Genomic DNA, 72,089 nt, shown 5'->3' with positions numbered 1-72,089 from the left:
TCGACACAAGCTCAAGACCCTCGCGAGGGGCCAAGCCTCGCGGGGCGGACGACAAGGAGCTTCCTTAGGCACGGCCTCATCAGGCAGGCTCATGAGGAGGCGAAGAGTTCAAGGCGGGGTACCTCGCGAGGTGCCCATGACGCAAGCCATGACGACCAAGGGCGCCAGTCGGGCGCCAGCCCGCGCAGTGTCCTCCCTTTCCTCTTTGGTGCAGAGGGAGCAAGCGCATGCAAGAGCATCAAGCAAAGGCATCCGTTTTGGTGCAAGAAGAGCAAGACCAGCCCAACGCCCGGGAGGAAGTCATTGTGGAGCCCAAACAGGCGTCACCACCAGAGCCTTTGGCAGACGAGGACCAACTTTAGTCAGGATAAGTGTACCCGCTGTTCCCCTTCAAAATGGCCAATTATTGGCGCCCTTCCCGCTCAATATTATGGAAGAGGCCCAGGGCCTTTGCCTATAAATAGGACTAGCCACCCCTTGGGTAAAAGGGGAGAGAGACCGGATCAGGAATCCAAGAGCCAGAACCAAGTAGCACCAACCAAGAACAGACCCTCGCGAGGCTGTTCTTCCTTGTATTGTTCATCATCAGCCCGAGAGGCAATTCACCACACCACACACTGGAGTAGGGTTTTACACCACAATGGTGGCCTGAACCAGTATAAACCTTGTGTCTCTTGTGTTGTTCTGTCTGGTAGTTTAGGTCCTAGCGATTCGGCGAAGAGCAATGTCACGCCCAAGATGCGACCCTATCCTAAAGGAACTCGAAGGTCCCACCAAGGATAGAAGCGCATCTTGAAGACGCTTTTGCAAGGTGGATATCATTACATCAACATTACATAATAGACGGGAATACATACAAAAGGCATACAATGTCACACAAATACAACATCATCTTACATAAGAGCACCATCCGACTACGGATGAAACACAAACAGAAGCTCAAACAATATCCACCCTGCTAGCCCAGGCTGCCGACCTGGAACCTGTCCCCTGATCGAAGAAGAAGCAGAAGAAGAACTCCAAAACAAGCAAACGTCGCTCTCGCGTCATGATCATCGCATAACCTGTACCTGCAACTGTTGTTGTAGTAATCTGTGAGCCACGAGGACTCAGCAATCCCATTACCATGGGTATCAAGACTAGCAAAGCTTAATGGGACAGGAAGGGGTAAAGTGGTGAGGTTGCAGCAGCGACTAAGCATATATGGTGGCTAACATACGCAAATGAGAGCGAAGCAAAGGAACGGTCGTGAAGCTAGAAATGATCAAGAGGTGATCCTGAACTCCTACTTACGTCAAACATAACCCAAAAACCGTGTTCACTTCCCGGACTCCGCCGAGAAGAGACCATCACGGCTACACACACGGTTGATGCGTTTTAATTCGGATCTAGTGTCAAGTTATCTACAACCGGACATTACCAAATTCCCATCTGCCACATAGCGCGGGCACGGCTTTCGAAAGATAATACCCTGCAGGGGTGTCCCAACTTAGCCCATGATAAGCTCTCGCGATCAACGAAGGAAACCGTGTTACAAGCAAGTAGGCAGAGGGTTGAATCTCCGCGTGCTCCCCAGAGTTCGAACCTCAAGGGTCTGGCGGAACCCGAAATCTGACATTGTCCATGCCTGGATCTTGAACGACATCGTTGTTGTTTTCGTCAGGAGTGTCCACCATGTGTACATCGTAGGTAGAAGTGGCCGTCCAACGCCCTGTAATAGGCGGGTTTTGGCTTTGCTCAGCGTCGACATCATCGTCCATGTCGTCGATGTCTTCCAAGGTGTAGTATAGCATGTCGGTTAAATCCTCGGCAGTGGCTATTAAGTGGGTGGTGGGTGGGGTGAAAAATTCCTCGACCTCAGCCCCCAGCCCGTGCTGGGTGTAGTTCAGAGGCGAGGCTTCCGTAACAACAAGAGATTGCATTAAGCCCAATGCTTCATCTAATAGCAAAAGCTGGATGGGAGTCTACGGATCTGCGGGGCCAGACACTTGATTGAGTCTGGGGGATGCTGACCTCAGCAATTCAGAGTTATCCTCCGGAGGTGAGTCCGGCTCTTTTATGACTGGGAGAGTCCCATTTGATTCCGGGCTTACCAATGGCGCGATCGCATCTGGGTCTCCAGCTGAGAGTTCCATGGTAGGAGAGAGTCCGGGGGGGGGGGGGGGGGGGTCGATCCCCTCGTCATTGGAAAATGCGATCTACCCTAGATCTAAGGCCGATGCAAGTGTGAGCATTGGCCCCTCGATGGGATCTTATAGCGGATCCGAAGGGCCCTCTTTATGAGGGTGGGGAGCATCCGTCGAGGCTGCGAATCCCTTGAAGATTAGATCCCCCCGGATATCTGCGACATATTTCAAGTTCCCGAACCTGATCTGGTGACCAGGGGCGTAGCTGTCGACCTGCTCGAGGCGACCGGTCGAGTTGGCACGTAGCACAAAGCTGCCGAACACAAAGACATGTCCGGGAAGAAAAGTCTCCCTAGACACAATATCATTGTGGATGAAGAGGCGCACCATCAATCCTTCCGTTGACAATACAGCGGAGCTCTAATTGAAAGCACCAATGTCAGTGTCAAAACCGGCAGATCTCGGGTAGGGGGGCCCAAGCTGTGTGTCTAAGGATCAATGGTAACAATGGATAAAGGGACACAATATTTATCTAGGTTTGGGCCCTCTTAAAGGAGGTAAAACCCTATGTCCTGCTTGATTGTAGTTGATAGGTATAGGGGTTACAAGAGGTTATCTACCTCGAGATCGTAATGGCTAAACCCAAGATTGTCTAGCCTATGAATGTTATGATCCTCCCTTCGGTCTAATCCCTCCGGTTTATATAGACACCGGAGGGGCCTAGGGTTGTATAGAGGCGGTTTATAGATAAAGGAAATAGCATATGCAGACACTTAATCTTGTCGTTTACGCATACGGGAATCCTAACCGGACACGGGAGGTGGCCTTCTTCCTTCATTTTTACAGCCCATTAGTCCAGCCCATACTAAATAGACCGGATGCTCGAGGACCCCTTAGTCTAGGACTCTCTCAGGGGGTGCTGGCCTCAACGTGATCTCCATCATGACCTTCGAAACGCTCCAGGTACCCTATGACCAGCTGATGCGGACCAGGCCCTCCTTCGGGGTGATGGATGGATCCACTATTCCCATGGGGCAAGTGCGCCTCCCCGTCACCTTCGGCACCTGCAACAACTACCACATGGAGCTCGTCGACTTTGACGTGGCCCACATTGGCCTCCCGTACAACGCCATACTGGGGTATCCTGTGCTTGCCAAGTTCATGGCGGCGACCCACTGACAACCCACAAGTGTAGGGGATCGCAATAACTTTCGAGGGTAAAGTATTCAACCCAAATTTATTGATTCAACACAAGGGGAGCCAAAGAATATTATTGAGTATTAGAAGTTGAGTTGTCAATTCAACCACACCTGGATAACTTAGTATCTGCAGCAAAGTATTTAGTAGCAAAGTAGTATGATAGTAATGGTAACAATGGCAAAAGCAAAGATAATAGTTTTGTATTAATTGTAACAGTAGCAACGGAAAAGTAAATAAGCAAAGCACAAGATGTGAAAAGGTCGTAGGCATTGGATCAGTGATGGATAATTATGTCGGATGCGATTCCTCATGTACTAGATATAACATAGGGTGACACAGAACTAGCTCCAATTCATCAATGTAATGTAGGCATGTATTCCGAATATAGTCATACGTGCTTATGGAAAAGAACTTGCATGACATATTTTGTCCTACCCTCCTGTGGCAGCGGGGTCCTAGTGGAAACTAAGGGATATTAAGGCCTCCTTTCAATAGAGAACCGGAACAAAGCATTAGCACATAGTGAATACATGAACTCCTCAAACTATGGTCATCACCGAGAAGTATCCCGATTATTGTCACTTCGGGGTTGTCGGATCATAACACATAATAGGTGACTATAGACTTGCAAGATAGGATCAAGAACACACATATATTCATGAACACATAATAGGTTCAGATCTGAAATCATGGCACTCGGGCCCTAGTGACAAGCATTAAGCATAGCAAAGTCATAGCAACATCAATCTCAGAACATAGTGGACACTAGGGATCAAACCCTAACAAAACTAACTTGATTACATGGTAAATCTCATCCAACCCATCACCGTCTGGCAAGCCTACGATGGAATTACTCACGCACTGTGGTGAGCATCATGAAATTGGTGATGGAGGATGGTTGATGATGACGACGGTGAAGAATCCCCCTCTCCGGAGCCCTGAACGGACTCTAGATCAGCCCTCCCGAGAGAGATTAGGGCTTGGCGGCGACTCCGTATCGTAAAATGCGATGAAACTTTCTCTCTGATTTTTCTCTCCACGAAACGGAATATATGGAGTTGGAGTTGAGGTCGGTGGAGTGTCAGGGGGCCCACGAGAGAGGGGGCCGCGCCCGGGGGGTGGGCACGCCCCCCACCCTCGTGGACAGGGTGTGGGCCCCCTGGTGTTGATTATTTCGCCAGTATTTTTCATATTTTCCAAAACTTGTATCCGTGGATTTTCAGGTCATTCGAGAACTTTTGTAACTTTTGTTTTCTACACATAAAACAACATCATGGTAGTTCTGCTGAAAACAGTGTTAGTCCGGGTTAGTTTCATTCAAAGCATGCAAGTTAGAGTCCAAAACAAGGGCAAAAGTGTTTGGAAAAGTAGATACGTTGGAGACGTATCAACTCCCCCAAGCTTAAACCTTTGCTTGTCCTCAAGCAATTCAGTTGATAAACTGAAAGTGATAAAGAAAAACTTTTACAAACTCTATTTGCTCTTGTTGTTGTAAACATGCAAAGCCAGCATTCAGGTTTCAGCAAGTATTACGAACTAACCATACTCACAATAACACCTAGGTCTCACAATTACTCATATCAATGGCATAATCAGCTAGCGAGCCATAATAATAAAAACTCGGATGACAACACTTTCTCAAAACAATCATAATATGATATAACAAAATGGTATCTCGCTAGCCATTTCTGAGGCCGCAAAGCATAAATGCAGAGCACCTTTAAAGATCAAGGATTGACTAGACATTGTAATTCATGGTAAAAGAGATCTAGTCAAGTCATGCCCAATATAAACCAATAGTAATGAATGCAAATGACAGTGTGCTCTCCAGCGGGTGCTTTTTAATAAGAAGGGTGGTGACTCAACATAAAAGTAAATAGATAGGCCCTTCGCAGAGGGAAGCAGGGATTTGTAGAGGTGCCAGAGCTCGATTTTAAAATAGAGATTGAATAATATTTGAGCGGCATACTTTTGCTATCAACGCAACTATGAGATGGCTGTATATTCCATACTACATGCATTATAGGTAGTTGCCAAACAGAATGGTAAAAGTTTATACTCCCCCACCACCAACAAGCATTAATCCATGGCTTGCTCGAAACAACGAGTGCCTCCAACTAACAACAGCTCTGGGAGAGTTTTGTTTAATTAATTTGATTTGCTTTGATCTTTTTGGATCATGGGACTGGGCATCCCGGTTACCGGCCCTTTCTCGTGAATGAGGAGCGGAGTCCACTCCTCTTGAGAATAATCCACCTAGCATGGAAGATATAGGCAGCCCTAGTTGAAACATGAGCTGCTCGAGCATACAAAACAGAATTTCATTTGAAGCTTTGGAGTTTGGCACATACAAATTTACTTGGAACGAGAGGTAAATACCGCATATAGGAAGGTAGGGTGGACTCATTGGAACAACTTTGGGGTTTAAGGAGTTTGGATGCACAAGCAGTATTCCCGCTTAGTACAGGTGAAGGCTAGCAAAAGACTGGGAAGCGACCAACTGAGAGAGCGACAACAGTCATAAACATGCATTAAAATTAATTCACACCGAGTACAAGCATGAGTAGGATATAATCTACCATGAACATAAATATCATGAAGGCTATGTTGATTTGTTTCAACTACATGTGTGAACATGTGCCAAGTCGAGTCACTCAATTCATTCAAAGGAGGATACCATCCCATCATACCACATCATAATCATTCTAATAGCATGTTGGCACGCAAGGTAAACCATTATAACTCATAGCTAATCAAGCATGGCACAAGCAACTATAATCTCTAAATGTCATTGCAAATATGTTTACTTCATAATAAGGTGAATCAGGAACGATGAACTCATCATATTTACAAAAACAAGAGAGGTCGAGTTCATACCAGCTTTTCTCATCTCAATCAGTCCATCATATATCGTCATTATTGCCTTTCACTTGCACGACCGAACGATGTGTATAATAATAATAGTGCACGTGCATTGGACTAAGCTGGAATCTGCAAGCATTCAACTCAAGAGAGAAGACAAAGTAATATGGGCTCTAAGTTAAATAAACAATCATGCATATGAGAGCCACTAAACATTTTCAATATGGTCTTCTACTCTCGACCCCCAAAGGAAAGAAAAAATAAAACTATTTACACGGGAAAGCTCCCAACAAGTAAAGAAGAACGAGAAATCTTTTTGGGTTTTCATTTTAATTTCTACTACAAGCATGGAAATTAAACTAACTAATTTTTTTGTTTTTTCTCAAGGTTTAACAAACACACAAGAAGAAAGTGAGAAAAAGAAAATTAAACTAGCATGAGTAATACAATGAAAGAGTATGAGAACCGACGACTAGAATAGTGTGTGAACATGAATGTAAAGTCGGTGAGAAATACGTACTCCCCCAAGCTTAGGCTTTTGGCCTAAGTTGGTTTATTGCCAAGGACTTCTGGTACTGTCACCGGTGTACTGGGAGGTGTAATCAGGATACCACTGGCTGGCCATCTCCGGGTCCCACTGGTAAGATGATGCACGATAAGGGTCCAGTGCAGGTTCCGGCTCAGGCTCAGGTTCTGGAGTGGATGCTTGGCCTCGATGAGCGTACACCGCTTCCGGTGTGACAAGAAAATTATCTGCAATCAAATAAAACAACAGAGGCGCAGGCAAAATAATAGTCTCACTGTGTTTCTTATTAAATCTCAGGTTATACAAGAGCGTCTTATCTTTGTTGTCAACAATGAACTCATGTGCTACCATGCTCTTGTAATCTAAAATGTAAGGAGGCAATTTTGTCTCCTCTTTCTCATGGTGCCTAATAGGTATCTTAAAATGTCTAGCAAGAAGTGCATCATAGATACCTCCAAAGATGGGGCCTTTTGTATGATTCAGGCTTAGCCGTTTAGCAATAACGACACCCATACTAAAACTATTATCTCCAAACAAGGCATGGTGAAGAATGATAATATCAGGAACATTGAAGTTTCCACTATTTCCACGACCAATCAAGCATCTACTAGCAAATATGGCAAAGTAGCATAAAACAGGAAAGTGTATGCTAGAAATTCTCACATCAGAACCCTTCTTTGGATCCCCTACAGTGATAGTGTTAACAAAGCCATCCACATCTCTATGATGTGGTTCCTCTAATTTTCCCTCAAAGGGTATCCTACATAATGTGCAAAAATTACGTAAAGACATTTCCCTGAATTCATCATATAAATGAAATGATACTGAAGGCGGTGACTTCTTAGGATAATAATACAAGTTTTGCACGAAAGTATTGGTGAGTAAGAGATACTGATCGATCCGGTCGTGGAGGAAATCAGTGATACCTGCATTCTCGATCAAATAATAAAAATCTTCATAAATTCCAGCTTCTCTCAAGAAATTATCGCATGGCCATTCACACGGCCGTACTTCCGCTATGCGAGGAAGATTATACTTAGCCTTTTCCTTCTCTTTAGCTTGTTGCCTAGAGCCTACATCATGCATTAGAATTACTTGGAACCTCATACATTTAACATGCAAGCTCAAGAACATGGTCACCTATGCAGCAAAAATTTGCAATGAATAAAGCACTATAACAAAAACTAATTGGACCAATGGAGGAGTCACATACCAAGCAACAATCTCCCAAAGCAGTTTTGTGAATGGAGCTTTGAGCAAGGAGATCGAAAATTGCAGCAAAATTAGTTAGAACTCGTGCTTGAGCTGGATGGGGATTTTTTTGGGAAGAAGATGGAGTGTGTGGGTGCTGGCATAAGTGGAGGGGGGCCAGCAGGGGCCCACGAGACAGGGGCGTGCCCAGGGGGTGTGGGAGTGCCCTCCACTCTTGTGCCCTGGTGCTTGCCCCTCATGCAGTGATACAGTGACTAAAATCCTCAAATTTTCCTAAAAAATCATACTAAATTTGCAGGGCATTTGGAGCACTTTTATTTTCGAGTTATTTTTTAGGGACATTTACATATGTGCCCCTAACTCGAACCCACTACTCAGATTTGCCACTAATTTTGAAGCATGCTCAAATTTACCCCTCTGCTGTTAAGTCACTACTCAGAAATGCCCTTTCGTACAGTACTGTAGCACTTTCCGTCCAATACTGTAGCACTTTTCGTCTGCTACAATACACATGGGCCTTTGACGGTCAAAGGCCTTTGACTGGACGAAAGGGCATTTCTGAGTAGTGACTTAACGGCAGAGGGGCAAATTTGAGCATGCTTTGAAATTAGGGGCAAATCTGAGTAGGTGGTTCGAGTTAGGGGCAGAAATGCAAATGGCCCTATTTTTTATTGCACGGATAATACTATTTTTGCTTTATTTATTCTAAATAACAGAAAGCAAAAAAAGGGTACAGAAGGTTGTGCCTTCTAGTTTCATCCATCTCATGTTCATCAAAATGAATCCACTAAGAAGGTTGATCAAGTCTTGTTAACAAACTCATTCCGAATAACACGGAACCGGAGAAATTTTGAATAACACTAAGTTACCTCAACGGGAATATGAACATCCCCAACAATAAGAATACCATACTTTTTCTTGACAGTAGGGAGAGGAAATTCAAAACCTCCAATAACGATAGTTGGAACTTTTCCAATAGAATTGATGCTATGAACTTGAGATTGTTTCCTCGGAAAGTGTACCGTATGCTCATTACCATTAACATGAAAAGTGACATTGCCTTTGTTGCAATCAATAACAGCCCCTGTAGTATTCAAAAAGGGTCTACCAAGGATAATCAACATACTATCGTCCTCGGGAATATCAAGAATAACAAAGTCCGTTAAGATAGTGACATTTGCAACCACAACAGGCACATCCTCACAAATACCGACAGGTATAGCAGTTGATTTATCATCCATTTGCAAAGATATTTCAGTAGGTGTCAACTTATTCAATTCAAGTCTACTATATAAAGAGAGAGGCATAACACTAACACCGGCTCCAAGATCACATATAGCAGTTCTAACATAATTTCTTTTAATGGAGCATGGTATAGTTGGTACCCCCCAATCTCCAAGTTTCTTTGGTATTCCACCCTTAAAAGTATAATTAGCAGGCATGGTGGAAATTTCAGCTTCCGGTATCTTTCTTTTGTTTGTAATGATATCCTTCGTATACTTAGCATAAGGATTTACTTTAAGCATATCAGTTAAGCGCATACGTAAGAAGATAGGTCTAATCATTTCAGCAAAGCGCTCAAAATCCTCATCATCCTTTGTCTTGGATGGTTTAGGAGGAAAGGGCATGGGTTTCTGAACCCATGGTTCTCTTTCTCTACTGTGCTTCCTAGCAACAAAATATCTTATCATAATGTTGATTCTTTGATTGTGGGTTATCAAGATCAACAACATGTTCAATCTCTACTTCATTATTTTTGCTAGGTTGAGCATCAACAGGAACATTCTCATTAACATTATCACTAGGTTCATGTTCATCACCTGATTGAGTTTCAGCATTAGAGATAGAAATATCATTGGGATTCTCAGGTGTGTCTATGGTAGGTTCACTAGAAGCATGCAAAGTCCTATCATTTTTCTTTTTCTTCTTTTTGGAAGAACTAGGTGCCTCTAAATTATTTCTCTGAGAATCTTGCTCGATTGTCTTAGGGTGGCCTTCAGGATACAAAGGTTCCTGAGTCATTCTACCAGTTCTAGTAGTCACTCTAACAGCAAAGTCAGGTTTATTATTTAATTCATCAAGCAAATCATTTTGAGCTTTAAGTACTTGCTCATCTTGAGTAGCAACCATAGAAGCATATTTGCTAATGAGTTTAAGTTCACCTTTAACTCTAGCCATATAATCACTCAAGCGTCCTATCTCGAAAGCATTATTCTTTAATTCTCCACCAACATAAGCATTAAAACTTTCTTGTCTAGCCATAAAGTCATCAAATTCATATAAGCATGGGCTATGAAATTTATTAGAGGGAATTTCAACTTTGTCATATCTATGGAGAGAATTTACCTTTACTACCTGTGTTGGGTTATCAAGACAAGGTGGTTCTTCAATAGGTGGTATATTAAGACCATGTATTTCTTCAATAGGTGGTAAATTCTTAACATCTTCAGCTTTAATATCTTTTTCTTTCATTGATTTCTTTGCCTCTTGCATATCTTCAGGACTGAGAAATAGAACACATCTCTTCTTTGGAGTGGGTTTAGGAATAGGACCAGGAGTTGGCTCAATTGTTTCAGGAATTGCCTCAGGAATTGGCCCAGGAAGAGTCCAATTATTTTCATTAGTCAACATATTATTCAGTAGTAATTCAGCTTCGTCGACTATTCTTTCCCTGAAAACACAACCAGCACAACTATCCAAGTAGTCCTTGGAAGCATCAGTTAGTCCATTATAAAAGATATCAAGTATTTCATTTTTCTTAAGAGGATGATCAGGCAAAGCATTAAGTAAGTTGAGAAGCCTCCCTCAAGCTTGTGGGAGACTCTCTTCTTTGATTTGCAAAAAATTATATATTTCCCGTAGGGCAGCTTGTTTCTTATGAGCAGGGAAATATTTAGCAGACAAGTAATAAATCATATCCTGGGGACTACGCACACAACCAGGAGCAAGAGAATTAAACCAAGTCTTAGCATCACCCTTTAATGAGAACGGGAATATCTTAAGGATATAATAATAGCGAGACTTCTCATCATTAGTAAACAGGGTGGCTATATCATTTAACTTGGTAAGATGTGCCACAACAGTTTCAGATTCAAGGCCATAAAAAGGATCAGATTCAACCAAAGTAATAATCTCAGGATCAATAGAGAATTCACAATCCTTATCAGTAACACAGATAGGTGAAGTAGCAAAAGCAGGGTCAGGTTTCATTCTAGCATTAAGAGACTGCTGCTTCCATTTAGCTAATAATTTCTTAAGATCATATCTATCTTTACAGGCAAAGATAGCTCTAGCAGCTTCCTCTTCCATAACATAACCCTCAGGAACAACAGGTAATTCATAACCGGGGGAGAACTTTCATCATCACTATCATCAATAGTAGGATCTTCAATGATTTCATTCTCTCTAACCCTAGCAAGTTGTTCATCAAGAAATTCACCTAATGGCAAAGTAGTATCACGCACAGAAGTAGTTTCATCATAAGTATCATGCACAGCAGAAGTGGCATCATCAATAACATGCGACATATCAGATTTCATAGTAGTAGCAGGTTTAGGTGTCGCAAGCTTACTAATAACAGAAGGAGAATCTAGTGCAGAGCTAGATGGTAGTTCCTTACCTCCCCTCTTGGTTGAGGGAAAAATCTTGGTGCTTTCGTCTTTCAAGTTCCTCATAGTGATCAACAGATATAAATCCCAAGTGACTCAAAGAATAGAGCTATGCTCCCCAGCAACGGCGCCAGAAATTAGTCTTGATAACCCACAAGTGTAGGGGATCGCAACAACTATCGTGGGTAAAGTATTCAACCCAAATTTATTGATTCGACACAAGGGGAGCCAAAGAATATTATTGAGTATTAGCAGTTGAGTTGTCAATTCAACCACACCTGGATAACTTAGTATCTGTAGCAAAGTATTTAGTAGCAAAGTAGTATGATAGTAATGGTAACAGTGGCAAAAGCAAAGATAATAGTTTTGTAGTAATTGTAACAGTAGCAACGGAAAAGTAAATAAGCAAAGCACAAGATGTGAAAAGCTCGTAGGCATTGGATCAGTTATGGATAATTATGTCGGATGCGATTCCTCATGTAATAGCTATAACATAGGGTGACACAGAACTAGCTCCAATTCATCAATGTAATGTAGGCATGTATTCTGAATATAGTCATAAATGCTTATGGAAAAGAACTTGCATGACATCTTTTGTCCTACCCTCCCGTGGCAGCGGGGTCCTAGTGGAAACTAAGGGATATTAAGGCCTCCTTTTAATAGAGAACCGGAACAAATCATTAGCACATAGTGAATACATGAACTCCTCAAACTATGGTCATCATCGAGAAGTATCCCGATTATTGTCACTTCGGGGTTGTCGGATCATAACACATAATAGGTGACTATAGACTTGCAAGATAGGATCAAGAACACACATATATTCATGAAAACATAATAGGTTCAGATTGGAAATCATGGCACTCGGGCCCTAGTGACAAGCATTAAGCATAGCAAAGTCATAGCAACATCAATCTCAGAACATAGTGGATACTAGGGATCAAACCCTAACAAAACTAACTTGACTACATGGTAAATCTCATCCAACCCATCACCGTTCAACAAACCTGCGATGTAATTACTCACGCACGGTGGTGAGCATCATGAAATTGGTGATGGAGGATGGTTGATGATGACGACATCGACGAATCCCCCTCTCCGGAGCCCCGAACGGACTCCAGATCAGCCCTCTCGAGAGAGATTAGGGCTTGGCGGCGGCTCTGTATCATAAAACGCGATGAAACTTTCTCTCTGATTTTTGTCTCCACGAAGCGGAATATATGGAGTTGGAGTTGAGGTCCATGGAGCGTCAGGGGGCCCACGAGACAGGGGGCGCGCCCATGGGGGTGGGCGCGCCCCCACCCTCGTGGATAGGGTGTGGTCCCCCTGGTCTTGATTCTTTCGCCAATATTTTTTATATTTTCCAAAACTTGCCTCCGTGGATTTTCAGGTCATTCCGAGAACTTTTGTTTTCTACACATAAAACAACATCATGGCAGTTCTGATGAAAACATCGTTAGTCCGTGTTAGTTTCATTCAAATCATGCAAGTTAGAGTCCAAAACAAGGGCGAAAGAGTTTGGAAAAGTAGATACGTTGGAGACATATCACCCACCACGGCTACAATGTCCTCAAGATGCCTGGCTGCAGTGGCGTCATCACCGTCGCTTGTGATGAGAAGGGCGCAGTCTGCTACCTCGAGCACGCCTACCGCAGCTGAGAAAGCCGGCAGCGAGGGCGCCATCGCGCCTCTCGAGGCCACCCCGCGAAGAAGAAGCAGCTGCTCCCCAAGGACCGCCCCGAGATGAAGCATGCATCGGCGAGTGACGATAGCCAGGCCCCCGCCCCTACGACCGAGGTTTGCCTTCCTCCCGTATATGAAGGCACGCCCGACGCCTCCACTACAAAAAATACTTCCGTGATGATATGTGTTTGTCACATTAGTTCACATTTTCTGCCATGCATGTACATCCATGATGATTTTATGACGGAATCAAGATAGTCATACCTATGCTATCATAGAAGTGTTCCAGGACAATACCAGAATTATCAGCACGGAAGTGTCCACTTCCATGACGATAAATCACGCGTCATGGAAGTGTTTTTTTCAAGGGTAACCGACACATGGCATCCACCGTAACGGGCCACCGTTAAGCTATCAGGTTCTGGGTTGGATCCGATAACCTGTTAATAGCCCTGACCAGTGGGGATTTTCCACATGTAAAATTCTCATTCGCCAGAGTATCCACGTGTCAGCTCAGTGCTGGGACAAATGTCATCCAGCGAATGGATGGGATGCTCCTATGATACGTCGACACGTGGCATGGCCCAACAGTGGCCCATTCAGGTCAAAAGGCTGGCCTATTTGACTTAGTCAAAAGGTAGCGGCCCGGCCCACGGAAGGCCTGTTAACGGCATGTTCCATATAGCCCATTTACAGCCCGCTAACTCACGGCCCATTATAGCCTATCCGAATTAGGCCCAGTAGTTCCATATGGGCCGTCCAATATGATTCTAGCCTGTTGTAACTTCCGGCCCATGTATGGCCCATGACGTCTTTTGGCCCATATGAGGCCCTTTGTAAATCTTTGCTCGTAAACGGCCCATGGTGAAATTGGCCCATAATGAACAGTATATCGCTTTATACCCATTAACGGCCCATTATTCCATTGGGCCGTTTCAGCCCGTGTTATCTTTCAGCCTTCTAAGGGCCCATTTATTATTGGGCTCATTTCCGGCATTCGATTACTATATGGTCTGTTACTGGCCTATTCCCCTTGTGGGCCAAATTCAGTCCGTGCTTAAAGTCGACCGTCTATGGCCCTTTAATCTATTGGGCCATTTTCATAGCGTCATCAAATATGCCCAATTAATGACCCATTATGCCTGCTGTTGGAATTAAGCCCGTTGTACACATGGGCCTAGTAACGGCCCGTTATGGCCCGCCCATAAATAGATGATTCCCAGTATAGCCCATTTACGACTCATATTATGGTCCGTTAATTGTTCACGGAAGTACGACCCATGTTTGGCAAGTCGATCATACGGCCCGTAGAAGTCCCGTTGAATCTATGGCCCATAGAAGTCCCATGGATCATACAGACCTTAGGAGGCCCACAACAACAGGCAGCAGGACCATGGTTACAACGGTTCGTATGTTGCCCATGGTTATTATGGTCTAATTCTAAATAAAAAGGTTCCACGGAAAAAGAAGTGCAACAACTACAAGCAAAAAAACAAACAAGACAATAAGGAAATAAATAAGCAAGCTACTTATGCTAGGCTATTATGGCTATTACAAATATTACATCCACTGGGCTTCAAAGTTCGCCACCAATGCAAATATTGTGAACAAAGCAGCATATTACATACACTGGGCATCAAAATTGGCCACCAGTGAAAATAAACGCGGCAGCAAAACAAGTCCAGAATTGAAACCACTTCAGAAGAGCTCAAGAAACGATATCCTGGATACCCACCATGCTGGCAAGAACCTTAGCAAGATTATTAGTTTTCTCTTGTTTGGCGCTAAAATCGTGCATCGATTGTTGTTGCACCAGAAAGTATGCATCTGAATTCTGCAAGGACTTCCTTAGTCCTTCAGCTTCTTGCCGCAACACAGCTGACTGATGCCTTTCAGCTTGTAGCTGAGACTGAAGAAGCCAAAGTGATTCAGGCAGTGAGTTCTAAGAGCTTGTGCCAGAGGTAGTGGCTAGTAACTCGAACACTACATCAATGCAGGACTTTGGGGTTGTCTCACTGTCTGCAAGATAGTTTTTATTACCTTTCATGGAGACCAACATGGTTGTCTCATTATCTTAAACCTTATCTGCATTACTTTCTCTACCATTGCATAATGGGGTGCTATTCTCCAATATTTTGTCCGCATTCTACAAGAGAAACAAACACACACATCATAGGTTTAGCATGTAGTATTTGAAACTCATTTTGGTAAACAGGTTCAGTAGTAAGCTGGACAGGATAACAACATGAAACAAACATATATCTATGTACTATGGTCACCATATTGTCCAGATCATTCTAGTTTATGTTGCCAAATTAAGACAGATACACAGTTCAAATCATATCTTTTTAAGACACAGCAGCATAGATAGAATATAAGTGTGGGAAACTACACATCACTGACAACACTTGTAATGTGCATGACATGAAAACATAACTGTTTATACAACTGAAACTGAAATCAACATGGAGCAATAAGTTAGAACAACAATCCAATTAAAGAAATAGGTTTAAAACATACCAGTTGTGCATTGGAGTTTCAATTGGATCCTTCAAATTCGGAATTAGTTGGTATGAGTAAATACAGTGATGCAAGAGCAAAGAGTATGGACCATAGCTACGTAATATGACCTGAGTGTAGTTGCTCTCCTGCTTTAAACCTGGCGTTTGGGTTCGCTATGGTGGTCTTCGTGCTTTGGGCACTGCAGTTGCTTTACGAACTGCTCGTGTGGCGGTACTTTGTCGTGGACATGGTGTTGTGTCAACTAGAAGTGGGTTACTATCCACTGAGGTTGGGGTTAGATGGGGTGTAGCTGGTTCTTTGTCCAACGGTGTAAGTGTACAATTTGGAGGAGTCTCGATTATGTGTGGTGGGGCTAGTTCGTGGGCTAGTACAACCATGGTTCTATCTGCATCGACGGGTATCACCGTCTTTTGTGAAGAATGGGTTTTTACTCCCTTAGATACTGCCATCACCCCTCCAATTCAAATGGATGATAAACAAGAAAAGAAATTGAAAGTACATCATTGTAGGATAGACAGATGTGGTAATTCACATATATGTTGTCTAACCAAACACGACAACATGACACAATTTCACATATATGATGGCTAACTGAACAGGATAGCATAACACAGTTTTAGATATATGATGGATAACTTAATAGGATATAATGGCATAATTCAATAAATGATGAGTATCTAAACAGGATGACATGACAAAACTATATGATGTCTTTCTAAAATAGTTTGGGATGAAATAATTCACATACATGTTGTCTAAGTATACAGGATGGCATGATATAATTCACATAATTGATTCATATACTAAGCAGCTGACACTTGCTACCTCTTGAGCATAAGTTAGTTTTCCATTGAAGAGGAGAGGGTGATGCAGCAAAGTAGCATAAGTATTACCCTCAGTTTTTGAGAACCAAGGTATCAATCCAGTAGGAGGCTACACGCAAATCCCTCGTACCTACACAAACAAATAAGAACCTTGCAACCAACGCGATAAAGCGGTTGTCAATCCCTTCACGGCCACTTGCAAAAGTGAGATCTGATAGTGATAATAATAAGATAAATATTTTTGGTATTTTTATGGTATAGATTGGAAAGTAAAGATTGCAAAATAAAATAGATCGAAAACTTATATGATGGAAAGTAGAACCGAGGCCCATAGGTTTCACTAGTGGCTTCTCTCAAGATAGCATAAGTATTACGGTGGGTGAACAAATTACTGTCGAGCAATTGATAGAAAAGTGCATAGTTATGAGAATATCTAGGCATGATCATGTATATAGGCATCATGTCCACGACAAGTAGACCGAAACGATTCTGCATCTACTACTATTACTCCACACATTGTCCGCTATCCAGCATGCATCTAGAGTATTAAGTTCATAAGAACAGAGTAATGCATTAGGCAAGATGACATGATGTAGAGGGATAAACTCAAGCAGTATGATATAAACCCCATCTTTTTATCCTCGATGGCAACAATACAATACGTGCCTTGCTGCCCCTGCTGTCACTGGGAAAGGACACCGCAAGATTGAACCCAAAGCTAAGCACTTCTCCCATTGCAAGAAAGATCAATCTAGTAGGCCAAACCAAACTAATAATTCGAAGAGACTTGCAAAGATAACAAATCATACATAGAAGAATTCAGAGGAGATTCAAATATTGTTCATAGATAATCTTGATCATAAACCCACAATTCATAGGATCTCGAAAAACACACCGCAAAAATAATTACATCGAATAAATCTCCAAGAAAATCGAGGAGAACTTTGTATTGAGATCCAAAGAGAGAGAAGAAGCCATCTAGCTATTAACTATGGACCCGAAGGTCTGTGGTAAACTACTCACACGTCATCGGAGAGGCTATGGTGTTGATGTGGAAGCCCTCCGTGATCAATTCCCCCTCTGACAAAGCGCCGGAAAAGGCCCCAAGATGGGATCTCATGGGTACAGAAGGTTGCGGCGGTGGAAATAGGGTTTCGTGGTGCTCCTGGATGTTTTCAGGGTATATGAGTATATATAGGCGAAGGAAGTCGGTCAGGGGAGCCACAAGGGGCCCACGAGGGTGGGGGGCGCGCCTACCCCACTGGGCGCGCCTCCCTACCTCGTGGCCGCCTCATTTGTTCCTTGATGTCCACTCCAAGTCTCCTTGATTGCGTTTGTTCCAAAAATAACTCTCCCGGAGGTTTCATTCCGTTTGGACTCCTTTTGATATTCCTTTTCTGCAAACACTGAAATAAGCAAAAAAAATAGCAATTTGGGCTGGGCCTCCGGTTAATAGGTTAGTCCCAAAAATAATATAAAAGTGTATAGTAAAGCCCATTAAACATCCAAAACAAATAATATAATAGCATGAAACAATAAAAAATTATAGATACGTTGGAGACGTATCAAGCATCCCCAAGCTTAATTCCTACTCGTCCTTGAGTAGGTAAATGATAAAAACAGTTTTTTTGATGTGGAATGCTACCTAACATATTTCTCAAAGTAATTTTCTTTATTGTGGCATGAATGTTCAGATCCAAAAGATTCAAGATAAAAGTTTAATATTGACATAAAAATAGTAATACTTCAAGCATACTAACAAAGCTTATCCCTACAAAATCATATAGTTAGGCCATGCTTCATTTTCGTCACACAAAATGATCCCATCATGCACAACCCCGGTTTCAGCCAAGCAATTGGTTCATACTTTTTAACGCGCTTCAGCCTTTTCCACCCTCATGCAATACATGAGCGTAAGCGATGGATATGGCATATGGGTGGAGCAGAGTATGATGATAGGGATTATGTGAGAAAACAAAAAGGAGAAAGTCTCATATTGACGCGGCTAATCAATGGGCTATGGAGATGCCCATCAATTGATGTCAATACGAGGAGTAGGGATTGCCATGCAACGGATGCACTAGAGCAATAAATGTATGAAAGCTTATCAAAATAAACTAAGTGGGTGTGCATCCAACTTGCTTGCTCACGAAGACCTAGGGCAATTTGAGGAAGCCCATCATTGGAATATACAAGCCAAGTTCTATAATGAAAAATTCCCACTAGTATATGAAAGTGACAACATAGGAGACTCTCTATCATGAAGATAATGGTGCTACTTTGAAGCACAAGTGTTGAAAAAGGATACTAACATTGCCCCTTCTCTCTTTTTCTCTCATTTTTTTCTTTTCTCTTTTTTTGTGGGCTTCTTTGGCCTCTTTTTTTATTTGGGCTTATTTGGCCTCTTTTATTTTTCATAAAGTCCAGAGTCTCATCCCGACTTGTGGGGGAATCATTGCTTCCATCATCCTTTCCTCACATGGGACAATGCTCTAATAATGGAAATCATCACACTTCTATTTATTTACAACTCAAGAATTACAACTCAATACTGAGGACAAAATATGACTCTATGTGAATGCCTCCGGCGGTGTACCGGGATATGCAATGAATCAAGAGCGACATGTATGAAAGAATTATAAGGTGGATTTGCCACAAATACGATGCCAACTACATGATCATGCAAAAGCAATATGACAATGATGGAGCATGTCACAATAAACGGAACGGTGGAAAGTTGCATGGCAATATATCTCGGAATGGCTATGGAAATGCCATAATAGGTAGGTATGGTGGCTGTTTTGAGGAAGATATAAGGAGGTTTATGTGTGATAGAGCATACCGTATCACGGGGTTTGGATGCACCGACGAAGTTTGCACCAACTCTCAAGGTGAGAAAGGGCAATGCACAGTACCGTAGAGGCTAGCAAATTGCGGAAGGGTAAGAGTGCGTATAATCCATGGACTCACATTAGTCATAAAGAACTCATATACTTATTGCAAAAAGTTTATTAGCCCTTGAAGCAAAGTACTACTATGCATGCTCCTAGGGGAAGGGTTGGTAGGAGTTAACCATCGTGCGATCCTGACCTCCACTCATAAGGAAGGCAATCAAAGAACACCCCATGCTTTCAAATTTGTCACACACCATTCATCATACGTGCATGCTACGGGACTTGCCAACTTTAACACAAGTATTTCTCAATTTCATAATTACCCAACTAGCATGGTTCTAATATTACCATCTTTATATCTCAAAACAATTATCAAGTATCAAATTTATCATAGTATTTAATGCACTGTATATGATAGTTTTTATTATATCCAACTTGGATGCCCGTCATATTATGACTAATTTTATAATCAAACCAAATACCATGCTGTTCTAAAAGACTCTCAAAATAATATAAGTGAAGCATGAGGGATCAATAATTTCTACAAAATAAAACCACCGCCGTGGTCTAAACAGATATAAGTGAAGCACTAGAGCAAAATTGTCTAGCTCAAAAGATATAAGTGAAGCACATTGAGTATTCTAATAAATTACGATTCATGTGTGTCTCTCACAAAAGGTGTCTACAACAAGGATGATTGTGGTAAACTAAAAAGTAAAGACTCAAATCATACAAGACGCTCCAAGCAAAACACATATCATGTGGTGAATAAAAATATAGCCTCAAGTAAAGTTACCGATGGATGAAGACGAAAGAGGGGATGCCATCCGGGGAATACCCAAGCTTAGGCTTTTGGTTTTCCATGAATTTTACCTTAAGCTTAGGCTCTTGCCACTCCTTATTCCATAATCAATCAAATCTTTACCCAAAACTTGAAAACTTCACGACACAAAACTCAATAGAAAATCTCATGAGCTCCGTTAGTGCAAGAAAACAAACCACCACTTTAAGTTACTGTAATGAACTCGTTCTTTATTTCTATTGGTGATAAACCTACTTTATTCCAACTTCTCTATGGTTCATACCCCCCGATACTAGCCATAGATTCATCAAAATAAGCAAACAACACACGAAAAACAGAATCTGTCAAAAACAGAACAGTCTGTAGTAATCTATAACTTTTGAATACTTATGTAACTCCAGAAATTCTGAAATAAATTGGTGGACGTGAGGAATTTATCTATTAATCATCTGCAAAAAGAATTAACCTAAAATCACTGTCCAGTAAACAATGGCAGCTAATCTCGTGAGCGCTAAAGTTTCTGTTTTTTACAGCAAGATCATAAAGACTTCACCCAAGTCTTCCCAAAGGTTCTACTTGGCACAAACACTAATTAAAACAAAAAACCACATCTAAACAGAGGCTATATGAATTATTTATTACTAAACAGGAACAAATAGTAAAGAACAAAAATAAAATTGGGTTGCCTCCCAACAAGCGCTATCGTTTAAGCCCCTAGCTAGGCATTGATAAATTTGATGATGCTCATATAAAAGATAAGAACTGAAGCGCAAAGAGATCATCATAAAACATGTGACAAACACATATAAGTCTAACATACTTCCTATGCATAGGAATCTTATAGTAAAACAAATTATCAAGACAAGCAAGATCTAGCATATGCAAGGAAGAAGAAAGAAACAATAGTAATCTCAACATAACGAGAGGAAATTTAGTAACATGAGAATTTCTACAACCATATTTTCCTCTCTCATAATAATTACATGTAGTATCATAAGAAAATTCAACAATATAGCTATCACATAACATATTCCCAACATGATCCACATGCATGCAAAGTTGACACTCTTCCAAAATAGTGGGATTAACATTAACTAAAGTCATGACCTCTCCAAACCCACTTTTATCAAAAATTTCATAAGATTGAACATTCTCCAAATATGTGGGATCTAAAGTTGACACTCTTCCAAACCCACTTTCAATAATATTGCAAACACTATTATCAATGTCATATTCATCATGGGGCTTAAATAAATTTTCAAGATCATAAAAATAATCACGCCAATCATGATCATTGCAACAAATAGTAGACATAGCAAAACTAGCATCCCCAAGCTTAGGGTTTTGCGTATTACTAGCACAATTGATATTAATAGAATTTATAATAACATCATTGCAATCATGCTTTTTATTCAAGGAGCTATCATGAATCTCTTCATAAAGCACTTCATCACAATTTTCACATTCACGAATTTCAAGCAAAACCTCATAAAGATAATCTAGTGCACAAAACTCACTAGCAATTGGTTCATCATGGTTGGATCTCTTAAAAAGATTAGCAAGTGGATGAGGATCCATAAACTTTTAGCAAGCGAAGATGCAAGCAAAAAGAGACGAACGGAAAAAGGGCGAATAAAACGGCAAGGGTGAAGTGGGGGAGAGGAAAATGAGAGGAAAATGGCAAATAATGTAATGCGAGGGATAAGAGTTTGTGATGGGTACATGGTATGTCTTGACTTGTGCGTAGACCTCCACGGCAACGGCGCCATAAATCCTTCTTGCTACCCTTGGTTTTTCCCTTGAAGAGGAAAGGGTGATGCATCAAAGTAGCGTAAGTATTTCCCTTAGTTTTTGAGAACCAAGGTATCAATTCAATAGGAGGCTACACACAAATCCCTCATACAAACAAATAAGATTACCTAAACAAACAAATAAGAACCTTGCAACCAACGCGATAAAGGGGTTGTCAATCCCTTCACGACCACTTGCAAAAGTGAGATCTGATAGAGATAATAATAAGATAAATATTTTTGGTAGTTTTATGGTATAGATTGGAAAGTAAAGATTGCAAAATAAAATAGATCGGAAACTTATATGATGGAAAGTAGACACGGAGGCCATAGGTTTCACTAGTGGCTTCTCCCAAGATAGCATAAGTATTATGGTGGGTGGACAAACTACTGTCGAGCAATTGATAGAAAATTGCATAGTTATGAGAATATCTTGGCATGATCATGTATATAGGCATCACGTCCGCGACAAGTAGACCGAAACGATTTTGCATCTACTACTATTAATCCACACATCGACCGCTATCCAGCATGCATCTAGAGTATTAAGTTCGTAAGAACATAGTAACGCATTAGGAAAGATGACATGATGTAGAGGGATAAACTCAATCAATATGATATAAACCCCATCTTTTTATCCTTGTGGCAACAATACAATACATGCCTTGCTGCGCCTGCTGTCACTGGGAAAGGACACCGCAAGATTGAACCCAAAGCTAAGAAGTTCTACCATTGCAAGAAAGATCAATCTAGTAGGCCAAACCAAACTGATAGTTCGAAGAGACATGCAAAGATAACAAATCATACATAAAATAATTTAGAGGAGATTCAAATATTGTTCATAGATAATCTTGATCATAAACCCACAATTCATCGTATCTCGAGAAACACACCGCAAAAATAATTACATCGAATAAACCTCCAAGAAAATCGAGGAGAACTTTGTATTGAGATCCAAAGAGAGAGAAGAAGCCATCTAGCTAATAACTATGGACCCGAAGGTGTGTGGTAAACTACTCACACTTCATCGGAGAGGCTATGGTGTTGATGTAGAAGCCCTCCGTGATCGATTCCCCCTCCGGCGGAATGCCAGAAAAGGCCCCAAGATGGGATCTCATGGGTACAGAAGGTTGTGGCGGTGGAAATAGGGTTTCGTGGTGCTCCTGGATGCTTTCAGGGTATATGAGTATATATAGGTGAAGGAAGTCGGTCAGGGGAGCCACGAGGGGCCCACGAGGGTGGGGGCGCGCCTACCCCCCTGGGCGCACCTCCCTACCTCGTGGCCGCCTCATTTGTTCCTTGATGTCCACTCCAAGTCTCCTGGATTCCGTTTGTTCCAAAAATAACTCTCCCGAAGGTTTCATTCCGTTTGGACTCCGTTTGATATTCCTTTTCTGCGAAACACTCAAATAAGCAAAAAAACAGCAATTTGGGCTGGGCCTCCGGTTAATAGGTTAGTCCCAAAAATAATATAAAAGTGTATAGTAAAGCCAATTAAACATTCAAAACAAATAATATAATAGCATGGAACAATCAAAAATTATAGATACATTGGAGACGTATTGGCACTCACATGTATGATCTCTAAACTAAGCAGATGGCATTGAATATTGTATATATGATGTTTAAACTAAGCAATGCAAGACACCATATGCATGATATGAGAAACATAAACATTGCAAGTTAGAGCATACACCTATGGTGGGATATAGTATTGGTCATCTGTCGAGATATATGCTTCAACAGGTACCATTGCCTGCTCTAAAGACCTTGTTTTCACTCCAGATTTTTCCATAACTGGCTCAAATGGCTGATACACATGAAGAGTAGTTCAATATACATAGACTGTCGACAAATGGAATACGTAATGAAAAAAAGGATGGCATGAGATAATTCACATATATGATACTTGGCTACATGGCGGTTCATAATTCACATATATGATAACTGACTAAAAACATGGCATTGCATAATTCACATATCTGATATAGAAAGCAAACAGGAGGCATTCACACAAAGCATGTCTAATCTAAGCAGATGGCATGGAAATGCAAGACACCATATGCATGATATGAGCAATATAACCCTTCTAAGTTAGAGCATAAACCTCGGGGGGGGGGGGGGAATACAACTGGTCATCTGTCTCTGAATCCTCCTCTTAGGAGCTATCAGTAACCAACAAGAAATCTGCATCGACAGGTAGCACTGACTGCTCAGAAGACCTTGTTTTCACTCTAGATTTTCCCATGACCGACTCAAATGGCTGATGCATAGAAAGAGTACATGAATGTACAAACGTTATTGACAAATGGAATACATTATGAAAAAATAGTGTGGCATGATACAATTCACATATACAGTGACTGGCTAAACATGATGGAATTGCATGATTCATATATATGATGATTGGCTAAAGAATATAGAATTGCAAAATTCACATATACTCCCTATGTTCCTAAGTATTTGTCTTTTTAGAGATTTCAAATGGAGTACCCCATACAGATGTATATAGACATATTTTAGAGTGTAGATTCACTTATTTTGCTCCATATGTAGTCACTTGTTGAAATCTCTAAAAAGAAAAATATTTAGGAACGGTGGAAGTATGATATAGAAACCAAATAGGTGGCGTTCACACAAAGCAAATCTAAACTAAGTTGATGACATATAGGATGTATAAATTAAGCAATGCGAGGCGCCAGATGCATGATAGGACCAACATCAGCATGCCAGGTTAGAGCAAACACCTTAGGGGGTAAATAGGAGTGGTCGGCTCCCTCTGAATTGCCCTCTGAACAGTTATCTTTCTTCGGAATACAATCTGGAATGGGGGGAGGGGGCCCCCACTTCGCCCACCATGGAGCGGCATCTGCATGACATTATATTCCCACACATCGGTCTTCTCTTTTTCTCTACATGTTCAGTACGATTGTGTAAAATAACTGACATGCATAAATAAAAAAACATAGTTAGATTATGTAAGGCCTAAGGGGTGCAAGGAGAAATCAAGACTGATGGTAGCAAATGAGTGGATAGATCCAAAACTAATGATAGCAGGCAGATGATAGCTTCCATTTAAAAATAGACGATGGATCATCTACTGTTTGTTGCCCACCCAACATGAACCACATAGAAGACCCTAGATGAACCAGATAGTAGACAGATACTATTTTTTGCTGCCTCGATATGTGCCCCACAGGAATTTTAAAACTCAAGCTTGAACATTAGTTTGGACCTAACTCAGAGTCTAAGAGGTGAACAGGACGAAAGTAGCAGGTAAAAATAACCGATGTATATGGTAAGCAGACACGAAAGAGTGCGACCTCTCTTCCGGAACTGTGTAGTCCTCAGGTTCATCTGCTCAGTTAATGATGGTAATGCAGTTGGCATGGCTGCCGGCAATGGGGAAGATGATCTGAGGCGGCAAAAGAAGGTCTGCAGGGGGAATCTCTGCTGCAGTGAACGCTTATTTCGATGGTGCACCTCAGGTGGGGTGGATGACGACACGGCAGGAGTAGGAAAACACACAGAGTTTTCTTAGACACCTATCTGAAAATGAAGTAAATCCGTAAGGGCTCCTTAAAATTGGAGGATTCTAAAAATGCAGGGATAGGAAAAACACAGGAATAGGATAGGAATGCACGTGCAAAACAGAGCATTTGCAAACATAGGATTTCTGTCAACCTGGGTGTTTGGTTCACATGAATTGGAAGAACACATGAATGGAGAAACATGGTCAAATTAAAGTCAAACCACATTAAAATGTAAAATAAGAATCTTATTATGCTAGTAATGCACTTAGTCCTGTTCTTCATGCATATTAATTTGAAAAGGACGTCCAAGTGGATATTAAAATTCCGACGTTCTTTCTTTGAAAGAGACACCAAAGGAAAAAATCCTCTAGTTTTGCTTTGCTCCATTCCTTCTAACTAAATGCATGAATAGTAGTACCATAGTAAAGTTTCTAGTTCCTATGTTTTCCTTCACTTTTTCTTTGAACGAGTGGTGATTCTAGTAGGCAGTGTTCAACAGGCTGAAGCCTGCCCTCGAAATATTTTGTGAGATTAGATTTGGTCCACATGAATATCATATAATGGATATCTTGCTAAACCGATTCAAATTGTGGTTCAAAAGAGCATTTAGTTTTCTCCCTATTAACTTTGTGACCACGATTCATTTATTTCTAGATTTGCAACTGCTTTGAACCAAAGGATCCCTGAGGGATCGACATGAATGTAGAGTAACAAAGTGATGCGATGAGTGCACAACCTCTTTGGCATAGCCTTGTCGACCTCAACATCATTGGGTTGGACGTGGAGGATGGTGATGCTGGTGTGACTGTCAGAGGCGGGGAAGAAGATCTGAGGCCTCTAGGGACGCCGCCGAGGGTACTGCTCCGATCCACTGTGATGGATGGTTCCGTCCTTGGAGTAGCTCAGGTGAGGTGTACGACGGTAAGGCAGAAGCAGGACAAGATAGACAACGTTAATCTAAAATGGGAGTCTAATAGCATCTGCAATAGATGATGTAAAATACACCACCAAAAAGTGCTAGACGTAAAATGCATCAGTTGCACTGTGGCCGCTCCGACAGATCCTGTGAATACTATTGACTCCGGACTTAGTTGAAGAAACTAAACTTTACAGTCAAAACTAAATTTTACTTTCGAAACTGAATTTTACTAATGAAATTGATTGAACTGCCATAGAAGTATAGGGCTTTCGAGCACTGGTAGCATAAAAGCAGTGATCTAAATCAGCAGCCGCTCGAGCAGGGAACGCACTAGCAGAGAGCAGCTCATGTAGCAGCACCAGGAGTGAGTGCTAAAGCAGCAACTCCTGTAGCTGATGCAGATCGTGCAACAGCAGCAGCGCGAGCGAGAGCAAGAGCAGAGCAGAGCAACAACATGAACGAGAGCAAGAGCAGAGCAGCAGCACAAACAAGAGCAAGAGCGGAGCAGCAGCGTTACTGACAGCAAGAGCAGAGCAAAGCAGCAGCATGAACAAAAGCAAGAGTAGTGCAGCAGCGCGATTGACAGTAAGAGTAGAGCCACAGTGTGCGAGAGAGCCAGAGCAGCAACAACAGCGGCGTGAGCGAGAGCCGGAGCAGCAACAGCTATTGCTGGTGTGGATGCCTCGCTGAGGAAGCAACAACATGGGGAGAGACGCCATGGAGGAAGTGGCCGGTGACGGCGCTGTCGATGGAGACCCGCCATGGCTGCTCGGTATCGAGCACCGATAGCCCGTGCGATCTAATAAAAGATAAAATGCAGCAGTGAGTGCAGAACCTCCTTGGTGGTGCCGAGTAGGCCTCAGCTTCATCGGAGGAATTGGTGAGGGTGCTGCGAGTCCGGTGGGGTAGGTCAAGACGATGCAGTGGGGATGGAGGTGGCACGATAGACGAGGCAAATGTCGGGGTGGCTCCTTGGAGGTGGACGACGAGATCGACGACGGATCCTCATCCGGTGCGGTGGATGAGGGACGTTGAGTTGTTTTTGTGGACGACGTCGTCGGGGAAGAGTCTCGGGCTGGGCAGCGTTTGGGAGGCCGACAGAGGAGCGTGGGGTTTCGCGGGTTTTGGCGGCCTCGGTGTATGAATGGTGGGGGGGCGAAGTGGAAGGTAGGGGGAACCATGGCTTAGGGACGCGCTTGTCTGAAATGTTGGGTAAGTTATGAACGTACCCCCACTGGTTTTGACCACGCGACATCGAGGCGACATTTCTGGATGAGGGGTAGAAGGGGGATTTCACGTGTCTGGGCTACGGGACCGATTTCAGATGAGGAGGGAGTTTTCGCGCGCGTCGAAATTTCGGAATAACAAGGCATGGCGCGGGTTGAATAGGTGGGAGTTTCGCAGCAGAAGAGACAAAAGATACTCGAGCTTGAAAATTTCGGGATAACAAGGCGCGGATTTCATGTTTGGCAAAACAAACTTAACGTGTACAAAAAAGTCAATTCATACAAGACACAAGAGAGTCATGTCCCCTTTTACTATATTGCTATAAATGCCATTGAAAAACTAAAAGAAAAATGTAATTTTTTTGGAAGAACAAGATTAGACTCTATAGTACCAAATCAATTCGCACTTCCCTCAATAAAAACAAAACACAAATCAATTCCCACCACAAGAAAGAGTCATGTCTCTTTTTATATGATTACAAATGCCAGGTTCTCGAATTTCAATTTTTGAATCCACGTTATGCTGAATTCAAATATATCGTTAGGTGATCTAGCGGTTTATAATGGATGTAGTCCTAAATTTTGATCTTCCATCTTATATGAACATTTTAGTCCACCCTATTTTGTTACTAGTAATAGAATAATATTCTGTTACCTTCGGTACGTGATGCAGCTAGCCGATGACCAAACCTCACCCCCCAAAAAAAGCCCACCCCGCCTCCTGACCTCCAGCATCTCCAAGATCCCGATCCACCCACCCACAACTCCCATTGCCGCCGGTGTCCCGCTTCCAGGCGTCGTCGCCAGCCTCCTCCTTCTACGTGTCGCCGCGGGCCTCCCGCTTCCACGCGTCGTCACCGGCCTCCTCCTTCCACGCGTTGTTGCCAGACTCCTCCTTCCACGCGCCACCGCCAGCCTCCCCCTTCCACGCGCCGCCGTCGCCTCCCTCTTCCACCCGCCATCGCAGGCTCCTCGGCTTCCACCCGCCCTCGTGGCATACTTGCTTCCACCAGCCGCCATCGAAGCCACCCCGGCACCTCCATCGCCGCCACACGCGACGCGCCTCCTCCCAAGGATGCGGTCGCCCCCCCCCCCCCCCCCCCCCCCCACCCCTCCTGCCGGCGACACGCCCACTCCTCCCGACGATGTGTCCCGCCGCCTCAACATGCAGGCCATTCACCTCCGCCACCCTAGACCGTTCACCTCTGCCACCACTGCCTGTTCAACGTGGCCTCGACAACCCGGCGCATGAACACCCTCTGTCAACTCCAATGCGACTTTGTTTGTCTCAACTTCAAAACATGTTCAGTTCAGAACTTGACATGGAGGGTGTACTGATGATACCTAGCCGAATGAAGCTCTGAGCTATATCCTGAGGTTTGTCTAATACTATTTGTATCTTCATTCAAATCCAACATTGTGATTCTTATCCAAAATTAAGTAGCTGAATTTCAGTGCACAATTGTATAATGTCTGATCAAGCAGATTTAGGTCTTGCCATGAGCTGCTAATTGTCTCTCCTGGGACATTTTAATTCTGAATTAGAATATTGAAATAATAAAATGCATGTTATACTAAATTAAATCTTTCCAACTAACACTCCACTTCACATACATTTTTATTGATGGTGGTTCTTCTGTTTCTTCCACATTTTACGATAGTGAGTGGTGACAGTTTAGTGCCAAAATGTTGGTTCTCTTGTTTTTGGCACATTCTGTAGTATATGTCTTTTTTTGCTGGTGAGCCAGTGTCGCTACTGAACTTTTTTCTCCCGTTTCTTGCACATTCAGTTACGTAATGCCTTTGTAGGGCCATCAAAGATCGCCTAGCTCCATGGCCATCTCATGGCAAAGCGAAATGGTGCAGTGCATGTTCGCTAGCTCTCTTTGTTTTCTTTTTCGTTCCTAGCTACCACGGCATCGCTTGGTTTTACTGCTTTTAGAAAGAGTTCAACTAAAATATTCTAAGTAGTTCAAATACAAGAGTCGAGAAAAGTACATAATTTTGACAAAGCGGGAACAGAGTTTTGACAAAGTGGGAAGAGAGTAGTTCAGGTACTAGAGCACTCCACCAAAAAATAGTGTTTTATTAGGTTGATAGGGGAAGAGAGTAGTCTGGGATAGCAAGTTCATTGCACAAAAAATGCTGTGAAGTTCATATGAAGTACGAACAACTAGGTAGAAAGGTTTGCCCAAAAAATACCTTGGCCAATTCATATGGCAGACACCCTACATAAATGTTTTTTCCTTTGTCCACTCCTCTTCCCCATGAGCTCTAGCGCTGGGGTAAGTACTGCAGTTTAGAAATCATCTTCTATTCTCCCAAAAAATAAGTTTTTCTTCTAAAGGTTGAAGTGAATGGGCTACGAAGCTTTATAAGAAATTGTTTTATTTCCGTGTCTACATTCCATAGTAGAAGGTGCATCATGGTAAAAGCTAGGTTTGGTGTGTAGCCTAGAGTACATGAGAGCCTCATGTTCTCTGAACATATTTAGTGCAAGTTTTGCTTCTGAAAACTGACATTCTTCATCATGTACTGATCCGTTTAACCTGTGGATGTGTTTAAAAAACAAATGTTTGGCATGTACTGAAAATGCCTTGAAAATGAAGAGTAAATAGCATCAGTGAGTTATAGTACCTAAATTGTAGAAGTTCATTGACAGAAAAATATCAGCAGAAGTATCGTGTTAGTTCATGTTTAGATGTCGGGCAAGCTAAAAAATTAGAGCTCGAGAAATAAAAATACGTGAACCGCTAGGAAGGTTGCTGGAAACAAATTCTCTGTTAGTTCACCAGTCCGTTCATGATAAGATATTCTATGGAACATTTGCAAACAGTACAGATTTTGTTTTTGGATGTTTTCCGTTGATCTGTGCTCAAGAAACATGAGAGTCCTATTGATTATTAGTGAGAGTACAAGCTCACAGTTTGCAAGCCTTTTGTGATTCTTAAGTGATCAGAGAGAGTAGCATAGAAAAACGTTGTTGTGTTCTGGATGACAAAGAACACATGCGACAATAAGTCCAGGTATTTCTACATGAGGAGTACACAATTACTTTTACTGAGAGTTCACTTGAATCCTTGATAGCTACTGGCCATATGAACTTAACCCACAAAAATGTGCAAAAAAGAACCATTTTGTACTACAATTAGTATGATGTGTAATGTTTTATTTTTTGCTACCCTAGCATTGAATTAGCACAACATTTTCAAAAGCTGCACTCTCATTATTTATTTCTTGTACTGTTAATTTTATTTTGAGAACCGAACTTGTACAGGGTACATGAGTTCCAATAGTAGCTTTCGTTGCAAAAAAATTACATAATCAAGCATTCTTGCTGTGTTACCTTTCTTTCCAGATATATAGATTGCCAGTTTTGAATCCGATTCTCAAATAGACAATCATAATTCTATTGCCAGTTCTGAAATAAAGAAATGTATGAGTAACAGTACCATAACAGCACCAAAACGAATCCTCATCATTGGTAACTTACTGGCTTTGATCTTCCAGGGCAGTATTATGTGATCCTTGGTTTACTTACAGGTAGGCTATCAGTTCAAACCTAACACAAAAACTCCTTGCTTGGCATTTGAGCTCTTGTTTTCTCAAGACTAGTACTAGTACATGTTATTTCACTATGTATTCTTTCCTCAATCCACAGAGAAATGTGCGAATAGTTCGATGTGTGTTGGAGAGATAGTTTTGTTTTATATATCATAAGAAGAAAAGATCATGTTTCCTAAGGGGAAAATCAAAAACATTATTAGCAACTCGCTATGTATTCTACCATCAGTTCTGTGTGTATTAGAGAGAGGGTTCGGTGTCTCATTGTTTTCCCTTTCCCAGAAAAAATGTTTTATTTCAGATTAGGAACATTGTATTTACAATTTTTAAAACAAAGAACTAATAAGGTCATATAAGTTCAAAAGACAAAGCGTTGAAAGTTCAACCGAAAGCTCTCACCACTTTCCTTTCTATTTCCTGATTATTGTAGGACATTTCAAGCACTGAGCAAAAGGGATTAGGATAAATTGCAGAAGTAGTTGTGGGATGCTTAAGTTCTTTTGACTTTCCTTTCTCTCATTCTTCATGTACCGACGAGTTGTTTCATTTTTCTGGTTTCAAAAGTAGAAGGGGAAGATGTAGAGGGTGGACTACTCAGGGCTTTGCTGCTGGAGTCGTGGTGTATTCATGAGCTCCTGTAGAGCTACCGATCCAGCGAGCCGCTCATGTCGATGAAATGCATGCTAATTAATTCCCTTGAAAACGCCATTGGTGACCTCATTCTTCTTTCTTGACAGGAAACAAGAGGGAGTGTCAACACTGATACAGGGAGATGCACACCAAACCTGCCGCCCGAGGCCGTGTACCGTCGCAGCGCCCCTTCCCCAGCCATCGTGAGGTACACCCTGCTCAAAATTTCTCCTCTCCAGCTCCCGACTGTAAAGTTCTTTGTGCCTCCATTCGAACTGTCATTTTATTTTGAATTAAACTACGGGTGCTCTTGATTCAGACCTGAGGGAAGAAAGCAAGAACCTTTCTTTCGTAGGCCGTCATAATGGATCGGTGTCAGTGATAATAAACAAGTCATTAGGCAAGAAAATTCATTGGATAATGAATTAGATGTTCTAGGACCTTCACAGGTTGTACCTGGAATTAGGCGAGCACATTTGTTGGATAATGAATTAGGCGACCAGCAGTCCAACCCGGCCGCCCCAAGCAGTTCACCGTTGCAGCTACTAGGCGATTGCGTCGAGCCTCCTGCCACTGCCGGTGGGGCTTCATCGTCGCACTTCCCATACCGTTCACCGCCGCCACACCGGGTCGTTCAATGACACAACCCGAAGTAGTTCGACCCTGCAGCTCAGGAGGCACACACTTCGCCCCTCTGTCCCAGGAGAGCAGTACATCTCCTTGTGCACGAGTAGTCCATTGCCAATGTACATAGATGAGAGGAATTCAGTTCAGGAAGATTAAAGGGTAATGTTTAGAGATGAGGCTGAGGGATCTTGTTCAACTCCCATCACCCTTGTTTGGTTTAATGAATACTTGATCTTTTACTAGAAGTTCAAAACAAGATGTAGAAATTCACGTTTCCTATGTATATAAGTTGTAGAAGTTGATGCTTAATGTTCTAGTTCGTGCTCCTCTGCAGGTCAACCTCCTGGGATACACGAAGTTTCAGTTCGTCGAGAGGCTTCTTGGAGGTTCAAAACATTTCACTTCACCTTTTTAGGCTTTTTCAATACATCTTACAAAGTGTGTTTCCTTTCATCATTTTTGTCTACTTAAAAAGAAGTGCAGAAGCTTGAGGAAATACCCCAAAGTTATGTGTGCCCTCAACACTCTTCTACATGCTTGTTCTAATGCTTATGAGAATTATTCTTCAAGGTCATAATTTGGAGCTAGATAACTTTTCATAGATGATTGTACTGAAGCTAGGTGTTTAACAGAATTATTTCTCATAAGTTCGCAAATCACCTATTGGTTTGGGTTACATCTCATCCACATCAGTTCACGAAAGAAGTTGGAACTTGCATCTATATTTATGTTTCCAGTTACCTTCGGTTAATTGTAAACTTGTCTAATTGTAGCTTACTAGTACTAAACTTTTGTGCCTGTGCTACCTTTTGTAGATAGTTTTTGCCATGTGCTTCTGTTGAACTTGTGTGTGGTTGCTTTTGAACTGTTCCTTAGTGATAATTCCTGGAATTTAAACTAAACACACATGTGATGCTCAGTTGCAGATTGTATATTATGGCAAAGACTCTATTTCAATGGGAGGTTCAACCAGAGGAGTTCAAAACACAAGAACTCTAGGAGCTCGCAAAACAAAATCTACTATGAGAGTTTGCACTTGTGTGTGCAGTGCATGTGTTAGGTGTATGTTTTTTCGGTATGATCTGGACACTGAAGAAAGAAAACACAAGGACTCGGTCCATGTATAATTTTCTACTGTTTTTGCACTAAAATCTTTGGTCTGAAATGTATGAGTTTTGTACAATTTTTGGTTTTGTATGTTGTAGCTGTAACATGTGACTTATAGCACCACTGTTTATTGGAAGAAAAATCCAATTACAGCCTCTGCAGTTACATTATTGTGGAATTTTTTACTGTGAATATCATACCTCTAAAAATTTATTGCACAAAAAGAACTTTAGTGGTTATTTTTGAGAAGTACAAACTCTCTGGTACTGTAAGTTTGAGTGGAAGCTCCCAGTATATGATGGATGTGGGAGTCATTTTCACATTCACTGTTCAGTGCTTCTCTTTGTGTAATGTTTTATGTTTTTAAGTGCTCGTTGGAAATTTATGTTCCTAGTAGTGCTCGTTGAAAATTTCAACCGCCACGCGGTGCCCAAGGCCGCAGGCTGTTAGGTCCCGTGACGCTTCGCACTTGCCCTTTCGCCTCTCTGCTCAGCCAAGTCCGGGCGCGCCATGGGCCCGGGAGGTACTGTCGGCATTCTGGAACGGGGGTCCCCAGACTTGCCTGCCTGCGGCCTGTGGCGTGGCTCAAAGAAGGCCCAACACAGCCCATCTTCATCGACACAAGCTCAAGACCCTCGCGAGGGGCCAAGCCTCGCGGGGCGGACGACAAGGAGCTTCCTTAGGCACGACCTCATCAGGCAGGCTCATGAGGAGGCGAAGAGTTCAAGGCGGGGTACCTCGCGAGGTGCCCATGACGCAAGCCATGACGACCAAGGGCGCCAGTCGGACGCCAGCCAGCGCAGTGTCCTCCCTTTCCTCTTTGGTGCAAAGGGAGCAAGCGCAGGCAAGAGCATCAAGCAAAGGCATCCGTTTTGGTGCAAGAAGAGCTAGACCAGCCCAACGGCCGGGAGGAAGTCATTGTGGAGCCCAAACAGGCGTCACCACCAGAGCCTTTGGCAGACGAGGACGTAGTCAGGATAAGTGTACCCGCTGTTCCCCTTCAAAATGGCCAATTGTTGGCGCCCTTCCCGCTCAATATTAGGGAAGAGGCCCAGGGCCTTTGCCTATAAATAGGACTAGCCACCCCTTGGGTAAAAGGGAAGAGAGACCGGATCAGGAATCCAAGAGTCAGAACCAAGTAGCACCAGCCAAGAGCAGACCCTCGCGAGGCTGTTCTTCCTTGTATTGTTCATCATCAGCCCGAGAGGCAATTCACCACACCACACACTGGAGTAGGGTTTTACACCACAATGGTGGCCTGAACCAGTATAAACCTTGTGTCTCTTGTGTTGTTCTGTTTGGTAGTTTAGGTCCTAGCGATTCGGCGAAGAGCAATGTCACGCCCAAGATGCGACCCTATCCTAAAGGAACTCGAAGGTCCCACCAAGGATAGAAGCGCATCTTGAAGACGCTTTTGCAAGGTGGATATCATTACATCAACATTACATAATAGATGGGAATACATACAAAAGGCATACAATGTCACACAAATACAACATCATCTTACATAAGAGCACCATCCGACTACGGATGAAACACAAACAGAAGCTCAAACAATATCCACCCTGCTAGCCCAGGCCGCCGACCTGGAACCTATCCCCTGATCGAAGAAGAAGCAGAAGAAGAACTTCAAAACAAGCAAACGTCGCTCTCGCCTCATGATCATCGCATAACCTGTACCTCCAACTGTTGTTGTAGTAATCTGTGAGCCACGAGGACTCAGCAATCCCATTACCATGGGTATCAAGACTAGCAAAGCTTAATGGGACAGGAAGGGGTAAAGTGGTGAGGTTGCAGCAGCGACTAAGCATATATGGTGGCTAACATACGCAAATGAGAGCGAAGCAAAGGAACGGTCGTGAAGCTAGAAATGATCAAGAGGTGATCCTGAACTCCTACTTACGTCAAACATAACCCAAAAACCGTGTTCACTTCCCGGACTCCGCCGAGAAGAGACCATCACGGCTACACACACGGTTGATGCGTTTCAATTCGGATCTGGTGTCAAGTTATCTACAACCGGACATTAACAAATTCCCATCTGCCACATAACCGCGGGCACGGCTTTCGAAAGATAATACCCTGCAGGGGTGTCCCAACTTAGCCCATGATAAGCTCTCGCGATCAACGAAGGATATTCCTTCTCCCAGGAAGACCCGATCAGTCTCGGAATCCCGGTTTACAAGACATTTCGAAAATGGTAAAACAAGACCAGCAAAGCTGCCTGATGTGCCGACAAATCCCGATAGGAGCTGCACATATCTCGTTCTCAGGGCACACCAGATGAGCAAGACGACGGGTTGGCATAGACCCTGGTTGCCCAGGGAGCGCCGGACATCGCTCAGGTTGGACCAACACTCGAAGGAGCACTGGCCCGAGGGGGTAAAATAAAGATGACCCTCGGGCTCCGGAAACCCAAGGGAAAAAAGGGCTAGGTGAGGCAAATGGTAAAACCAAGGTTGGGCCTTGCTAGAGGAGTTTTATTCAAAGCGAACTGTCAAGGGGGTCCCATAAATCACCCGACCGTATTAGGAACGCAAAATCCGGGAACATAACACCGGTATGACGGAAACTAGGGCGGCAAGAGTGGAACAAAACACCAGGCATAAGGCCGAGCCTTCCACCCTTTACCAAATATATAGATGCATTAATTAAACAATAGATATTGTGATATCCCAACATAATCCTGTCCACCATGGGGCAATCTTCAACTTCACCTGCAACTAGCAATGCTATAAGAGGGGCTGAGCAAAGAGGTAACATAGCCAAGCAACGGTTTGCTAGGAAGGGTGAAAAAGGTTAGAGGCTGACATGGCAATTTGGGAGGCTCGATAGAACAAGATGATAGGTAGCGCAGCATAGCGATAGAACGAAGCAATTAGCATGGCAATGATAGTAATGAGATCCAGGGTAGCGGTCATCTTGCCTGAAATCCCGCTAGGAAGAAGAACGAGTCCACGAAGAAGATGAACGGGAGTAGTCGAACGAATCCTCACAATCGCAACATTACCGGAACTAAGAAGCAACACCGGAAAGAAACAAACAACATGGTAAATGCACAAGCATAAACATGGCATGATGCACAATCAAGTATTATGCATGTCCGGTTTAAAGAGGCATGGCATGGCAAAGTGCAACAAGCAATACTACAAGTTAAGTGGAGCTCAATATGCAACGAGTTGCATATTGACAAAACACCACATTCGAGTTATTTAGTTCGCTCTCGTTTAGGTACACAACAATATTCAATGTTGTTAAACATGGCAAGGGGTGTAACAAAAGTAAACTAACTATTTAGGCAAGTTTAAATGAGGCCGGAACAACAAACAACAATTCCGGAAAATCCTCATGAGCAATATTCAAATTTGGTACTGTTCTGCCCTAAAACATATTTTAATGTTGTTAAACAACGAAACAAAGTGCACCAAGTTAAACTAGGCATTTTTCCACCCCATTTACATATAAAGTTTATTAAAATCGGAGCAACGGTTATTTAGTTATGAAATAAATCTTTTTAGCATGGCATTTATGCAAATTTAATCAAACAGCAATTTAAACATTTTAAACATGGATGAAAGTTGCACATTATGAAACTAGATACAATTCTAAGCATTTTACATGTCTAAATCATTTTAATCCGATGCACGGTTAATGAGTTATTACATGCATGATGTGCAAGGGCTTTTCTGTAAAACTGTAAATCCGGGATAAATTGCAAAATCGCTGGACAGAAAAAAACAGGTTATGGGCCAAAACTGGAGGGGCTAGGGGAGCGGCTCACATTGGGCCTCATGGACCGGCTGGGGAATGTAGAGGCGCTGAGCCTTGGCGTGCTGGATGCGACCCAGGCGCGGGTCAACGCGCGGCGACAACGTGCACTCGTTCTCTGCTCGGAGGAGGACGAGGCAGAAGGCAGGGGGTGATGCAGGGGAAGCAGAGGCGCGGCAGGACTGCGGCGCGGCAGGGAGCTCGGCGGACGGGGTCGAGCTGAAGGAGCTCGGGGCCTCAGGTGCAGGAGCAGAGGAGGAGGCCTCGCGACGAGAAGTCAACGCGGGCGCCTGGCTCATCCTCGAAGCAGAGGAGGAAGGGGCGCGACAGTAGGAGGAAGGAAGCGGCGGCGCTGGAGGGTCCTGGTGGCCGGATTCGGCGACGCGGCGGGGCAGACGAGGTCCTGGTGGCGCTCAGGCAGAGGTGGGGAAGGCCATGGCGCTGGAACCTTGCTGGAACGAGCGAGTCCCTGCCCGACGAAGAGGAAGCGGAGGCCGGCGCGACGAGAAGCAGGGGACGCAGCGGCGGCCTGATGCGGCTGGGACTCCGGTGAAGGGCTGCGCGACGGGGAGGGTCTTGGTGGTCGGGGCCCTGGGCGGAGGAGGTGAATCTGGCGAGGCAAGGTCTTGGCGGCGGCGAATTTGCCGGTGTCGGGGACGAGGTGCTCGGGGAGCCCCTCGGGGCGAGAGGAGGCTGGCGTGGTCTTCTCCCGATGGAGCAGAGGCAAGGGAGGAGCAGAGCTTGGGGCGGAGATGGCGCCTAGTCGCCGGAGACGCGTGAGATGCTTTTGTTTGCGGGGACGGACGAGCTCGGGCTGCAGCCATCCATGGCGACGTCATGGGGCTCCTGTTCAAACAACAGAGAGATAGAGGAATGAGAGGGAGATAGATAGAAGCAGGAGGGAAAGAGAGCAGGGATCTCAGGGCACTCATCTGCTGGTGGTGCTCGTAGGCGGAGGGAGCTCCGATGGGGATTGGCCGGCTGGGGAAAACGAGGAAGGAGGAAGGAGCAAGCTGGTGGTTGGTTGGGGGATCGGGAGGGGAGATCCCGAGTGGGACTCGGTGGAGTGGCGGCGCGGAATAGGAAGGATGGGACAGCTGTCCTAAAAATTAGGGTTAGACTATTTATATAGCAAGTGGGTTTTGCTTAGGGGGTTAATCGAACCCTCCTATCAAAATCGAACGGTCGAGAAATATAGCTTAGGAGAGTCCAACAAAGAAAACGGAGATGTTTTATAGATGTTTGGGGATGATCCGGATCCAACGGTGACGACAGACCCGGTTCGGGTTCGGGCAAGTTTTTCGGACGCATGGAAGAGGGGGGTGAGATGGGTTAGGTGGTTTGACAAGAGGGAATGAAAAAACCCGGTTGGTCTCGGAACGGCCAACAAAAGCAAGGGGCGGCACAGCAACTACGAGCGGATGCAAGTTTTATGAAAACAAAGTCGATGCAAAGCGCATGATGCTATGAGATGAAATGCATGACATGAACAAACTGCAAAACAAAAGACAAAACCCAACCACGAAGGAAATATCATATCGCATCTCTGGAAAAGGCAAGAGTTGGAGTTACGAATATGGAAAGTTGTATTCGGGGTGTTACAACACTCCACCACTATGAGAGGATCTCGTCCCGAGATCTAGGATGGCACCGGAGGAAAAGGAAGATTAAGATAAGAGGTAAACTAAGTTGCTTGTTCGACAAACGAGTGAAACCATGAACCTTGAGAGGTTGAGCAAAGTGAAAGAAAGAAAACAACGAAGATGAACAATGTTGAAAGCACTCCATTAGAAAAGAGGAACAAGAGATACGACGAGAACCAAGAGGTTTAGTGATAAGATAGATATTGAAACCACTCCGGTTAAATCTAGATAGAGAAGGAATAAGATTGATATAATTTGGGCAGCACTCCGACTGAAAATGGAAGGAATTGAACATGAACTTGACAAGATGAGAGGATACTTGATGAAATCAACAACACACTGCCTCCGGAACTATTGAAAGAATGGCACAAGGGGTAAGAAAGATTTCAGACAACACTCCGGTTGAGAAGGGGGCAAAACTTGATAAGATGAAAGAACTTGAAGAGATGACACAACACTCCGGTTAAATGGATAAGCATGAAAAGAACACAATCCTCACAATTCGAGATGATGAGTGAAAAGAGCAACATCACAATGCCTTCGAAAGAAAGAATAGAAGATAGATCATTGGAATAACAGAATGTAGGAGAAAATGCAACTTCTGCCACAAATGAGCTTGGAAAGCACCCTTCCAGGAAGGTTAAAATGGAGTTGTTGGAAAAACCCACAACGAAACGAATAAGCTTGCAGTGGGCTTATGGAAAACGTCTCAAAATTATGAGGTGAAATTCTGCCACTAACAGAAACAATATATTGGATTGAGGTCAACAAAGAGACGAGAGACTTATTTCACCGGGAGGATAAATGAAGAACTTGGGGTCATTTATAAGCACCATAAATAGCAACATTCCTTAGGGAAGGCTTAAGGTGAAATATGACACAAGATAACTCCAACAACGAGGTTGATGGATTTAAAATACCTCATTCTTGACAACATATGAATCATGAAACATGAAGGAAATTGTGAAGAGTGACATAACACCACCTCAAAAGATAAGGTAGAAAGAATTGCACTTCGAAATGCAAGAAGAAGAATGCTTGAGCTCCTCAAAACAAAACATGTGTTGAGCACCATGTTTATTTTAGAGTATAGCTGAAAAGAATCCTTGACGAACCACCGTGTTGAGCCTCCATGAAGAACTCCGGTAATAAAAGGGTGATAAAAAGAAAGAGAAGTTGAAAACACAAGGTGAAGCCTTGTGATGATTTAGAAGGAGCTTCGCGATGAGATAATGCGGAAAACTTGGAACTTCGGAAAAGAAAAGATGGAGCATCTCGAACCGAGAAATGTGACATGATGAACAACGATGGAAAGAAGAAACTAGATCACTTGAAACAATAATAAGAATTATGTTATGCGTACCCTTCACCAATTTAATTGATGACAAGCAACGGATTTGGCATACTACTTATTCTTCTTGAGGGAATAAGGATAGAGATAGCGCAAACTTGAGAAGGTATTGCTGGAACCACCAGTGGGATTTGGAAACAACGAATGAAATGATACGGTAGCAAATGAAGAGGAATCTCGAACGAACCACCGTAAGAATTGAAAATGAAAGTAGCAAAGGCACAATTCACCGGAAAGAATGAAGATACTTGAGGGAATTTAGATACATGTGAACAAAGAGATCATGAGCTTATTAGAGAATACTTGAATGATGCACCGGTAAGATTTGGAGAACGGTAGCTACACGCTGAGAATGAAGAATTATTACATGATGGCCTTCAGAGGAAAGAAATGGAAACAACTCATGAAATGCTCCGGATGGGTGAAAAGAATTCCCACAATCGAAAACAATTATGAGAGGATGGCATCAAACTTGAACTACGCATATTTGGAAGAACGGGTAAGGATTTAAGAGGAACTCTTCTTCGGTCTTCAAAATCCGAGAATGACGAGGAGAAACAACACCAAAATTGCTGAGATACTCCGGGAGAATGAAAAAAAACTGAAAAGGTTGAGCCAACAATGAAAATAATTTGAACGAGATCTTGGAGAAGGCATGTGACTGATGGGATCCATTCTTACGTCACACTTAAAAGGAATTTGAGAATAACTCCGGGAGAATTAGAAGAGTTAGGTAAGATCCTGGGAAAAGACCTGTGGGTTAGGGCCCACTTGAAAGAAACATTGTTGAAGGATTTTAAAGAGAGGTTGCACTGATTGAATTAAATGGCTTGAATGAGATAACAACCTCGGAATAACTTGAACAGATTGAGAATAGAAACACGAATCTTCTGAGATATCTTCAACACTCTGGAACAAATGAATAGCAAGAGGTGAGTGATTGAGAGGTGTACTGGCATGAGAAAGCATTTGACATGAGGAAAGGAATATGATCAACACTGAAAGCTTGAATAGGATCCACCGGAGAAGCAAGAAAGAACGAAGGATGATGAACTTGAAGCTCGTGAGTATCTTCACGAGGGATCACCGAATCAGAACATTGATTGAAAAGAGTGAAGTGACTTCACATGAATAAATGGATACTTGATTAAAATAAATGAGTCCTTGAAGAAAAGGGTGGGAGGGTGGGGAAAAACAAAGACAACTTGGGGAAGATGGAACAAACACCATTGAGAAAACTTAGAATTGATCTCACAAATGTTGAAATGATCGGATCCACTTGAAGAGAAGCACACCGGTTGGAAAGAATTGACATGACAATCTCGATGATCAAGAAGGGTTACCACTCTCATAGAAATATGAGAACACCGGTTAGGAAAGGTATGGAATCAACACTTGACATTGAAGCAACTCGAATACCACAAATAAAAACAAAACAAAGGATTTGGCTTGCAAAATAAGCCGGAACAAATACATATGATAGAGATTTACCCAATCCCATATCATGCATTTGTCGGAAAGATATTCTAGGTGCTACTTGAATTCCCACCTATAAACTCCTGAAACTTTCTGGTTATGCAATCTGGTGTTGGGGATACAGGGGAAGCAATATATCTCACCCAAACTAACAATACCTACATCCAAGCTGTATCCATCCGTCAACACATAACCAAGAAACCTTCGGAAATTGTGTACCTCAACCTTCGAAAAGCATCCGTTATACGAGCTATGGCAATACTCCCGAACTCCCCAGTACTGGGTGGCGTCGAGGTTATCTCACCAACAACTGCATAAAAGAGATTTTCGATGTCGGCAAAACTCAGGTATTCCAGAACTGCAATGATAAAATTATGACGACAACACCTCGGAGCTCAACTCCCCGGGACACTGCCACAACCCCTAAATGTCAGGAGGCACCAAGAACAATGTTCTTGTCATAAGAATATCGGAACGATCCCAAGATACCCGCGTGATCCTAAATTTTTTTAGTGAAATTTGAGGAGAGGAAAGACAAAACATCTACGTCAGGAGACCTCACCAGAGCGACGAAGGGACTGAGGAGTAAAAAGAATCCTACTCTCCGATATATATATAATCCTAAGACTCAAAATAGTTTTTTTTCTAGACTCAACAACGGCCAACAATCAAGGGGCTCCTATGGTCGGTCGAGGCTCTAATACCAACTTGTCACGCCCAAGATGCGACCCTATCCTAAAGGAACTCGAAGGTCCCACCAAGGATAGAAGCGCATCTTGAAGACGCTTTTGCAAGGTGTATATCATTACATCAACATTACATAATAGATGGGGATACATACAAAAGGCATACAATGTCACACAAATAAAACATGATCTTACATAAGAGCACCATCCGACTACGGATGAAACACAAACAGAAGCTCAAACAATATCCACCCTGCTAGCCCAGGCTGCTGACCTGGAACCTATCCCCTGATCAAAGAAGAAGCAGAAGAAGAACTCCAAAACAAGCAAACGTCGCTCTCGCGTCATGATCATCGCATAACCTGTACCTGCAACTGTTGTTGTAGTAATCTGTGAGCCACGAGGACTCAGCAATCCCATTACCATGGGTATCAAGACTAGCAAAGCTTAATGGGACAGGAAGGGGTAAAGTGGTGAGGTTGCAGCAGCGACTAAGCATATATGGTGGCTAACATACGCAAATGAGAGCGAGAAGAGAAGCAAAGGAACGGTCGTGAAGCTAGAAATGATCAAGAGGTGATCCTGAACTCCTACTTACGTCAAACATAACCCAAAAACCGTGTTCACTTCCTGGACTCCGCCAAGAAGAGACCATCACGGCTACACACACGGTTGATGCGTTTTAATTCGGATCTGGTGTCAAGTTATCTACAACCGGACATTAACAAATTCCCATCTGCCACATAACTGCGGGCACGGCTTTCGAAAGATAATACCCTGCAGGGGTGTCCCAACTTAGCCCATGATAAGCTCTCGCGATCAACGAAGGATATTCCTTCTCCCAGGAAGACCCGATCAGTCTTGGAATCCCGGTTTACAAGACATTTCGACAATGGTAAAACAAGACCAGCAAAGCCGCCCGATGTGCCGACAAATCCCGATAGGAGCTGCACATATCTCGTTCTCAGGGCACACCGGATGAGCAAGACGACGGGTTGGCATAGACCCTAGTTGCCTAGGGGGCGCCGGACATCACTCAGGTTGGACCAACACTCGAAGGAGCACTGGCCCGGGTGGGGGTAAAATAAAGATGACCCTCGGGCTCCGGAAACCCAAGGGAAAAAAGGGCTAGGTGAGGCAAATGGTAAAACCAAGGTTGGGCGTTGCTGGAGGAGTTTTATTCAAAGCGAACTGTCAAGGGGTCCCATAAATCACCCGACCGCGTTAGGAACGCAAAATCCGGGAACATAACACCGGTATGACGGAAACTAGGGCAGTAAGAGTGGAACAAAACACCAGGCATAAGGCCGAGCCTTCCACCCTTTACCAAATATATAGATGCATTAATTAAATAATAGATATCGTGATATCCCAACATAATCCTGTCCACCATGGGGCAATCTTCAACTTCACCTGCAACTAGCAACGCTATAAGAGGGGCTGAGCAAAGCAGTAACATAGCCAAGCAACGGTTTGCTAGGAAGGGTGAAAAAGGTTAGAGGCTGACATGGCAATTTGGGAGGCTCGATAGAACAAGATGATAGGTAGCGCAACATAGCGATAGAACAAAGCAATTAGCATGGCAATGATAGTAATGTGATCCAGGGTAGCGGTCATCTTGCCTGAAATCCCGCTAGGAAGAAGAACGAGTCCACGAAGAAGACGAACGGGAGTAGTCGAACGAATCCTCACAATCGCAACATTACCGGAACTAAGAAGCAACACCGGAAAAAACAAACAACATGGTAAATGCACAAGCATAAACATGGCATGATGCACAATCAAGTATGATGCATGTCCAGTTTAAAGAGGCATGGCATGGCAAAGTGCAACAAGCAATACTACAAGTTAAGTGGAGCTCAATATGCAACGAGTTGCATATTGACAAAACACCACATTCGAGTTATTTAGTTCGCTCTCGTTTAGGTACACAACAATATTCAATGTTGTTAAACATGGCAAGGGGTGTAACAAAAGTAAACTAACTATTTAGGCAAGTTTAAATGAGGCCGGAACAACAAACAACAATTCCGGAAAATCCTCATGAGCAATATTCAAATTTGGTACTGTTCTGGGCTAAAACATATTTTAATGTTGTGAAACAATGAAACAAAGTGCACCAAGTTAAACTAGGCATTTTTCCACCCCATTTACATATAAATTTTATTAAAATCGGAGCAACGGTTATTTAGTTATGAAATAAATCATTTTAGCATGGCATTTATGCAAATTTAATCAAACAGCAATTTAAAAATTTTAAACATGGATGAAAGTTGCACATTATGAAACTAGATACAATTCTAAGCATTTTACATGTCTAAATCATTTTAATCCGATGCACGGTTAATGAGTTATTACATGCATGATGTGCAAGGGCTTTTCTGTAAAACTGTAAATCCGGGATAAATGGCAAAATCGCTGGACAGAAAAAAACAGGTTATGGACCGAAACTGGAGGGGCTAGGGGAGCGGCTCACATTGGGCCTCATGGACCGGCTGGGGGATGTAGAGGCGCTGGGCCTTGGCGTGCTGGATGCGACCCAGGCGCGGGTCAACGCGCGGCGGCAACGTGCGCTCGTTCTCTGCTCGGAGGAGGACGAGGTAGAAGGCAGGGGGTGATGCAGGGGAAGCAGAGGCGCAGCGGGACTCCGGCGCGGCAGGGAGCTCGGTGGGTGGGGTCGAGCTGAAGGAGCTCGGGGGCTCAGGTGCGGGAGCAGAGGAGGAGGCCTCGCGACGAGAAGTCAACGCGGGCGCCTGGCTCATCCTCGAAGTAGAGGAGGAAGGGGCACGACAACAGGAGGAAGGAAGCGGCGGCGCTGGAGGGTCCTGGTGGCCGGATTCGGCGACGCGGCGGGGCAGACGAGGTCCTGGAGGCGCTCGGGCAGAGGTGGGGAAGGCCATGGCGCTAGAACCTTGCTGGAACAAGCGAGTCCCTGCCCGACGAAGAGGAAGCGGAGGCCGGCGCGACGAGAAGCAGGGGACGCAGCGGCGGCCTGATGCGGCTGGGACTCCGGTGAAGGGCTGCACGACGGGGAGGGTCTTGGTCGTCGGGGCCCTTGGCGGAGGAGGTGAATCTGGCGAGGCAAGGTCTTGGCGGCGGCGAATTTGCCGGCGTCGGGGACGAGGTGCTCGGGGAGCCCCTCGGGGCGAGAGGAGGCTGGCGTGGTCTTCTCCCGATGGAGCAGAGGCAAGGGAGGAGCAGAGCTTGGGGCGGAAATGGCGCCTAGTCGCCGGAGACGCGCGAGATGCTTTTGTTTGCGGGGACGGATGAGCTCGGGCTGCAGCCATCCATGGCGACGTCATGGGGCTCCTGTTCGAACAACAGAGAGACAGAGGAATGAGAGGGAGAGAGATAGAATCAGGAGGGAAAGGGAGCAGGGATCTCGGGGCACTCATCTGCTAGTGGTGCTCGTAGGCGGAGGGAGCTCCGGTGGGGATTGGCCGGCTAGGGAAAACGAGGAAGGAGGAAGGAGCAAGCTTGTGGTTGGTTGGGGGATCGGGAGGGGAGATCCCGAGGGGGACTCGGTGGAGTGGTGGCGCGGAATAGGAAGGATGGGACTGCTCTCCTAAAAATCAGGGTTAGACTATTTATATAGCAAGTGGGTTTTGCTTAGGGGTTTAATCGAACCCTCCGATCAAAATCGAACGGTCGAGAAATATAGCTTAGGAGAGTCCAACAAAGAAAACGGAGATGTTTTATAGATGTTTGGGGATGATCCGGATCCAACTATGACGACAGACCTGGTTCGGGTTCGGGCAAGTTTTTCGGACGCACGGAAGAGGGGGGTGAGAGGGGTTAGGTGGTTTGACAAGATGGAATGGAAAAACCCGGTTGGTCTCGGAACGGCCAACAAAAGCAAGGGGGGGCACGGCAACTACGAGCGGATGCAAGTTTTATGAAAACAAAGTCGATGCAAAGCGCATGATGCTATGAGATGAAATGCATGACATGAACAAACTGCAAAACAAAAGACAAAACCCAACCACGAAGGAAATATCATATCGCATCTCCGGAAAAGGCAAGAGTTGGAGTTACGAATATGGAAAGTTGTATCCGGGGTGTTACAAGCAAGTAGGCAGAGGGTTGAATCTCCGCACGCACCCCAGAGTTCGAACCTCAAGGGTCTGCCGGAACCCGAAATCCGACATTGTCCATGCCTGGATCTTGAACGACATCGTTGTTGTTTTCGTCAGGAGTGTCCACCATGTATACATCGTAGGTAGAAGTGGCCGTCCAACGCCCTGTAATAGGCGGGTTTTGGCTTTTCTCAGCGTCGACATCATTGTCCTTGTCGTCGATGTCTTCCAAGGTGTAGTATAGCATGTCGGTTAAATCCTCGGCAGTGGCTATTAAGTGGGTGGTGGGTGGGGTGAAAAATTCCTCGACCTCAGCCCCCAGCCCGTGCTGGGTGTAGTTCAGAGGCGAGGCTTCCGTAACAACAAGAGATTGCATTAAGCCCAATGCTTCATCTAATAGCAAAAGCTGGATGGGAGTCTATGGATCTGTGGGGCCAGACACTTGATTGAGTCTGGGGGATGCTGACCTCAGCAATTCAGAGTTATCCTCCGGAGGTGAGTCCGGCTCTTTTATGACTGGGAGAGTCCCATTTGATTCCGGGCTTACCAATGGCGCGATCGCATCTAGGTCTCCAGCTGAGAGTTCCATGGTAGGAGAGAGTCCGGCGGGGTCGATCCCCTCGTCATTGGAAAACGCGATCTACCCTAGATCTAAGGCCGATGCAAGTGTGAGCATTGGCCCCTCGATGGGATCTGATAGCGGATCCGAAGGGCCCTCTTTATGAGGGTGGAGAGCATCCGTCGAGGCTGCGAATCCCTTGAAGATTAGATCCCCTCGGATATCTGCGACATAGTTCAAGTTCCCGAACCTGATCTGGTGACCAGGGGCGTAGCTGTCGACCTGCTCGAGGCGACCGGTCGAGTTGGCACGTAGCACGAAGCTGCCGAACACAAAGACCTGTCCGGGAAGAAAAGTCTCCCTGGACACAATATCATTGTGGATGAAGAGGCGCACCATCAATCCTTCCGTTGACAATACAGCGGAGCTCTCAATGAAAGCACCAATGTCAGTGTCAAAACCAGCAGATCTTGGGTAGGGGGGCCCAAGCTGTGTGTCTAAGGATCAATGGTAACAATGGATAAAGGGACACAATATTTATCTAGGTTTGGGCCCTCTTAAAGAAGGTAAAACCCTATGTCCTGCTTGATTGTATTTGATAGGTATAGGGGTTACAAGAGGTTATCTACCTCGAGATCGTAATGGCTAAACCCAAGATTGTCTAGCCTATGAATGTTATGATCCTCCCTCCGGTCTAAGCCCTCCGGTTTATATAGACACCGGAGGGGCCTAGGGTTGTATAGAGGCGGTTTATAGATAAAGGAAATAGCATATCCAGACACTTAATCTTGTCGTTCACGCATACGGGAATCCTAACCGGACACGGGAGGTGGCCTTCTTCCTTCATTTTTACAGCCCATTAGTCCAGCCCATACTGAATAGACCGGATGCTCGAGGACCCCTTAGTCCAGGACTCTCTCAGGGGGTGCTGGCCTCAACGTGATCTCCATCATGACCTTCGAAACACTCCAGGTACCCTATGACCAGCTGATGCGGACCAGGCCCTTCTTCGGGGTGATGGATGGATCCACTATTCCCATGGGGCAAGTGCGCCTCCCCGTCACCTTCGGCACCTGCAACAACTACCACATGGAGCTCGCCGACTTTGACGTGGCCCACATTGGCCTCCCGTACAACGCCATACTGGGGTATCCTGTGCTTGCCAAGTTCATGGCGGCGACCCACTAACAACCCACAAGTGTAGGGGATCGCAATAACTTTCGAGGGTAAAGTATTCAACCCAATTTATTGATTCGACACAAGGGGAGCCAAAGAATATTATTGAGTATTAGAAGTTGAGTTGTCAATTCAACCACACCTGGATAACTTAGTATCTGCAGCAAAGTATTTAGTAGCAAAGTAGTATGATAGTAATGGTAACAATGGCAAAAGCAAAGATAATAGTTTTGTAGTAATTGTAACAGTAGCGACGGAAAAGTAAATAAGCAAAGCACAAGATGTGAAAAGCTCGTAGGCATTGGATCAGTGATGGATAATTATGTCGGATGCGATTCCTCATGTAATAGCTATAACATAGGGTGACATAGAACTAGCTCCAATTCATCAATGTAATGTAGGCATGTATTCCGAATATAGTCATACGTGCTTATGGAAAAGAACTTGCATGGCATCTTTTGTCCTACCCTCCCGTGGCAGCGGGGTCCTAGTGGAAACTAAGGGATATTAAGGCCTCCTTTCAATAGAGAACCGGAACAAAGCATTAGCACATAGTGAATACATGAACTCCTCAAACTATGGTCATCACCGAGAAGTATCCCGATTATTGTCACTTCGGGGTTGTCGGATCATAACACATAATAGGTGACTATAGACTTGCAAGATAGGATCAAGAACACACATATATTCATGAACACGTAATAGGTTCAGATCTGAAATCATGGCACTCGGGCCCTAGTGACAAGCATTAAGCATAGCAAAGTCATAGCAACATCAATCTCAGAACATAGTGGATACTAGGGATCAAACCCTAACAAAACTAACTTGATTACATGGTAAATCTCATCCAACCCATCACCATCTGGCAAGCCTACGATGGAATTACTCACGCACTGTGGTGAGCATCATGAAATTGGTGATGGAGGGTGGTTGATGATGACGACGGCGATGAATCCCCCTCTCCGGAGCCCTGAACAGACTCTAGATCAGCCCTCCCGAGAGAGATTAGGGCTTGGCGGCGACTCCGTGTCATAAAATGCGATGAAACTTTCTCTTTGATTTTTCTCTCCACGAAACGGAATATATGGAGTTGGAGTTGAGGTCGGTGGAGTGTCAGGGGGCCCACGAGAGAGGGGGCCGCGCCCGGGGGGTGGGCACGCCCCCCACCCTCGTGGACAGGGTGTGGGCCCCCTGGTGTTGATTCTTTCGCCAGTATTTTTTATATTTTCCAAAACTTGCATCTGTGGATTTTCAGGTCATTCGAGAACTTTTGTAACTTTTGTTTTCTACACATAAAACAACATCATGGTAGTTCTGCTGAAAACAGCGTTAGTCCGGGTTAGTTTCATTCAAATCATGCAAGTTAGAGTCCAAAACAAGGGCAAAAGTGTTTGGAAAAGTAGATACGTTGGAGACGTAGCAACTCCCCCAAGCTTAAACCTTTGCTTGTCCTCAAGCAATTCAGTTGATAAACTAAAAGTGATAAAGAAAAACTTTTACAAACTCTATTTGCTCTTGTTGTTGTAAACATGCAAAGCCAGCATTCAGGTTTCAGCAAGTATTACGAACTAACCATACTCACAATAACACCTAGGTCTCACAATTACTCATATCAATGGCATAATCAGCTAGCGAGCCATAATAATAAAAACTCGGATGACAACACTTTCTCAAAACAATCATAATATGATATAACAAAATGGTATCTCGCTAGCCCTTTCTGAGGCCGCAAAGCATAAATGCAGAGCACCTTTAAAGATCAAGGACTGACTAGACATTGTAATTCATGGTAAAAGAGATCCAGTCAAGTCATGCCCAATATAAACCAATAGTAATGAATGCAAATGACAGTGTGCTCTCCAGCGGGTGCTTTTTAATAAGAAGGGTGATGACTCAACATAAAAGTAAATAGATAGGCCCTTCGCAGAGGGAAGCAGGGATTTGTAGAGGTGCCAGAGCTCGATTTTAAAATAGAGATTGAATAATATTTGAGCGGCATACTTTTGCTGTCAACGCAACAACTATGAGATGGTTGTATCTTCCATACTACATGCATTATAGGTAGTTGCCAAACAGAATGGTAAAAGTTTATACTCCCCCACCACCAACAAGCATTAATCCATGGCTTGCTCGAAACAACGAGTGCCTCCAACTAACAACAGCTCTGGGAGAGTTTTGTTTAATTAATTTGATTTGCTTTGATCTTTTTGGATCATGGGACTGGGCATCCCGGTTACCGGCCCTTTCTCGTGAATGAGGAGCGGAGTCCACTCCTCTTGAGAATAATCCACCTAGCATGGAAGATATAGGCAGCCCTAGTTGAAACATGAGCTGCTCGAGCATACAAAAGAGAATTTCATTTGAAGGTTTGGAGTTTGGCACATACAAATTTGCTTGGAACGACAGGTAAATACCGCATATAGGAAAGTAGGGTGGACTCATTGGAACAACTTTGGGGTTTAAGGAGTTTTGATGCACAAGCAGTATTCCTGCTTAGTACAGGTGAAGGCTAGCAAAAGACTGGGAAGCGACCAACTGAGAGAGCGACAACAGTCATAAACATGCATTAAAATTAATTCACACCGAGTACAAGCATCAGTAGGATATAATCTACCATGAACATAAATATCATGAAGGCTATGTTGATTTGTTTCAACTACATGTGTGAACATGTGCCAAGTCGAGTCACTCAATTCATTCAAAGGAGGATACCATCCCATCATACCACATCATAATCATTCTAATAGCATGTTGGCACGCAAGGTAAACCATTATAACTCATAGCTAATCAAGCATGGCACAAGCAACTATAATCTCTAAATGTCATTGCAAATATGTTTACTTCATAATAAGGTGAATCGGGAACGATGAACTCATCATATTTACAAAAACAAGAGAGGTCGAGTTCATACCAGCTTTTCTCATCTCAATTAGTCCATCATATATCGTCATTATTGCCTTTCACTTGCACGACCGAACAATGTGTATAATAATAATAGTGCACGTGCATTGGACTAAGATGGAATCTGCAAGCATTCAATTCAAGAGAGAAGACAAAGTAATATGGGCACTAAGTTAAATAAACAATCATGCATATGAGAGCCACTGAACATTTTCAATATGGTCTTCTACTCTCGACCCCCAAAGGAAAGAAAAATAAAACAATTTACATGGGAAAGCTCCCAACAAGTAAAGAAGAAAGAGAAATCTTTTTGGGTTTTCATTTTAATTTCTACTACAAGCATGGAAATTAAACTAACTAATTTTTTTTGTTTTTTCTCAAGGTTTAACAAACACACAAGAAGAAAGTGAGAAAAAGAAAATTAAACTAGCATGAGTAATACAATGAAAGAGTATGAGCACTGACGACTAGAATAGTGTATGAACATGAATGTAAAGTCGGTGAGAAATACGTACTCCCCCAAGCTTAGGCTTTTGGCCTAAGTTGGTTTATTGCCAAGGACTGCCGGTACTATCACCGGTGTACTGGGAGGTGTAATCAGGATACCACTGGCTGGCCATCTCCGGGTCCCACTGGTAAGATGATGCACGATAAGGGTCCAGTGCAGGTTCCGGCTCAGGCTCAGGTTCTGGAGTGGATGCTTGGCCTCGATGAGCGCACACCACTTCCGGTGTGACAAGAAAATTATCTGCAATCAAATCAAACAACAGAGGCGCAGGCAAAATAATAGTCTCACTGTGTTTCTTATTAAATCTCAGGTTCTACAAGAGCGTCTTATCTTTGTTGTCAACAATGAACTCATGTGCTACCATGCTCTTGTAATCTAAAATGTAAGGAGGCAATTTTGTCTCCTCTTTCTCATGGTGCCTAATAGGTATCTTAAAATGTCTAGCAAGAAGTGCATCATAGATACCTCCAAAGATGGGGCCTTTTGTATGATTCAGGCTTAGCCGTTTAGCAATAACGACACCCATACTAAAACTATTATCTCCAAACAAGGCATGGTGAAGAATGATAATATCAGGAACATTGAAGTTTCCACTATTTCCACGACCAATCAAGCATCTACAAGCAAATATGGCAAAGTAGCGTAAAACAGGAAAGTGTATGCTAGAAATTCTCACATCGGAACCCTTCTTTGGATCCCCTACAGTGATAGTGTTAACAAAGCCATCCACATCTCTACGATGTGGTTCCTCTAATTTTCCCTCAAAGGGTATCCTACATAATGTGCAAAAATTACGTAAAGACATTTCCCTGAATTCATCATATAAATGAAATGATACTGAAGGCGGTGACTTCTTAGGATAATAATACAAGTTTTGCACGAAAGTATTGGTGAGTAAGAGATACTGATCGATCCGGTCGTGGAGGAAATCAGTGATACCTGCATTCTCGATCAAATAATAAAAATCTTCATAAATTCCAGCTTCTCTCAAGAAATTATCGCATGGCCATTCACACGGCCGTACTTCCGCTATGCGAGGAAGATTATACTTAGCCTTTTCCTTCTCTTTAGCTTGTTGCCTAGAGCCTACATCATGCATTAGAATTACTTTGAACCTCATACATTTAACATGCAAGCTCAAGAACATGGTCACCTATGCAGCAAAAATTTGCAATGAATAAAGCACTATAACAAAAACTAATTGGACCAATGGAGGAGTCACATACCAAGCAACAATCTCCCAAAGCAGTTTTGTGAATGGAGCTTTGAGCAAGGAGATCGAAAATCGCAGCAAAATTAGTTAGAACTCGCGCTTGAGCTGGATGGGGATTTTTTTGGGAAGAAGATGGAGTGTGTGGGTGCTGGCATAAGTGGAGGGGGGCCAGCAGGGGCCCACGAGACAGGGGCGTGCCCAGGGGGTGTGGGAGTGCCCTCCACTCTCGTGCCCTGGTGCTTGCCCCTCATGCAGTGATAAAGTGACTAAAATCCTCAAATTTTCCTAAAAAATCATACTAAATTTGCAGGGCATTTGGAGCACTTTTATTTTCGGGTTATTTTTTAGGGACATTTACATATGTGCCCCTAACTCGAACCCACTACTCAGATTTGCCACTAATTTTGAAGCATGCTCAAATTTACCCCTCTGCTGTTAAGTCACTACTCAGAAATGCCCTTTCGTACAGTACTGTAGCACTTTCCGTCCAATACTGTAGCACTTTCCGTCTGCTACAGTACACACGGGCCTTTGACGGTCAAAGGCCTTTGACTGGACGAAAGGGCATTTCTGAGTAGTGACTTAACAGCAGAGGGGCAAATTTGAGCATGCTTTGAAATTAGGGGCAAATCTGAGTAGGTGGTTCGAGTTAGGGGCAGAAATGCCAATGGCCCTATTTTTTATTGCACGGATAATACTATTTTTGCTTTATTTATTCTAAATAACAGAAAGTAAAAAGAGGGTACAGAAGGTTGTGCCTTCTAGTTTCATCCATCTCATGATCATCAAAATGAATCCACTAAGAAGGTTGATCAAGTCTTGTTAACAAACTCATTCCGAATAACACGGAACCGGAGAAATTTTGAATAACACTAAGTTACCTCAACGGGGATATGAACATCCCCAACAATAAGAATACCATACTTTTTCTTGACAGTAGGGAGAGGAAATTCAAAACCTCCAATAACGATAGTTGGAACTTTTCCAATAGAATTGATGCTATGAACTTGAGATTGTTTCCTCGGAAAGTGTACCGTATGCTCATTACCATTAACATGAAAAGTGACATTGCCTTTGTTGCAATCAATAACAGCCCCTGTAGTATTCAAAAAGGGTCTACCAAGGATAATCAACATACTATCGTCCTCGGGAATATCAAGAATAACAAAGTCCGTTAAGATAGTGACATTTGCAACCACAACAGGCACATCCTCACAAATACCGACAGGTATAGCAGTTGATTTATCAGCCATTTGCAAAGATATTTCAGTAGGTGTCAACTTATTCAATTCAAGTCTACTATATAAAGAGAGAGGCATAACACTAACACCGGCTCCAAGATCACATATAGCAGTTCTAACATAATTTCTTTTAATGGAGCATGGTATAGTTAGTACCCCCCAATCTCCAAGTTTCTTTGGTATTCCACCCTTAAAAGTATAATTAGCAGGCATGGTGGAAATTTCAGCTTCCGGTATCTTTCTTTTGTTTGTAATGATATCCTTCATATACTTAGCATAAGGATTTACTTTAAGCATATCAGTTAAGCGCATACGTAAGAAGATAGGTCTAATCATTTCAGCAAAGCGCTCAAAATCCTCATCATCCTTTGTCTTGGATGGTTTAGGAGGAAAGGGCATGGGTTTCTGAACCCATGGTTCTCTTTCTCTACTGTGCTTCCTAGCAACAAAATCTCTCTTATCATAATGTTGATTCTTTGATTGTGGGTTATCAAGATCAACAACATGTTCAATCTCTACTTCATTGTTTTTGCTAGGTTGAGCATCAACAGGAACATTCTCATTAACATTATCACTAGGTTCATGTTCATCACCTGATTGAGTTTCAGCATTAGAGATAGAAATATCATTGGGATTCTCAGGTGTGTCTACGGTAGGTTCACTAGAAGCATGCAAAGTCCTATCATTTTTCTTTTTCTTCTTTTTGGAAGAACTAGGTGCCTCTAAATTATTTCTCTGAGAATCTTGCTCGATTGTCTTAGGGTGGCCTTCAGGATACAAAGGTTCCTGAGTCATTCTACCAGTTCTAGTAGTCACTCTAACAGCAAAGTCAGGTTTATTATTTAATTCATCAAGCAAATCATTTTGAGCTTTAAGTACTTGCTCAGCTTGAGTAGCAACCATAGAAGCATATTTGCTAATGAGTTTAAGTTCACCTTTAACTTTAGCCATATAATCACTCAAGCGTCCTATCTCGAAAGCATTATTCTTTAATTCTCCACCAACATAAGCATTAAAACTTTCTTGTCTAGCCATAAAGTCATCAAATTCATATAAGCATGGGCTATGAAATTTAGTAGAGGGAATTTCAACTTTGTCATATCTATGGAGAGAATTTACCTTTACTACCTGTGTTGGGTTATCAAGACAATGTGGTTCTTCAATAGGTGGTATATTAAGACCATGTATTTCTTCAATAGGTGGTAAATTCTTAACATCTTCAGCTTTAATATCTTTTTCTTTCATTGATTTCTTTGCCTCTTGCATATCTTCAGGACTGAGAAATAGAACACATCTCTTCTTCGGAGTGGGTTTAGGAATAGGCTCAGGAGTTGGCTCAATTGTTTCAGGAATTGCCTCAGGAATTGGCCCAGGAAGAGTCCAATTATTTTCATTAGTCAACATATTATTCAGTAGTAATTCAGCTTCGTCGACTGTTCTTTCCCTGAAAACACAACCAGCACAACTATCGAAGTAGTCCTTGGAAGCATCAGTTAGTCCATTATAAAAGATATCAAGTATTTCATTTTTCTTAAGAGGATGATCAGGCAAAGCATTAAGTAATTTGAGAAGCCTCCCTCAAGCTTGTGGGAGACTCTCTTCTTTGATTTGCAAAAAATTATATATTTCCCGTAGGGCAGCTTGTTTCTTATGAGCAGGGAAATATTTAGCAGACAAGTAATAAATCATATCCTGGGGACTACGCACACAACCAGGAGCAAGAGAATTAAACCAAGTCTTAGCATCACCCTTTAATGAGAATGGGAATATCTGAAGTATATAATAATAGCGAGACTTCTCATCATTAGTAAACAGGGTGGCTATATCATTTAACTTGGTAAGATGTGCCACAACAGTTTCAGATTCAAGGCCATAAAAAGGATCAGATTCAACCAAAGTAATAATCTCAGGATCAATAGAGAATTCACAATCCTTATCAGTAACACAGATAGGTGAAGTAGCAAAAGCAGGGTCAGGTTTCATTCTAGCATTAAGAGACTGCTGCTTCCATTTAGCTAATAATTTCTTAAGATCATATCTATCTTTACAGGCAAAGATAGCTCTAGCAGCTTCCTCTTCCATAACATAACCCTCAGGAACAACAGGTAATTCATAACCGGGGGAGAACTTTCATCATCACTATCATCAATAGTAGGATCTTCAATGATTTCATTCTCTCTAACCCTAGCAAGTTGTTCATCAAGAAATTCACCTAATGGCAAAGTAGTATCACGCACAGAAGTAGTTTCATCATAAGTATCATGCACAGCAGAAGTGGCATCATCAATAACATGCGACATATCAGATTTCATAGTAGTAGCAGGTTTAGGTGTCGCAAGCTTACTAATAACAGAAGGAGAATCTAGTGCAGAGCTAGATGGCAGTTCCTTACCTCCCCTCATAGTTGAGGGCAAAATCTTGGTGCTTTCATCTTTCAAGTTCCTCATAGTGATCAACAGATATAAATCCCAAGTGACTCAAAGAATAGAGCTATGCTCCCCAGCAACGGCGCCAGAAATTAGTCTTGATAACCCACAAGTGTAGGGGATCGCAACAACTATCGTGGGTAAAGTATTCAACCCAAATTTATTGATTCGACACAAGGGGAGCCAAAGAATATTATTGAGTATTAGCAGTTGAGTTGTCAATTCAACCACACCTGGATAACTTAGTATCTGTAGCAAAGTATTTAGTAGCAAAGTAGTATGATAGTAATGGTAACAGTGGCAAAAGCAAAGATAAAAGTTTTGTAGTAATTTTAACAGTAGCAACGGAAAAGTAAATAAGCAAAGCACAAGATGTGAAAAGCTCGTAGGCATTGGATCAGTTATGGATAATTATGTCGGATGCGATTCCTCATGTAATAGCTATAACATAGGGTGACACAGAACTAGCTCCAATTCATCAATGTAATGTAGGCATGTATTCCGAATATAGTCATAAATGCTTATGGAAAAGAACTTGCATGACATCTTTTGTCCTACCCTCCCGTGGCAGCGGGGTCCTAGTGGAAACTAAGGAATATTAAGGCCTCCTTTTAATAGAGAACCGGAACAAATCATTAGCACATAGTGAATACATGAACTCCTCAAACTATGGTCATCATCGAGAAGTATCCCGATTATTGTCACTTCGGGGTTGTCGGATCATAACACATAATAGGTGACTATAGACTTGCAAGATAGGATCAAGAACACACATATATTCATGAAAACATAATAGGTTCAGATTGGAAATCATGGCACTCGGGCCCTAGTGACAAGCATTAAGCATAGCAAAGTCATAGCAACATCAATCTCAGAACATAGTGGATACTAGGGATCAAACCCTAACAAAACTAACTTGACTACATGGTAAATCTCATCCAACCCATCACCGTTCAGCAAACCTACGATGTAATTACTCACGCACGGTGGTGAGCATCATGAAATTGGTGATGGAGGATGGTTGATGATGACGACATCGACGAATCCCCCTCTCCGGAGCCCCGAACGGACTCCAGATCAGCCCTCCCGAGAGAGATTAGGGCTTGGCAGCGGCTCTGTATCATAAAACGCGATGAAACTTTCTCTCTGATTTTTGTCTCCACGAAGCGGAATATATGGAGTTGGAGTTGAGGTCCGTGGAGCGTCAGGGGGCCCACGAGACAGGGGGCGCGCCCATGGGGGTGGGCGCGCCCCCACCCTCGTGGATAGGGTGTGGTCCCCCTGGTCTTGATTCTTTCACCAATATTTTTTATATTTTCCAAAACTTGCCTCCGTGGATTTTCAGGTTATTCCGAGAACTTTTGTTTTCTACACATAAAACAACATCATGGCAGTTCTGATGAAAACATCGTCAGTCCGGGTTAGTTTCATTCAAATCATGCAAGTTAGAGTCCAAAACAAGGGCAAAAGTGTTTGGAAAAGTAGATACGTTGGAGACATATCACCCACCACGGCTACAATGTCCTCAAGATGCCTGGCTGCAGTGGCGTCATCACCGTCGCTTGTGATGAGAAGGGCGCAGTCTGCTACCTCGAGCATGCCTACCGCAGCTGAGAAAGCCGGCAGCGAGGGCGCCATCGCGCCTCCCGAGGCCACCCCACGAAGAAGAAGCAGCTGCTCCCCAAGGACCGCCCCGAGATGAAGCATGCATCGGCGAGTGACGACAGCCAGGCCCCCGCCCCTACGACCGAGGTTTGCCTTCCTCCCGTATAGGAAGGCACGCCCGACGCCTCCACTACAAAAAATACTTCCGTGATGATATGTGTTTGTCACATTAGTTCACATTTTCTGCCATGCATGTACATCCATGATGATTTTATGACGGAATCAAGATAGTCATACCTATGCTATCATAGAAGTGTTCCAGGACAATACCAGAATTATCAGCACGGAAGTGTCCACTTCCATGACGATAAATCACGCGTCATGGAAGTGTTTTCTTCAAGGGTAATCGACACATGGCATCCACCGTAATGGGTCACCGTTAAGCTATCAGGTTCTGGGTTGGATCCGATAACCTGTTAATAGCCCTGACCAGTGGGGATTTTCCACATGTAAAATTCTCATTCGCCAGAGTATCCACGTGTCAGCTCAGTGCTGGGACAAATGTCATCCAGCGAATGGACGGGATGCTCCTATGATACGTCGACACGTGGCATGGCCCAACAGTGGCCCATTCAGGTCAAAAGGCTGGCCTATTTGACTTAGTCAAAAGGTAGCAGCCCGGCCCACGGAAGGCCTGTTAACGGCAAGTTCCATATAGCCCATTTACAGCCCGCTAACTCACGGCCCATTATAGCCTATCCGAATTAGGCCCAGTAGTTCCATATGGGCCGTCCAATATGATTCTAGCCTGTTGTAACTTCTGGCCCATGTATGGCCCATGACGTCTTTTGGCCCATATGAGGCCCTTTGTAAATCTTTGCTCGTAAACGACCCATGGTGAAACTGGCCCATAATGAACAGTATATCGCTTTATACCCATTAACGACCCATTATTCCATTGGGCCGTTTCAGCCTGTGTTATCTTTCAGCCTTCTAAGGGCCCATTTATTATTGGGCTCATTTCCGGCATTCGATTACTATATGGTCTGTTACTGGCCTATTCCCCTTGTGGGCCAAATTCAGTCCGTGCTTAAAGTCGACCGTCTATGGCCCTTTAATCTATTGGGCCATTTTCATAGCGTCATCAAATATGCCCAATTAATGACCCATTATGCCTGCTGTTGGAATTAAGCCCGTTGTACACATGGGCCTAGTAACGGCCCGTTATGGCCCGCCCATAAATAGATGATTCCCATTATAGCCCATTTACGACTCATATTGCGGTCCATTAATTGTTCACGGAAGTACGACCCATGTTTGGCAAGTCGATCATACGGCCCGTAGAAGTCCCATTGAATCTATGGCCCATAGAAGTCCCATGGATCATACAGACCTTAGGAGGCCCACAACAACAGGCAGCAGGACCATGGTTACAACGGTTCGTATGTTGCCCATGGTTATTATGGTCTAATTCTAAATAAAAAGGTTCTGCAGAAAAAGAAGTGCAACAACTACAAGCAAAAAAAACAAACAAGACAATAAGGAAATAAATAAGCAAGCTACTTATGCTAGGCTATTATGGCTATTACAAATATTACATCCCCTGGGCTTCAAAGTTCGCCACCAATGCAAATATTGTGAACAAAGCAGCATATTACATACACTGGGCATCAAAATTGGCCACCAGTGAAAATAAACGCAGCAGCAAAACAAGTCCAGAATTGAAACCACTTCAGAAGAGCTCAAGAAACGATATCCTGGATACCCACCATGCTGGCAAGAACCTTAGCAAGATTATTAGTTTTCTCTTGTTTGGCGCTAAAATCATGCATCGATTGTTGTTGCACCAGAAAGTATGCATCTAAATTCTGCAAGGACTTCCTTAGTCCTTCAGCTTCTTGCCGCAACACAGCTGACTGATGCCTTTCAGCTTGTAGGTGAGACTGAAGAAGCCAAAGTGATTCAGGCAGTGAGTTCTAAGAGCTTGTGCCAGAGGTAGTGGCTAGTAACTCGAACACTACATCAATGCAGGACTTTGGGGTTGTCTCACTGTCTGCAAGATAGTTTTTATTACCTTTCTTGGATACCAACATGGTTGTCTCATTATCTTAAACCTTATCTGCATTACTTTCTCTACCATTGCATAATGGGGTGCTATTCTCCAATATTCTGTCCGCATTTTACAAGAGAAACAAACACACACATCACAGGTTTAGCATGTAGTATTTGAAAGGGACAATTACATTTTTACCCCTAGTTGGTTCCTACCCACGGGTTTTGCCCTTACTTTTCGAGCTTGCTCAGTTTTGCCCTTACTTTTTCTGTTGAGATCCCTCGAATGCCCTTTGACTGTTTGACCAAAACTTTGAAAATTCATAACTAATTCATATGCACTCAGAAAAATGCAAATAAGATATCAAAATGTTCAGATAAACATTACCTTTATGGGCATATCATTTGCATTCAAGACAAAAGCATCATTTAAACTACCCGAGGTAATTAGTATTATTAACATTATTAAAAATAAATAGGTATAAACAATATTTTTTTCATGAATAAAAATTACATGCAAATGTAGGTGATGTTTTCTGAACATCGTGATAACTTATTTGCATTTTTCAGAGTTTGTATCAACTTGTTATGAATGTTCTAATGACTTTGACCATTATTTGGAAACTTCATAACAAGTTGATACGAACTCAGGAAAATGCAAATAAGGTACCAGGATGTTCAGAAAACATCACCTACATTTGTATATAATTTTTATTCACGGAAAAAAATATTGTTTTTACCTATTTATTTTTAATAATGTTAATAACATTAATTACCTCGGGTAGTTTAAATGATGCTTTTGTCCTGAATGCAAATGATATGCCCATAAAGGTAATGTTTATCTGAACATTTTAATATCTTATTTGCATTTTTCTGAGTTCATATGAATTAGTTATGAATTTTCAAAGTTTTGGTCAAAAGGTCAAAGGGCATTCGAGGGACCTCGACGGAAAAAATAAGGGCAAAACTGAGCAAGCTCGAAAAGTAAGGGCAAAACCCGTGGGTAGGAACCAACTAGGGGTAAAAATGCAATTGTCCCTATTTGAAACTCATTTTGGTAAACAGGTTCAGTAGTAAGCTGGACAGGATAACAACATAAAACAAACATATATCTATGTACTATGGTCACCGTATTGTCCAGATCATTCTAGTTTATGTTGCCAAATTAAGATAGATACACAGTTCAAATCATATCTTTTTAAGACACAGCAGCATAGATAGAATATAAGTGTGGGAAACTACACATCACTGACAACACTTGTAATGTGCATGACATGAAAACATAACTGTTTATACAACTGAAACTGAAATCAACATGGAGCAATAAGTTAGAACAACAATCCAATTAAAGAAATAGGTTTAAAACATACCAGTTGTGCATTGGAGTTTCAATTGGATCCTTCAAATTCGGAATTAGTTGGTATGAGTAAATACAGTGATGCAAGAGCAAAGAGTATGGACCATAGCTACGTAATATGACCTGAGTGTAGTTGCTCTCCTGCTTTAAACCTGGCGTTTGGGTTCACTATGGTGGTCTTCGTGCTTTGGGCACTGCAGTTGCTTTACAAACTGCTCGTGTGGCGGTACTTTGTCGTGGACATGGTGCTGTGTCAACTAGAAGTGGGTTACTATCCGCTGAGGTTGGGGTTAGATGGGGTGTAGCTGGTTCTTTGTCCAATGGTGTAAGTGTACAATTTGGAGGAGTCTCGATTATGTGTGGTGGGGCTAGTTCGTGGGCTAGTACAACCATGGTTCTATCTGCATCGACGGGTATCACCGTCTTTTGTGAAGAATGGGTTTTTACTCCCTTAGATACTGCCATCACCCCTCCAATTCAAATGGCTGATAAACAAGAAAAGAAATTGAAAGTACATCATTGTAGGATAGACAGATGTGGTAATTCACATATATGTTGTCTAACCAAACACGACAACATGACACAATTTCACATATATGATGGCTAACTGAACAGGATAGCATAACACAGTTTTAGATATATGATGGATAACTTAATAGGATATAATGGCATAATTCAATAAATGATGAGTATCTAAACAGGATGACATGACAAAACTATATGATGTCTTTCTAAAATAGTTTGGGATGAAATAATTCACATACATGTTGTCTAAGTATACAGGATGGCATGATATAATTCACATAATTGATTCATATACTAAGCAGCTGACACTTGCTACCTCTTGAGCATAAGTTAGTTTTCCATTGAAGAGGAGAGGGTGATGCAGCAAAGTAGCATAAGTATTACCCTCAGTTTTTGAGAACCAAGGTATCAATCCAGTAGGAGGCTACACGCAAATCCCTCGTACCTACACAAACAAATAAGAACCTTGCGACCAATGCGATAAAGCGGTTGTCAATCCCTTCACGGCCACTTGCAAAAGTGAGATCTGATAGTGATAATAATAAGATAAATATTTTTGGTATTTTTATGGTATAGATTGGAAACTAAAGATTACAAAATAAAATAGATCGAAAACTTATATGATGGAAAGTAGACCCGAGGCCCATAGGTTTCACTAGTGGCTTCTCTCAAGATAGCATAAGTATTACGGTGGGTGAACAAATTACTGTCGAGCAATTGATAGAAAAGTGCATAGTTATGAGAATATCTAGGCATGATCATGTATATAGGCATCATGTCCACGACAAGTAGATCGAAACGATTCTGCATCTACTACTATTACTCCACACATTGTCCGCTATCCAGCATGCATCTAGAGTATTAAGTTCATAAGAACAGAGTAACGCATTAGGCAAGATGACATGATGTAGAAGGATAAACTCAAGCAGTATGATATAAACCCCATCTTTTTATCCTCGATGGCAACAATACAATACGTGCCTTGCTGCCCCTGCTGTCACTGGGAAAGGACACCGCAAGATTGAACCCAAAGCTAAGCACTTCTCCCATTGCAAGAAAGATCAATCTAGTAGGCCAAACCAAACTGATAATTCGAAGAGACTTGCAAAGATAACAAATCATACATAGAAGAATTCAGAGGAGATTCAAATATTGTTCATAGATAATCTTGATCATAAACCCACAATTCATAGGATCTCGAAAAACACAGCGCAAAAATAATTACATCGAATAAATCTCCAAGAAAATCGAGGAGAACTTTGTATTGAGATCCAAAGAGAGAGAAGAAGCCATCTAGCTATTAACTATGGACCCGAAGGTCTGTCGTAAACTACTCACACGTCATCGGAGAGGCTATGGTGTTGATGTAGAAGCCCTCCGTGATCGATTCCCCCTTGACAGAGCGCCGGAAAAGGCCCCAAGATGGGATCTCATGGGTACAGAAGGTTGCAGCGGTGGAAATAGGGTTTCATGGTGCTCCTGGATGTTTTCAGGGTATATGAGTATATATAGGCGAAGGAAGTCGGTCAGGGGAGCCACAAGGGGCCCACGAGGGTGGGGGGCGCGCCTACCCCACTGGGCGTGCCTCCCTACCTCATGGCCGCCTCATTTGTTCCTTGACGTCCACTCCAAGTCTCCTTGATTGCGTTTGTTCCAAAAATAACTCTCCCGGAGGTTTCATTCCGTTTGGACTCCTTTTGATATTCCTTTTCTGCGAAACACTGAAATAAGCAAAAAAAATAGCAATTTGGGCTGGGCCTCCGGTTAATAGGTTAGTCCCAAAAATAATATAAAAGTGTATAGTAAAGCCCATTAAACATCCAAAACAGATAATATAATAGCATGAAACAATAAAAAATTATAGATACGTTGGAGACGTATCAAGCATCCCCAAGCTTAATTCCTACTCGTCCTTGAGTAGGTAAATGATAAAAACAGTTTTTTTGATGTGGAATGCTACCTAACATATTTCTCAAAGTAATTTTCTTTATTGTGGCATGAATGTTCAGATCCAAAAGATTCAAGATAAAAGTTTAATATTGACATAAAAACAAGCATACTAACAAAGCTTATCCCTACAAAATCATATAGTTAGGCCATGCTTCATTTTCGTCACACAAAATGATCCCATCATGCACAACCCCGGTTTCAGCCAAGCAATTGGTTCATACTTTTTAACGCGCTTCAGCCTTTTCCACCCTCATGCAATACATGAGCGTAAGCGATGGATATGGCATATGGGTGGAGCAGAGTATGATGATAGGGATTATGTGAGAAAACAAAAAGGAGAAAGTCTCATATTGACGCGGCTAATCAATGGGCTATGGAGATGCCCATCAATTGATGTCAATACGAGGAGTAGGGATTGCCATGCAACGGATGCACTAGAGCAATAAATGTATGAAAGCTCATCAAAATAAACTAAGTGGGTGTGCATCCAACTTGCTTGCTCACGAAGACCTAGGGCAATTTGAGGAAGCCCATCATTGGAATATACAAGCCAAGTTCTATAATGAAAAATTCCCACTAGTATATGAAAGTGACAACATAGGAGACTCTCTATCATGAAGATAATGGTGCTACTTTGAAGCACAAGTGTTGAAAAAGGATACTAACATTGCCCCTTCTCTCTTTTTCTCTCATTTTTTTCTTTTCTCTTTTTTTGTGGGCTTCTTTGGCCTCTTTTTTTATTTGGGCTTCTTTGGCCTCTTTTATTTTTCATAAAGTCCAGAGTCTCATCCCTACTTGTGGGGGAATCATTGCTTCCGTCATCCTTTCCTCACATGGGACAATGCTCTAATAATGGAAATCATCACACTTCTATTTATTTACAACTCAAGAATTACAACTCAATACTGAGGACAAAATATGACTCTATGTGAATGCCTCCGGCGGTGTACCGGGATATGCAATGAATCAAGAGCGACATGTATGAAAGAATTATAAGGTGGCTTTGCCACAAATACGATGTCAACTACATGATCATGCAAAAGCAATATGACAATGATGGAGCGTGTCATAATAAACGGAACGGTGGAAAGTTGCATGGCAATATATCTCGGAATGGCTATGGAAATGCCATAATAGGTAGGTATGGTGGCTGTTTTGAGGAAGATATAAGGAGGTTTATGTGTGATAGAGCATACTGTATCACGGGGTTTGGATGCACCGACGAAGTTTGCACCAACTCTCAAGGTGAGAAAGGGCAATGCACAGTACCGTAGAGGCTAGCAAATTGCGGAAGGGTAAGAGTGCGTATAATCCATGGACTCACATTAGTCATAAAGAACTCATATACTTATTGCAAAAAGTTTATTAGCCCTTGAAGCAAAGTACTACTATGCATGCTCCTAGGGGAAGGGTTGGTAGGAGTTAATCATCGTGCGATCCTGACTTCCACTCATAAGGAAGGCAATCAAAGAACACCCCATGCTTTCAAATTTGTCACACAACATTCATCATACGTGCATGCTACGGGACTTGCCAACTTTAACACAAGTATTTCTCAATTTCATAATTACCCAACTAGCATGGTTCTAATATTACCACCTTTATATCTCAAAACAATTATCAAGTATCAAATTTATCATAGTATTTAATGCACTGTATATGAAAGTTTTTATTATATCCAACTTGGATGCCCGTCATATTATGACTAATTTTATAATCAAAGCAAATACCATGCTGTTCTAAAAGACTCTCAAAATAATATAAGTGAAGCATGAGAGATCAATAATTTCTACAAAATAAAACCACCGCCGTGGTCTAAACAGATATAAGTGAAGCACTAGAGCAAAATTGTCTAGCTCAAAAGATATAAGTGAAGCACATTGAGTATTCTAATAAATTACGATTCATGTGTGTCTCTCCCAAAAGGTGTGTACAACAAGGATGATTGTGGTAAGCTAAAAAGTAAAGACTCAAATCATACAAGACTCTCCAAGCAAAACACATATCATGTGGTGAATAAAAATATAGCCTCAAGTAAAGTTACCGATGAACGAAGACGAAAGAGGGGATGCCATACGGGGAATACCCAAGCTTAGGATTTTGGTTGTCCATGAATTTTACCTTAAGCTTAGGCTCTTGCCACTCCTTATTCCATAATCAATCAAATCTTTACCGAAAACTTGAAAACTTCACGACACAAAACTCAATAGAAAATCTCATGAGCTCCGTTAGTGCAAGAAAACAAACCACCACTTTAAGGTACTGTAATGAACTCGTTCTTTATTTCTATTGGTGATAAACCTACTGTATTCCAACTTCTCTATGGCTCATACCCCCCGATACTAGCCATAGATTCATCAAAATAAGCAAACAACACACGAAAAACAAAATCTGTCAAAAACAGAACAGTCTGTAGTAATCTATAACTTTTGAATACTTCTGTAAATCCAGAAATTCTGAAATAAATTGGTGGACGTGAGGAATTTACCTATTAATCATCTGCAAAAAGAATCAACCTAAAATCACTGTCCAGTAAACAATGGCAGCTAATCTCGTGAGCGCTAAAGTTTCTGTTTTTTACAGCAAGATCATAAAGACTTCACCCAAGTCTTCCCAAAGGTTCTACTTGGCACAAACACTAATTAAAACAAAAAACCACATCTAAACAGAGGCTATATGAATTATTTATTACTAAACAGGAACAAAAAGTAAAGAACAAAAATAAAATTGGGTTGCCTCCCAACAAGCGCTATCGTTTAAGCCCCTAGCTAGGCATTGATAAATTTGATGATGCTCATATAAAAGATAAGAACTGAAGCGCAAAGAGATCATCATAAAACATGTGACAAACACATATAAGTCTAACATACTTCCTACGCATAGGAATCTTATAGTAAAACAAATTATCAAGACAAGCAAGATCTAGCATATGCAAGGAAGAAGAAAGAAACAATAGTAATCTCAACATAACGAGAGGAAATTTAGTAACATGAGAATTTCTACAACCATATTTTCCTCTCTCATAATAATTACATGTAGTATCATAAGAAAATTCAACAATATAGCTATCACATAACATATTCCCAACACGATCCACATGCATGCAAAGTTGACACTCTTCCAAAATAGTGGGATTAACATTAACTAAAGTCATGACCTCTCCAAACCCACTTTTATCAAAAATTTCATAAGATTGAACATTCTCCAAATATGTGGGATCTAATGTTGACACTCTTCCAAACCCACTTTCAATAATATTGCAAACACTATTATCAATCTCATATTCATCATGGGGCTTAAATAAATTTTCAAGATCATAAAAAGAATCATGCCAATCATGATCATTGCAACAAATAGTAGACATAGCAAAACTAGCATCCCCAAGCTTAGGGTTTTGCGTATTACTAGCACAATTGATATTAATAGAATTTATAATAACATCATTGCAATCATGCTTTTTATTCAAGGAGCTATCATGAATCTCTTCATAAAGCACTTCATCACAATTTTCACATTCACGAATTTCAAGCAAAACCTCATAAAGATAATCTAGTGCACAAAACTCACTAGCAATTGGTTAATCATAGTTGGATCTCTTAAAAAGATTAGCAAGTGGATGAGGATCCATAAACTTTTAGCAAGCGAAGATGCAAGCAAAAAGAGACGAACGGAAAAAGGGCGAATAAAACGGCAAGGGTGAAGTGGGGGAGAGGAAAATGAGAGGAAAATGGCAAATAATGTAATGCGAGGGATAAGAGTTTGTGATGGGTACTTGGTATGTCTTGACTTGTGCGTAGACCTCCACGGCAACGGCGCCATAAATCCTTCTTGCTACCCTTGGTTTTTCCCTTGAAGAGGAAAGGGTGATGCATCAAAGTAGCGTAAGTATTTCCCTTAGTTTTTGAGAACCAAGGTATCAATTCAGTAGGAGGCTACACACAAATCCCTCATACAAACAAATAAGATTACCTAAACAAACAAATAGGAACCTTGCAACCAACGCGATGAAGGGGTTGTCAATCCCTTCACGACCACTTGCAAAAGTGAGATCTGATAGAGATAATAATAAGATAAATATTTTTGGTAGTTTTATGGTATAGATTGGAAAGTAAAGATTGCAAAATAAAATAGATTGGAAACTTATATGATGGAAAGTAGACCCGGAGGCCATAGGTTTCACTAGTGGCTTCTCTCAAGATAGCATAAGTATTATGGTGGGTGGACAAACTACTGTCGAGCAATTGATAGAAAATTGCATAGTTATGAGAATATCTAGGCATGATCATGTACATAGGCATCACGTCCGCAACAAGTAGACCGAAACGATTCTGCATCTACTACTATTAATCCACACATCGACCGCTATCCAACATGCATCTAGAGTATTAAGTTCGTAAGAACAGAGTAACACATTAGGAAAGATGACATGATGTAGAGGGATCAACTCAATCAATATGATATAAACCCCATCTTTTTATCCTTGATGGCAACAATACAATACATGCCTTGCTGCCCCTGCTGTCACTGGGAAAGGACACCGCAAGATTGAACCCAAAGCTAAGAAGTTCTACCATTGCAAGAAATATCAATCTAGTAGGCCAAACCAAACTGATAGTTCGAAGAGACATGCAAAGATAACAAATCATACATAAAATAATTTAGAGGAGATTCAAATATTGTTCATAGATAATCTTGATCATAAACCCACAATTCATCGGATCTCGAGAAACACACCGCAAAAATAATTACATCGAATAGACCTCCAAGAAAATCGAGGAGAACTTTGTATTGAGATCCAAAGAGAGAGAAGAAGCCATCTAGCTAATAACTATGGACCCGAAGGTCTGTGGTAAACTACTCACACTTCATCGGAGAGGCTATGGTGTTGATGTAGAAGCCCTCCGTGATCGATTCCCCCTCCGGCGGAATGCCAGAAAAGGCCCCAAGATGGGATCTCATGGGTACAGAAGGTTGTGGCGGTGGAAATAGGGTTTCGTGGTGCTCCTGGATGTTTTCAGGGTATATGAGTATATATAGGTGAAGGAAGTCGGTCAGGGGAGCCACGAGGGGCCCACGAGGGTGGGGGCACGCCTACCCCCCTGGGCGCACCTCCCTACCTCGTGGCCGCCTCATTTGTTCCTTGATGTCCACTCCAAGTCTCCTGGATTCCGTTTGTTCCAAAAATAACTCTCCCGAAGGTTTCATTCCATTTGGACTCCGTTTGATATTCCTTTTCTGCGAAACACTCAAATAAGCAAAAAAAACAGCAATTTGGGTTGGGCCTCCGGTTAATAGGTTAGTCCCAAAAATAATATAAAAGTGTATAGTAAAGCCCATTAAACATTCAAAACAAATAATATAATAGCATGGAACAATAAAAAATTATAGATACATTGGAGACGTATTGGCACTCACATGTATGATCTCTAAACTAAGCAGATGGCATTGAATATTGTATATATGATGTCTAAACTAAGCAATGCAAGACACCATATGCATGATATGAGAAACATAAACATTGCAAGTTAGAGCATACACCTATGGTGGGATATAATATTGGTCATCTGTCGAGATATATGCTTCAACAGGTACCATTGCCTGCTCTAAAGACCTTATTTTCACTCCAGATTTTTCCATAACTGGATCAAATGGCTAAAACACATGAAGAGTAGTTCAATATACATAGACTGTCGACAAATGGAATACGTAATGAAAAAAATGATGGCATGAGATAATTCACATATATGATACTTGGCTACATGGCGGTTCATAATTCACATATATGATAACTGACTAAAAACATGGCATTGCATAATTCACATATCTGATATAGAAAGCAAACAGGAGGCATTCACACAAAGCATGTCTAATCTAAGCAGATGGCATGGAAATGCAAGACACCATATGCATGATATGAGCAATATAACCCTTCTAAGTTAGAGCATAAACCTCGGGGGGGGGGGGGGATACAACTGGTCATCTGTCTCTGAATCCTCCTCTTAGGAGCTATCAGTAACCAACAAGAAATCTGCATCGACAGGTAGCACTGACTGCTCAGAAGACCTTGTTTTCACTCTAGATTTTCCCATGACCGACTCAAATGGCTGATGCATAGAAAGAGTAGATGAATGTACAAACGTTATTGACAAATGGAATACATTATGAAAAAATAGTATGGCATGATACAACTCACATATACAGTGACTGGCTAAACATGATGGAATTGCATGATTCATATATATGATGATTGGCTAAAGAATATAGCATTGCATAATTCACATATACTCCCTATGTTCCTAAGTATTTGTCTTTTTAGAGATTTCAAATGGAGTACCCCATACAGATGTATATAGACATATTTTAGAGTGTAGATTCACTTATTTTGCTCCATATGTAGTCACTTGTTGAAATCTCTAAAAAGAAAAATATTTAGGAACGGTGGAAGTATGATATAGAAACCAAATAGGTGGCGTTCACACAAAGCAAATCTAAAACTAAGTTGATGACATATAGGATGTATAAATTAAGCAATGCGAGGCGCCATATGCATGATAGGACCAACATCAGCATGCCAGGTTAGAGCAAACACCTTAGGGGGTAAATAGGAGTGGTCGGCTCCCTCTGAATTGCCCTCTAAACAGTTATCTTTCTTCGAAATACAATCTGGAATGGGGGGAGGGGGCCCCCACTTCGCCCACCATGGAGCGGCATCTGCATGACATTATATTCCCACACACCGGTCTTCTCTTTTTCTCTACATGTTCAGTACGATTGCGTAAAATAACTGACATGCATAAATAAAAAAACATAGTTAGATTATGTAAGGCCTAAGGGGTGCAAGGAGAAATCAAGACTGATGGTAGCAAATGAGTGGATAGATCCAAAACTAATGATAGCAGGCAGATGATAGCTTCCATTTAAAAAGATAGACGATGGATCATCTACTGTTTGTTGCCCACCCAACATGAACCACATAGAAGACCCTAGATGAACCAGATAGTAGACATATACTATTTGTTGCTGCCTCGATATGTGCCCCACAGGAATTTTAAAACTCAAGCTTGAACATTAGTTTGGACCTAACTCAGAGTCTAAGAGGTGAACAGGACGAAAGTAGCAGGTAAAAATAACCGATGTATATGGTAAGCAGACACAAAAGAGTGCGACCTCTCTTCCGGAACTGTGTAGTCCTCAGGTTCATCTGCTCAGTTAATGATGGTAATGCAGTTGGCATGGCTACCGGCAATGGGGAAGATGATCTAAGGCGGCAAAAGAAGGTCTGCAGGGGGAATCTCTGCTGCAGTGAACGCTTATTTCGATGGTGCACCTCAGGTGGGGTGGATGACGACACGGCAGGAGCAGGAAAACACACAGAGTTTTCTTAGACACCTATCTGAAAATGAAGTAAATCCGTAAGGGCTCCTTAAAATTGGAGGATTCTAAAAATGCAGGGATAGGAAAAACACAGGAATAGGATAGGAATGCACATGCAAAACAGAGCATTTGCAAACATAGGATTTCTGTCAACCTGGGTGTTTGGTTCACATGAATTGGAAGAACACATGAATGGAGAAACATGGTCAAATTAAAGTCAAACCACATTAAAATGTAAAATAAGAATCTTATTATGCTAGTAATGCACTTAGTCCTGTTCTTCATGCATATTAATTTGAAAAGGACGTGCAAGTGGATATTAAAATTCCTACGTTCTTTCTTTGAAAGAGACACCAAAGGAAAAAATCCTCTAGTTTTGCTTTGCTCCATTCCTTCTAACTAAATGCATGAATAGTAGTACCATAGTAAAGTTTCTAGTTCCTATGTTTTCCTTCACTTTTTCTTTGAACGAGTGGTGATTCTAGTAGGCAGTGTTCAACAGGCTGAAGCCTGCCCTCGAAATATTTTGTGAGATTAGATTTGGT

The 72,089-nt window shown here is 42.5% G+C and overlaps 1 long non-coding RNA gene across 4 annotated transcripts; it reads left to right on the top strand.

Annotated features, from left to right (window-relative positions):
• Positions 1-28,437: 28,437 nt before the first annotated feature.
• LOC123110992 (uncharacterized) lies at positions 28,438-33,753 on the top strand. Of its 4 annotated transcripts, none has more exons than XR_006453987.1 (4): positions 28,438-29,105; positions 32,030-32,130; positions 32,884-32,935; positions 33,470-33,753. It is a non-coding gene; the product is annotated as an uncharacterized lncRNA (long non-coding RNA). The 4 variants fall into 4 exon arrangements; XR_006453986.1 differs by having other exon boundaries at positions 28,440-29,105; positions 31,860-32,130; XR_006453988.1 differs by having other exon boundaries at positions 28,440-29,105; positions 31,857-32,130.
• The last annotated feature ends 38,336 nt before the right edge of the window (positions 33,754-72,089 follow it).

This window comes from Triticum aestivum, chromosome 5B (genome assembly GCF_018294505.1).
Source record: "Triticum aestivum cultivar Chinese Spring chromosome 5B, IWGSC CS RefSeq v2.1, whole genome shotgun sequence".
Taxonomy (NCBI): Eukaryota; Viridiplantae; Streptophyta; class Magnoliopsida; order Poales; family Poaceae; genus Triticum; species Triticum aestivum.
This window is presented reverse-complemented; position numbering and strand designations above follow the sequence as displayed.